This window comes from Oncorhynchus nerka, linkage group LG8 (assembly GCF_034236695.1).
Source record: "Oncorhynchus nerka isolate Pitt River linkage group LG8, Oner_Uvic_2.0, whole genome shotgun sequence".
Lineage (NCBI taxonomy): Eukaryota > Metazoa > Chordata > Actinopteri > Salmoniformes > Salmonidae > Oncorhynchus > Oncorhynchus nerka.
Genome location: NC_088403.1, coordinates 16,803,181 through 16,874,899, shown reverse-complemented (window position 1 = coordinate 16,874,899; position 71,719 = coordinate 16,803,181). Strand labels below are relative to the sequence as shown.

At 45.9% G+C, this 71,719-nt stretch overlaps 2 protein-coding genes across 11 annotated transcripts in view; one reads left to right on the top strand and one right to left on the bottom strand.

Annotated features, from left to right (window-relative positions):
- Positions 1–18,340, bottom strand: part of exoc4 (exocyst complex component 4) — a 323,186-nt gene extending 304,846 nt beyond the window's left edge. For both annotated transcript variants that reach the window (XM_065021455.1, XM_065021456.1), the window contains exons 1-3: positions 18,225–18,340; positions 14,080–14,269; positions 9,731–9,925 (exon numbers count right to left, since the gene is read on the bottom strand). In XM_065021455.1, coding sequence (XP_064877527.1) covers positions 9,731–9,925; positions 14,080–14,269; positions 18,225–18,304 — 465 coding nt within the window. In that variant the 5' untranslated portion in view covers positions 18,305–18,340. The remainder of the gene's footprint in view (positions 1–9,730; positions 9,926–14,079; positions 14,270–18,224) is intronic.
- A 7,879-nt stretch (positions 18,341–26,219) lies between these two features.
- On the top strand, positions 26,220–59,202 carry chchd3a (coiled-coil-helix-coiled-coil-helix domain containing 3a). 9 transcript variants are annotated; one of them, XM_065021453.1, is made up of 6 exons: positions 26,221–26,466; positions 27,906–28,145; positions 29,039–29,068; positions 29,114–29,162; positions 37,300–37,393; positions 58,995–59,202. In XM_065021453.1, the coding sequence occupies exons 1-6, from the start codon at positions 26,386–26,388 to the stop codon at positions 59,185–59,187; spliced, it is 687 nt and encodes a 228-aa protein (XP_064877525.1). In that variant the 5' UTR covers positions 26,221–26,385; the 3' UTR covers positions 59,188–59,202. The 9 variants fall into 9 exon arrangements, with proteins under 9 accessions (XP_064877521.1, XP_064877518.1, XP_064877525.1 ...); XM_065021454.1 differs by having other exon boundaries at positions 29,039–29,081; positions 29,127–29,162; XM_065021450.1 differs by having other exon boundaries at positions 27,906–28,244.
- The last annotated feature ends 12,517 nt before the right edge of the window (positions 59,203–71,719 follow it).

Here is a 71,719-nt window from a genome sequence, read left to right as displayed (position 1 = left end):
GGTGGGGGGAGCTATAGAAGGACGGGCTCCATACGTTTGATACCATTCCATTTTTATTCCATTCCAGCCATTACAATGAGCCTGTCCTTCTATAGCTCCTCCCACCAGCGTAGATGTTCATGCAGGGATTTCTGGTATAACCGGAATAGCACACAAGTGGCCGCTAAAAAACAAAAAACATTGCTTTCCCAGAATACTAAAAAGAAATTGCCCAAGTAATAGCAAAATCATATAGAAGATGTTAGCTAAATGCTAACAAGCGAAAATGAACATAAACTAATTGTAGACAGGCAAATCCAGCTCATGAAGTTATACAAGCATGGCTCATTTTCGGTGAGTGTGGACATTTACAAATAAAAGTCAATGAGAGCAAGTGCAAATAAAAAAGTAGTGATGCATGTTTTTCAGAGAGAAGAGCAGCATGTGAACACGGAGCAGAGGGGAGAGAAACCGCTAGTCGGAAGCACAGGGACAAAATGGCAGCTGTACAGACAACCCATACAGAGCTCTGACTTACTCCTCAAACACGGCAGAAAGCCGTTATAAGATATCTGATAGCAAACATTTAGCAGTGAATTACACACAAGTGTAACTTCCTCGCCTCATATGCGCCACACAACAGACACTCAGTGACAGATATAGAACGCTCTGGACTGACCAGCTCCTGTTGTTTTCTCCTGTCGTGGACTGACCAGCTCCTGTTGTGGACTGACCAGCTCCTGTTGTGGACTGACCAGCTCCTGTTGTTTTCTCCTGTTGTGGACTGACCAGCTCCTGTTGTTTTCTCCTGTTGTGGACTGACCAGCTCCTGTTGTGGACTGACCAGCTCCTGTTGTTTTCTCCTGTTGTGGACTGACCAGCTCCTGTTGTCGACTGACCAGCTCCTGTTGTTTTCTCCTGTCGTGGACTGATCAGCTCCTGTTGTTTTCACCTGTTGTGGACTGACCAGCTCCTGTTGTTTTCTCCTGTTGTGGACTGACCAGCTCCTGTTGTTTTCACCTGTTGTGGACTGACAAGCTCCTGTTGTTTTCTCCTGTTGTGGACTGACAATCTCCTGTTGTTTTCTCCTGTTGTGGACTGACCAGCTCCTGTTGTTTTCACCTGTTGTGGACTGACCAGCTCCTGTTGTTTTCTCCTGTTGTGGACTGACCAGCTCCTGTTGTTTTCACCTGTTGTGGACTGACCAGCTCCTGTTGTGGACTGACCAGCTCCTGTTGTGGACTGACCAGCTCCTGTTGTGGACTGACCAGCTCCTGTTGTGGACTGACCAGCTCCTGTTGTGGACTGACCAGCTCCTGTTGTGGACTGACCAGCTCCTGTTGTGGACTGACCAGCTCCTGTTGTTTTCACCTGTTGTGGACTGACCAGCTCCTGTTGTGGACTGACCAGCTCCTGTCGTGGACTGACCAGCTCCTGTTGTTTTCACCTGTTGTGGACTGACCGGCTCCTGTTGTGGACTGACCAGCTCCTGTTGTTTTCTCCTGTTGTGGACTGACCAGCTCCTGTTGTCGACTGACCAGCTCCTGTTGTTTTCTCCTGTTGTGGACTGACCAGCTCCTGTTGTGGACTGACCAGCTCCTGTTGTTTTGTCCTGTTGTGGACTGACCAGCTCCTGTTGTTTTCTCCTGTTGTGGACTGACCAGCTTCTGTTGTGGACTGACCAGCTCCTGTTGTTTTCTCCTGTTGTGGACTGACCAGCTCCTGTTGTGGACTGACCAGCTCCTGTTGTGGACTGACCAGCTCCTGTTGTTTTCTCCTGTTGTGGACTGACCAGCTCCTGTTGTTTTCTCCTGTTGTGGACTGACCAGCTCCTGTTGTGGACTGACCAGCTCCTGTTGTTTTCTCCTGTTGTGGACTGACCAGCTCCTGTTGTTTTCACCTGTTGTGGACTGACCAGCTCCTGTTGTTTTCACCTGTTGTGGACTGACCAGCTCCTGTTGTGGACTGACTGGCTCCTGTTGTTTTCACCTGTTGTGGACTGACCAGCTCCTGTTGTGGACTGACCAGCTCCTGTTGTTTTCACCTGTTGTGGACTGACCAGCTCCTGTTGTGGACTGACCAGCTCCTGTTGTGGACTGACCAGCTCCTGTTGTGGACTGACCAGCTCCTGTTGTGGACTGACTGGCTCCTGTTGTTTTCACCTGTTGTGGACTGACCAGCTCCTGTTGTGGACTGACCAGCTCCTGTTGTTTTCACCTGTTGTGGACTGACCAGCTCCTGTTGTGGACTGACCAGCTCCTGTTGTGGACTGACCAGCTCCTGTTGTGGACTGACCAGCTCCTGTTGTGGACTGACCAGCTCCTGTTGTGGACTGACCAGCTCCTGTTGTTTTCACCTGTTGTGGACTGACCGGCTCCTGTTGTGGACTGACCAGCTCCTGTTGTTTTCTCCTGTTGTGGACTGACCAGCTCCTGTTGTCGACTGACCAGCTCCTGTTGTTTTCTCCTGTCGTGGACTGATCAGCTCCTGTTGTTTTCACCTGTTGTGGACTGACCAGCTTCTGTTGTTTTCTCCTGTTGTGGACTGACCAGCTCCTGTTGTTTTCACCTGTTGTGGACTGACAAGCTCCTGTTGTTTTCTCCTGTTGTGGACTGACAATCTCCTGTTGTTTTCTCCTGTTGTGGACTGACCAGCTCCTGTTGTGGACTGACCAGCTCCTGTTGTGGACTGACCAGCTCCTGTTGTGGACTGACCAGCTCCTGTTGTTTTCAGCTCCTGTTGTGGACTGACCAGCTCCTGTTGTGGACCAGCTCCTGTTGTGGACTGACCAGCTCCTGTTGCTCCTGTTGTGGACTGACCAGCTCCTGTTGTTTTCTCCTGTTGTGGACTGACCAGCTCCTGTTGTGGACTGACCAGCTCCTGTTGTTTTCACCTGTTGTGGACTGACCAGCTCCTGTTGTGGACTGCTCCTGTCCTGTGGACTGACCAGCTCCTGTTGTTTTCACCTGTTGTGGACTGACCAGCTCCTGACCAGTCCTGTTTTCTCCTGTTGTGGACTGACTGACCTGGCTCCTGTTGTTTTCACCTGTTGTGGACTGACCAGCTCCTGTTGTGGACTGACCAGCTCCTGTTGTTTTCACCTGTTGTGGACTGACCAGCTCCTGTTGTGGACTGACCAGCTCCTGTTGTGGACTGACCAGCTCCTGTTGTGGACTGACCAGCTCCTGTTGTTGACCAGCTCCTGTTGTGGACTGACCAGCTCCTGTTGTTTTCACCTGTTGTGGACTGACCAGCTCCTGTTGTGGACTGACCAGCTCCTGTTGTGGACTGACCAGCTCCTGTTGTGGACTGACCAGCTCCTGTTGTGGACTGACCAGCTCCTGTTGTGGACTGACCAGCTCCTGTTGTGGACTGACTGGCTCCTGTTGTTTTCACCTGTTGTGGACTGACCAGCTCCTGTTGTGGACTGACCAGCTCCTGTTGTTTTCACCTGTTGTGGACTGACCAGCTCCTGTTGTGGACTGACCAGCTCCTGTTGTGGACTGACCAGCTCCTGTTGTGGACTGACCAGCTCCTGTTGTGGACTGACCAGCTCCTGTTGTTTTCACCTGTTGTGGACTGACCAGCTCCCTGTGGACTGACCAGCTCCTGTTGTTTTCTCCTGTTGTGGACTGACCAGCTCCTGTGTCGACTGACCAGCTCCTGTTGTTTTCTCCTGTCGTGGACTGATCAGCTCCTGTTGTTTTCACCTGTTGTGGACTGACCAGCTTCTGTTGTTTTCTCCTGTTGTGGACTGACCAGCTCCTGTTGTTTTCACCTGTTGTGGACTGACAAGCTCCTGTTGTTTTCTCCTGTTGTGGACTGACAATCTCCTGTTGTTTTCTCCTGTTGTGGACTGACCAGCTCCTGTTGTGGACTGACCAGCTCCTGTTGTGGACTGACCAGCTCCTGTTGTGGACTGACCAGCTCCTGTTGTTTTCACCTGTTGTGGACTGACCAGCTCCTGTTGTGGACTGACCAGCTCCTGTTGTGGACTGACCAGCTCCTGTTGTTTTCTCCTGTTGTGGACTGACCAGCTCCTGTTGTTTTCTCCTGTTGTGGACTGACCAGCTCCTGTTGTGGACTGACCAGCTCCTGTTGTTTTCTCCTGTTGTGGACTGACCAGCTCCTGTTGTTTTCTCCTGTTGTGGACTGACCAGCTCCTGTTGTTTTCACCTGTTGTGGACTGACCAGCTCCTGTTGTTTTCACCTGTTGTGGACTGACCAGCTCCTGTTGTGGACTGACCAGCTCCTGTTGTTTTCACCTGTTGTGGACTGACCAGCTCCTGTTGTGGACTGACCAGCTCCTGTTGTGGACTGACCAGCTCCTGTTGTGGACTGACCAGCTCCTGTTGTGGACTGACCAGCTCCTGTTGTTTTCACCTGTTGTGGACTGACCAGCTCCTGTTGTGGACTGACCAGCTCCTGTTGTTTTCACCTGTTGTGGACTGACCAGCTCCTGTTGTGGACTGACCAGCTCCTGTTGTGGACTGACCAGCTCCTGTTGTGGACTGACCAGCTCCTGTTGTGGACTGACCAGCTCCTGTTGTTTTCACCTGTTGTGGACTGACCGGCTCCTGTTGTGGACTGACCAGCTCCTGTTGTTTTCTCCTGTTGTGGACTGACCAGCTCCTGTTGTCGACTGACCAGCTCCTGTTGTTTTCTCCTGTCGTGGACTGATCAGCTCCTGTTGTTTTCACCTGTTGTGGACTGACCAGCTTCTGTTGTTTTCTCCTGTTGTGGACTGACCAGCTCCTGTTGTTTTCACCTGTTGTGGACTGACAAGCTCCTGTTGTTTTCTCCTGTTGTGGACTGACAATCTCCTGTTGTTTTCTCCTGTTGTGGACTGACCAGCTCCTGTTGTTTTCACCTGTTGTGGACTGACCAGCTCCTGTTGTTTTCTCCTGTTGTGGACTGACCAGCTCCTGTTGTTTTCACCTGTTGTGGACTGACCAGCTCCTGTTGTGGACTGACCAGCTCCTGTTGTGGACTGACCAGCTCCTGTTGTGGACTGACCAGCTCCTGTTGTGGACTGACCAGCTCCTGTTGTGGACTGACCAGCTCCTGTTGTGGACTGACCAGCTCCTGTTGTTTTCACCTGTTGTGGACTGACCAGCTCCTGTTGTGGACTGACCGGCTCCTGTTGTGGACTGACCGGCTCCTGTTGTTTTCACCTGTTGTGGACTGACCAGCTCCTGTTGTGGACTGACAAGCTCCTGTTGTGGACTGACAAGCTCCTGTTGTGGACTGACAAGCTCCTGTTGTGGACTGACAAGCTCCTGTTGTTTTCACCTGTTGTGGACTGGCCAGCTCCTGTTGTGGACTGACCAGCTCCTGTTGTGGACTGACCAGCTTCTGTTGTGGACTGACCAGCTCCTGTTGTGGACTGACCAGCTCCTGTTGTTTTCTCCTGTTGTGGACTGACCGGCTCCTGTTGTTTTCTCCTGTTGTGGACTGACCAGTTGTGCTGTTATGGACTGACCAGCTCCCGTTGTGCTGTTATGGACTGACCAGCTCCCGTTGTGCTGTTATGGACTGACCAGCTCCCGTTGTGCTGTTAGGGACTGACCAGCTCCCGTTGTGCTGTTAGGGACTGACCAGCTCCCGTTGTGCTGTTAGGGACTGACCAGCTAGGGACCCAGCTCCCGTGCTGTTAGGGACTGACCAGCTCCCGTTGTGCTGTTATGGACTGACCAGCTCCCGTTGTGCTGTTATGGACTGACCAGCTCCCGTTGTGCTGTTATGGACTGACCAGCTCCCGTTGTGCTGTTATGGACTGACCAGCTCCCGTTGTGCTGTTAGGGACTGACCAGCTCCCGTTGTGCTGTTAGGGACTGACCAGCTCCTGTTTTCTCCTGTTGTGCCATTATGGACTCATCAGGTCCTGTTTTCTCCTGTTGTTCTGTTACAAACAAGAGACTGGCTCAACTGTTCTGGGGAACTACGGTAAGCTTCATAATGGAAAATAATACTTTTATTTTTTTACTTGTTTTGACGGTATTGGAAAACCACCTGTGGCTTTTTCCTAACACCTGAGTAAACCTCCAAGTCAGTCCTCCAAAGATTCTTCCTTTAAAAGTTGCATCCTACTGCAGCACAGCTTGCAGTGTGCTGAGTAATTGCATGGCACATGCGAGTGCATGACATCATATTATTTTGTTGCCAATAATAATAGTTTGACCAGAAGGCGTCTAGGAGAAGGTAAGTTATTGAAATGACATGGAGCTGTAGGCCGAAGAGTTGTGTTTACTTGCTCAGGGGTAGAATGACAGATTTTTACCTTGTCAGCTCCATTCAATTACTGGCCCAACGCTAGAACCACTAGGCTACCTGCTGCCCTATTGCATTTGACTGTTTTTAATATTGTCTGTACTAGAGACTTAACGTTTTTTTGTTAGAACAGACTATTTGGGATTGATTATTATTTTATTTTTTAAATTATAGTACTTATTGTGCAGTTTATACTTTTAGAAATGTTATTAAATTGATTAATATTATGGTGTTTCTATTCCAAGAAAAAAGAAAATGTATTTTACAGTAGCCTATCTAGGCCTCAGGGTTTCTGTTAGGAAAATATGGCGCTGTACAACGTGACAAGTTGGGAGTAGACCTAGGCTACTAAGTCATTGCGAGTTGAGAGCAAAATAATCCTAACATTTCCTCACCCTAATTGTAGGCTGACCAATATCCAAACGGAGATTCAGTGAAAATAAAAATCTGATTGGTTTATCAAGACCAGTCCCTATAGTTGTCTCAAAGCATCGCAAAACGGTGCTGAATAGTTAACCACACGCGGGTAGGCTATTGCTTCAAATCCTATTATAACAATTGGATGACTTTAGGTGTTTCAGAAAGCAACAATTTGTTGCCTTCAATAGCCTACTTTATTCTAATATTTATGTCATTCAGTGATATTTATTCTCACAGTAACTCGTTATGGGTCCATCCAGAAGTGGTTAGAAAACAGTGCATTTGGTGGGCTATGCAAAGATATGGGAGTAGTGACATGCCTCGCAAACATTTAAAGTCTCTAAACTCGGCAAGAGTCTATTGTCCTGTCTGATAGCCCATCAAGGGTGGCTGGCTTCTTTTGTATTCTTTAATCTCCAGCTCAGAGAAGTGTGTTTCTATTCCAACAAAAAAAGAGACTTGAATAATTAAACAGTAAATAAACTGGAAAATGTCAACTGAAGCAACTGAATTCAGGAATTCATTCAAAATATGTTAAACCTTTCTTTTGTTGAGAAACTGACGATACAACAATACATTGATCTTCTCAGCAAGGTTTTCCCCATGGTTGTGGAGCTGGGGGGGAAGAGCAACTGTAGCTGAGATGTAGTTGAAATAAACATCCGTATTTTGAAAGTCTTTTTATCATTATTTTATTAACGAAAAGCAGAAAGATGTTGATGAACAAATAATATATGTGTGTCTATGTGCGCGTTACATTGTCTTCTTCTGACAAACTAGAAACAAAATGGTGTCTTTTTTAGTGCGCGCACAAGACAGAGGAAGAGCAATTCTTACACTATTGTTTTAAATTCAATCACTCTCTTCTTCATGCTCATCATTCAGTTAATTTAAATTCAATTGCAATACATTTTGTCACTCCCACAGCAAAGTTTAAAAACAGACGGATTTGTGAAATTGTTTTATCCGTCATTTTGCAGTTGCATGAGGTTTGGTGATGACAGAATACGTAGGATATTAAATAAACACTCAAATAGGCAAAAGAAGCAGGAACAGCATTGGGCTGAGTGACTCACTCATTCCTGGCTTTCGTTCAAAGTAAGTTATATTATAATGCAGGGTGAAAGACACATTATTTCATATTATTTGATATTGAGTTAGAAATGTACAATTTAAGAGCAGTTAAACATCAAATAAATTGCAAGTTTGCCCCTTTTTGGCCATTAGGTTACACTTTACAATAGGACTCAACTCTGAATGACAACAGCAACTATCAGTAATTAAAACTGTGGCACAAATTTGGGGATTTTTCACACATAGACAAGCTATTAGACTATCCTTTTGTAAATTAATGGAGGTGTGAATGTTTCAGTCAGTCTCTCTCCGGGACTAGAGTCCTGAATCAGGCAAAAAATAATAATAATAATAATAATCAGCTGCCAGCTATTGTGAAAGAATACTTGCGGATCTTGTTGATTTCTTCTGTCGCTTCAAGTGGCCTACTGTCCACCTGGTCATTGTGTGGTTCCAAAGGATAAAGACTCACCTTCAGATGGATGTGTGGTTTCAGAGAGAAGTCAGCTGTTAGCCTGGGACCAGGCACGTTAGCCTGGGACCAGGCACGGTGGAAGACCTTCAGATGGATGTGTGGTTTTTTTTCCTGGGACCAGGCACGGTGGATAGCAGATGGATTGAAGAAATCAGCTGTTAGCCTAAATAGGCCAAGTCTAAACTAATATATTAAATTGCCTAAATAAACAAGTATATTTCATAGGCCAAGTCTAAACTAATATATTAAATTGCCTAAATAAACAAGTATATTTCATAAATAAATGAAGGAGCTCAAGTCTTGAAAATATGGGCAACTCCCTATCCTCGCTGGACTCTCATTCATTCAGTTTCTTCTTCGCATTAGCAAAGAAGGACTACGTGTTTCACGAACTCACATTCTATAGAGGGGCTATCACTCTTTCATTCTGTGGTAAAAGACCATTTGTTATTTAGAATGATTTATTTCTGTTTTTAGAGGGAGAGAAACCAAAAGCCCACTGTGCCAATTTTAGAAAATCGTCAGTCCAGTAATTGTGCCATTGCATTTACCCAAGTTCTCTTTCAACTCCAGGACCACCCGCCTGATGCAGGACTCTCGAGCCAGACACTCTCAGACTGAAACATTCACACCTCCATTCATTTAGGAAAAGATAGTCAATTTGTGCCACAGTTTAGACTTAACTCCCTCTTGTGATATTGTGGTGCAATGACAGAATGACGCAATTTACCACAATCTGCCATGTTTAAAAGAAGAATGTTTAAAGGAAGAACCACTACATACATAACAGTTAATATATTTAGCTCAGATGAGTGATTTTCCTAAATAGTGTCACCAACTTCCATCAACCTGACCACACCATGTAAAAAGTGCTTTAATGTAGATTTTAGGTTTGCAGCCCCCATGAAGGACTGAGAGTGGGAGACAGAAGGTCTTCAGGGGCCTCAGGGGGCCAGACATCCCTCGTCCTCCCTCTCAAATATGCCTGTTCTGGAGCAGAGATGAACTGACTAGGCCCTAATTACCTGAGTTTGGAAGAAGAGTGTAGGAGTGAGTGGAGGAAGAAGGGAAAGGAGAGACCACAGAGTTGTACCAGCCATTTCGTGCTTTGGCCCCCGCTGAGCGCGCCACAAAACCCACATCAAAGTCAACCCACACACCTGTGGTGGCCCCTGGGCCGCTTTGATGAAGCTTACCAGCTGTAAGGGAGATGTACAATTGGGTCGTGTTCATTAGGCACCAAATGGAAGAAAACTGAGAGTCCAGCCAATTAGCTGAAATGCCAGTCCATTTCTGTAGCCAAGGAGGACAGCAATCACGTTATATGATAGTCAAGTGTCAGGTCAGCGTCGGGTATTAAAATCTGTCTGGATTGCCATATCCCAGTGTTAATCATACGAATCCCATTCTCTCGCACGCCCCACCATGGCCCCAAACTTAACACACTTTCATACAAACCTTACCACATCCTCACCTACCACCCCGCCTCCACACAAATTCTCCCTTACTCACCAGCATGTCGGTGGCGTGCAGGTAGTGCTTGCTGGCCATGCAGGCCTCCAGTCTCTGTGGGACCTGCTTGATACTCTCGATCTCGTCCAGCAGGTTGAGGACGTGTTTGTGCTCGATGCCTTCGATCCACAGCTTCCTCAGTTCATCCCTCTTGCAGTGGAGCAGCATCTTACAGGACAGCAGGTTCTCCTTCACCTGGGATACAATGGGACATCACACAAGTCAGACACCACGGTGTTCATCAGGCGATAAAGGGAAAAAGACGGACTGAAACAGGGACAGAGTAGTTGGACTGTTGTAAAAGATTTTGCTTCGGTGTGCATTAATGAATCAACCCCACCCCCAGGGTCAGACAGGTGAGGCTCCAGGGTTGTGTTCACCAAACTAAAGAAAGTTGACTGAAACAGGGAGGGACTACTAATCAATAAGAAACAATCCTTTTCATCTCTGCTGTAAAGCGTTATTTTCTGTTGTGTGCCCTAATGAACATGACCCATGGGTCCGTTCAGAAACAAGAGAGGCAAGCGTTTAGAAAGTTCAGATAGAAATGTATTGCGCAGAACAGACGTGATTATTTGTCAGGTAGAATAGGGAGTTGTCAGCTTTATTCATTACATTTCTATCTGGTACGTTCTGAATAGTTTCAGGGACACATGAACACTCTCCTTTCCGTTTCAAAGCTGAATCATTGGGCACTTAACGTGGCACAAAAGCACCATCACACACAAGTCTTTGGAAACCTTTCTAGGTTCTCTTTGTAACAGTCTCATATACAGTTGAAGTCAGACGTTTTACATGCAGCTTAGCCAAATACATTTAAACTCAGTTTTTCACAATTCCTGACATTTAATCCTAGTAAAAATTCCCTGTTTTAGGTCAGTTAAGATCACCACTTTATTTTAAGATTGTGAAATGTCAGAATAATAGTAGAGAGAATTATTTATTTCAGCTTTTATTTCTTTCATCACATTCCCAGTGGGTCAGAAGTTTACATACAGTACACTCAATTAGGCATTGCCTTTAAATGGTTTAACTTGGGTCAAACGTTTTGGGAGGCCTTCCACAACCTTCCCACAATAAGTTGGGTGAATTTTGGCCCATTCCTCCTGACAGAGCGGGTGTAACTGAGTCAGGCTTTTTCAGTTCTGCCCACACATTTTCTATAGGATTGAGGTCAGAGCTTTGTGATGGCCACTCCAATACCTTGACTTTGTTGTCCTTAAGCCATTTTGCCACAACTTTGGAAGTATGCTTGGGGTCATTGACCATTTGGAAGACCCATTTGCGACCAAGCTTTAACTTCCTGACTGATGTCTTGAGATGTTGCCTCAATATATCCATATAATTTTCCTCCCTCATGATACCATCTACTTTGTGAAGTGCACCAGTCCCTCCTGCAGCAAAGCACCCCCACAACATGATGCTGCCACCCCTGTACTTCACGGTTGGGATGGTGTTCTTCAGCTTGCAAACCTCCCCCTTTTTCCTCCAAACATAAAAATGGTCATTATGACCAAACAGTTCTATTTTTGTTTCATCAGACCAGAGGACATTTCTCCAAAAAGTACAATCTTTGTCTCCATGCACAGTTGCAAACCGCAGTCTGGATTTTTTATGGTGGTTTTGGAGCAGTGGCTTCTTCTTTGCCGAGCGGCCTTTCAGGTTATGTCGATATAGGACTCGTTTTACTGTGGATATAGATACTTTTGTACCAGTTTCCTCCAGCATCTTCACAAGGTCCTTTGCTGCTGTTCTGGGATTGATTTGCACTTTTCACACCAAAGTACGTTTATCTCTATGAGACAGAACGTGTGTCCTTCCTGAGCGGTATGACGGCTAAGTGGTCCCATGGTGTTTATACTTTCGTACTATTGTTTGTACAGATGAAAGTGGTACCTTCAGGCATTTGGAAATTGCTCCCAAGGATGAACCAGACTTGAGGTCTACAATTTATTTTAGACCCGTGTTCCTGAGGGTCTTGGCTGATTTCTTTTGATTTTCCCATGATGTCAAGCAACGAGGCACTGAGTTTGAAGTAGGGCCTTGAAATATATCCACAGGTACAACTCCAATTGACTCAAATTATGGAAATTAAAATATCGGAAGCTTCTAAAGCCATGACATCATTTTCTGGAATTTTTCAAGCTGTTTAAAGGTACAGTCATCTTAATATACTTAAACTTCTGACTCACTGGAATGGTGATACAGTGAATAATAAGTTAAATAATATGTCTGTAAAAAATTGTTGGAAAAATGACTTGTGTCATGAACAAAGTAGATGTCCTAACCCGACTTGCCAAAACTTTAGTTTGTTAACAAGAAATGTGTGTAGTGATTGAAAAACTAGTTTTAATGACTCCAACCTAAGTGTACGTAAACTCGGTGCACCTCAGCCAAGCACAAGGTACTAAACGATATCATAATCGCCATCGATAAAAGACAGTACTGTGCAGTAATCTTCAGCAACCTGGCCATGGCTTTCAACTCTGTCAATCACCGTATCCTTATCGGTAAACTCAACAGCCTTGGTTTCTCAAATGACTGCCTCGCCTGGTTCACCAACTACTTCTCAGACAGAGTTCAGTGTGTCAAATTGGAGGGCTTGTTGTCCAGACCTCTGACAGTCTCTATGGGGGTACCACAGGGTTCAATTCTCGGGCCGACTCTTTTCTCTGTATATATATCAACGATGTCGCTCTAGCTGCGGATGATTCCATGATCCACCTCTACGCAGACGACACCATTCTGTATACATCTGGCCCTTCTTTGGACACTGTGTTAACTAACCTCCAAACGAGCTTCAATGCCATTCAACATTGCTTCCGTAGCCTCCAACTGCTCTTAAATGCTAGTAAAAACACAAATGCATGCTTTTCAACCGTTTGCTGCCTGCTCCCGCCCGCCCGACTAGCATCACTACTGGACGGTTCTGACCTAGAATATGTGGACAACTACAAATACCTAGGTGGCTGGCTAGACTAAAATCTCCTTCCAGACTCACATTAAGCAACTCCAATCCAAAATTAAATCTAGAATCAGCTTCCTATTTCGCAACAAATCCTCCATCACTCATGCTGCCAAACATACCCTTGTAAAACTGACCATCCTACCGATCCTCGACTTTGGCTATGTCATTTACAAAATAGCTTCCAATACTCTACTCGGCAAACTGGATGCAGTCTATCACAGTGCCATCCGTTTTGTCACCAAAGCCCCTTTTTCAACCCACCACTGTGACCTGTATGCTTTAGTCGGCTGGCCCTCGCTACATATTCGTCGCCAGACCCAGCTCCGCCTCATCTCAGCTCACTGGTCACGATAACAACACCCACCCGTAGCACGCGCTCCAGCAGGTAACTCTCACTGGTTGTCCCCAAAGCCAACACCTCCTTTAGCCACCTTTCCTTCCAGTTACATTTACATTTATACATTTAAGTCATTTAGCAGACGCTCTTATCCAGAGCGACTTCTCTGCTGCCAATGACTGGAACGAATTGCAAAAATCGCTGAAGCTTATATTTGTGTCACTAACTTTAAACATCAGCAATCTGAGCAGCTAACCAAAACGCTGCAGCTGTACATAACCCATCTGTAAATAGCCCACACAATCTACCTACCTCATCCCCATATTGTTTTTATTTACTTTTCCACACCAGTATTTCTACTTGCACATCATCATCTGCTCATCTATCACTCCAGTGTTAATTTGCTAAACTGTCATTACTTCGCTACCATGGCCTATTTATTGCCTTATCTCCTCACACCATTTGCACACACTGTATATAGACTTTCTTTTTTTCTATTATGTTATTGACTGTACACTTGTTAATTCCATGTGTAACTCTGTGTTGTTGTTTGTGTCGCACTGCTTTGCTTTATCTTGGCCAGGTCGCAGTTGTAAATGAGACCTTGATCTAAACTAGCTTACCTGGTTAAATAAATAAATAAAAACTGTACATCCGACACACAGCCTGGAGAGATGGGAATGACATCACGCTGTTGTGGAACACTAGCGGGCTATCCCAGAGGCTCTAACAGTGACGCAGGTGTCAGAGCCACACACACACACACACACTAGAGAAATCAGCCAGGCCCTCACACTGCCTGCTGCTAATGTCCTTGATGTACAACTCCCTGGGACCATCACTCTGCCTTCACACTGTTATTCACAGGCCATGCACATGTTCTGAATGTTTTGCTGCAAATGTTTTTACTTTTTAACTCTTCATTGTGGGAAAGGGCTCATAAAATAAGCATTTCACAGTAAAGTCTACAATTGGTGCATTTGGCATATCAGGTGACAAATTCAATTGGATTTGATTTGAAACATTGTGCGTGTTCCCTCTCACCCCTTTGATCTTGTTACGGGAGCTGGTGATTCTCTCGGTGATGCTCTGGTAGGTGCGGATGGCGGTGGTCAGCTCAGCGTAGTGTTGGACGATCTGCTCATCCAGGTCCCGGTCGCACTTCTCAAACGCCTCCTCCAGGCGGCCCTTCTCCGTCTCTCTGTCCTGCTTGTCATCGCTGCTGGACAGGGTCCTACACAGACACAGGCCAATGCTCATCAATTGTCTGTCAAGGTGTCACCTTGTGGTCCTTTTCGTAATCTTGTGTAGGCCTAACTTCTAGTTCATCATTTTTTCTAGTCACTAGATCTGGGTAAAATACAGGCAGCTAGTAGCCTAGCGGTTAGAGTGTTGGGTCAGTAAGCGAGAGGTCACTAGTTCGAATTCCTGAGCTGACAAGATGAAAAATATGATGATGTGCCCTTGAGCAAGGCACTTAACCCTAATTTCTCCAGGATCGCCGTTGATAATGACAGACCTTTGGGTCGTATGGGTACGTGTCCTTGGGGGTCGTAGTGTACGTGTTCCTGAGGGTCGTATGGGTACGTGTTCCTGAGAGTCGTAGTGTACGTGTTCCTGAGGGTCGTAGTGTACGTGTTCCTGAAGGTCGTAGTGTAGTGTACGTGTTCCTGAGGGTCGTAGTGTAGTGTACGTGTTCCTGAGGGTCGTAGTGTACGTGTTCCTGAGGGTCGTAGTGTACGTGTTCCTGAGGGTCGTAGTGTACGTGTTCCTGAGGGTCGTAGTGTACGTGTTCCTGAGGGTCGTAGTGTACGTGTTCCTGAGAGTCTTAGTGTACGTGTTCCTGAGGGTCGTAGTGTACGTGTTCCTGAAGGTTGTAGTGTACGTGTTCCTGAGGGTCGTATGGGTACGTGTTCCTGAGGGTCGTAGTGTATGTGTTCCTGAAGGTCGTAGTGTACGTGTTCCTGAAGGTCGTAGTGTACGTGTTCCTGAGGGTCGTAGTGTACGTGTTCCTGAGAGTCGTAGTGTACGTGTTCCTGAGAGTCGTAGTGTACGTGTTCCTGAAGGTCGTAGTGTACGTGTTCCTGAAGGTCGTAGTGTACGTGTTCCTGAAGGTCGTAGTGTACGTGTTCCTGAGGGTCGTAGTGTACGTGTTCCTGAGGGTCGTATAGGTACGTGTCCTTGGGGGTCGTAGTGTACGTGTTCCTGAAGGTCGTAGTGTACGTGTTCCTGAGGGTCGTAGTGTACGTGTCCCTGAAGGTCGTAGTGTACGTGTCCCTGAAGGTCGTAGTGTACGTGTTCCTGAGAGTCGTATGGGTACGTGTTCCTGAGAGTCGTAGTGTACGTGTTCCTGAGAGTCGTAGAGTACGTGTTCCTGAGGGTTGTATGGGTACGTGTTCCTGAGGGTCGTAGTGTACGTGTTCCTGAGGGTCGTAGTGTACGTGTTCCTGAGAGTCGTAGTGTACGTGTTCCTGAGGGTCGTATGGGTACGTGTCCTTGGGGGTCGTAGTGTACGTGTTCCTGAGAGTCGTAGTGTACGTGTCCCTGAAGGTCGTAGTGTACGTGTCCCTGAAGGTCGTAGTGTACGTGTCCCTGAAGGTCTTAGTGTACGTGTCCCTGAAGGTCTTAGTGTACGTGTTCCTGAGAGTCGTAGTGTACGTGTTCCTGAGAGTCGTATGGGTACGTGTTCCTGAGAGTCGTAGTGTACGTGTTCCTGAGAGTCGTAGTGTACGTGTCCCTGAAGGTCGTAGTGTACGTGTTCCTGAGAGTCGTATGGGTACGTGTTCCTGAGAGTCGTAGTGTACGTGTTCCTGAGAGTCGTAGTGTACGTGTTCCTGAGAGTCGTAGTGTACGTGTTCCTGAGAGTCGTAGTGTACGTGTTCCTGAGAGTCGTAGTGTACGTGTCCCTGAAGGTCGTAGTGTACGTGTTCCTCAGAGTCGTAGTGTACGTGTCCCTGAGGGTCGTAGTGTACGTGTTCCTGAGAGTCGTAGTGTACGTGTTCCTGAGAGTCGTAGAGTACGTGTTCCTGAGGGTTGTATGGGTACGTGTTCCTGAGGGTCGTAGTGTACGTGTTCCTGAGGGTCATAGTGTACGTGTCCCTGAGGGTCGTAGTGTACGTGTTCCTGAGGGTCGTAGTGTACGTGTTCCTGAGGGTCGTAGTGTACGTGTTCCTGAGAGTCGTAGTGTACGTGTTCCTGAAGGTCGTAGTGTACGTGTTCCTGAAGGTCGTAGTGTACGTGTTCCTGAAGGTCGTAGTGTCGTACGTGTTCCTGAAGGTCGTAGTGTACGTGTTCCTGAGGGTTGTATGGGTACGTGTTCCTGAGGGTCGTAGTGTACGTGTTCCTGAGGGTCTGAGAGTAGTAGTGTACGTGTTCCTGGGTACATGTTCCTGAGGGTCGTACGTGGGTACATGTTCCTGAGGGTCGTAGTGTACGTGTTCCTGAGGGTTGTATGGGTACGTGTTCCTGAGGGTCGTAGTGTACGTGTTCCTGAGGGTCGTAGTGTACGAGAGTCGTATGAATATGAATTATGGGTTCATAATATTTTGCATCTTAAACCACTCAAACGCTGGAGTCAAATTAATATGAAGGAAAAAATAATAATAAAATCAACATGCCAAACAGGCTCAAGAAACCACACTAGACAACCAAAATAGTGCTGGTCATTTTGGCTCTGAATGTTGGATTTTGGCAGAGATTTTGTTGCAGATATTTGATTAATGTTTAGGAATTGATGAAAGGGCCAGTCTTACATAATAAACGGGCTGGATCTGGCTGATGGGCGACCAGTTGAATAGCCCTGTCCTACAGTAAAGGAATAATCATACAAAATTGGCATAACATAAAAGTGCCAGGTTTTATATCCTGAAAACCATGCCAGTCTTGTTGTCATAGACCCAGGCGATGGGACAATGTTGAGTAACAGACTTGACAACACTTGTTTTTGCCCTGTATTTCATCAAACTCCAAACCACACATAAAATAAGGGGAGAGGTAAAAGTCTCCCTCAAGAGCTCATTAAAGCCTCTTCGCTCTTCACACACAGCTGAAAGCTGGAAGGGGGAGAAGATTCTCAACGGCATCCCCCTAGAGTGGCTTGAGATGCCTACTTGACACAAGTCAGAGCTGAAACACAAAGCAAGTGATCTGTGATCTGATTCTCTGTTAATGTAATATAACTAGTTATTTCCCATGCCATCATGTCCAACCTAACTAGTTAACATACTTCATATAACCTCCCCTAAATTTAGCGAACCTGAATCCTTAGCTCTGACATGCACCATCACCCTTGACTAATTCAAACACTAGACTGACAGTAGCCAAGTCCCTTTTAGAACCCGAAAGTGGCATGGGGTAACCATGGTAACAGTCTGGCGTTTTAGGCAAGCAGTAGCCATAAGTAAAGGTACATAAGAAAGTGAAGATAATCTTTGTTGCAGACAACAATTGCGTGCAGAATAGGATTTTTCCTCAAAGTGCTGCACCCTCGCCCCATGCACACTGACATCTGTCAAACCCAGTAGACGACAGCTCCGTTTAATCTAGAGAAAAAGGGGGTAAAGAGAGCTACTCTACTAAGTTACGGCAATGGCTACTTTAAATGGCGTGGAAACACACAGTAAACGACATGTCATGACATAAACGACACTGTTCAAGCTAAGGCCAACCCATGATGATCAATGCACCCTGTCAGCGAAGGGCAGCAAAGCAGGCTATAAATGGGTGCTGATGCTGAATAACAAGTTGCATTGGATATTTCGTTTTAGTTAGCTAATAAGTTATCTTGTCTCTGTACCAAGTCGCGAGCTTGTTGTATGAGCAGGGGAGGTCAGCTGTCAAAAGCGTGACAGCTAGCTAGCTAACTTTCAGCTAGCTAGCAAGTGGCTTCTTCCTCACGCTTTCCTTGTGACTATTGAAGAAGAGTGTTATTTGACTCATAATGATGATAAACACTGCTAAATTATGCGAACAGGTCGCGATGACAAACATTAGCTAGCGTAGCTGACTAACATTTCCTCAAAACTCGCTTGACATAAAACTAGCTAGCTAACAGATAGGAAGCTAACAACAGGAAGGATGTTTCTCCTTGTCCAGGACCTGAAATGACAGGCCTAGTTAATGAAAACAGTAGTGCCCACTGGCGTATTATGTCGATAGGATAATTCACCCGTCAATTTGAGTGAGCTTACCTTATAACAGAGATAAGTAAGCCTGAAGGGTCTTTGCTTTTGCTAACAGCACTCCGGTATCTCCCTGTATCAGCTGCCATTTTTCCAGCTACTGCACCCAAACAGAATGACAATCTACCAATGAGAGACGAGGAAAATTGTTCCTCATTCGGTAGTGTGGCTGAGAAAGCTGGGAGTTGTAGTCCAAAATCTGTCTAGACTTGTTGATATTGTTCTTAGTAGTTTGCTGTGTGCTTACAAAACGCCCATTGTCGATTTTAGCATGTAAATCTTGGTGGGGCAAACAAAAAACAAAAATGTTAGATGCATGCCATGAAAGCCATATTACTACATTAATTGCACTATAACTGTGACAAACTGTTAGGGCCTACATAAAGCTGTCCCAACAGCAGAGCGTTCTTTTCAGCACCACGGAGTGAATCCTGACCACTGATACACCTGGCTATCAGCGTAGCCTTGTCTGGCAGCGGAAAAATTAATTCAGCCTCATTTACTGCCTTTAAAAAAACGTTGCTGACATGGCTGACTTGCTTAAACAAATGTGGTTTCTAATGACAATTGAGATGTACAAACTATGACATAATGGGATGGCAAGCGGATAAGAGGCCATCTGTCATTTCGATTAAGACATTAATGAGAGAGCTAGGACGGATGTAGTCAACATAACAATTTGTTTAGCACTTTTGAAATTGAAATGTACAGTGACAGAATCCAGAACATGGGCAGTGTTCTCCCTGTACACCAAGACAAAATCGTAGGATAAATAAACAGGGCATATTAGCAGACAATGAAAGCTCTTAAAATATTCAATGATTACATTTCTCTAAAACCGGCTATAGGCTTCATGTGCACCACCAAGTCAGAACAGTAGGCTCAGTTATGAGGGGCAAAGGGACCAAATGATTAGGGTGAGGCACATGGGCTTACTTTCTTAGCTACAGAATACATATCTCCCTGGAATATTACATCATTTATGCAGCAGCATACAAGACATTTTTGGACTCACCTTGTTCTGCTGTCCTCACTTGAACAGGAAGGTGGTGCGGTGGTCTTTCTTGTGGGCAAATTTTGTCATCAAGCTTTGTCATCAAAGTATGGCATTCTCTGGATTTTTTGGTGCTTTCAAGGCAAGTGGGAACTCGGAAAAAAACAAGGTTGAATCATGACGTGAGTGATCTTCAGGTTGGAGCTCTAGAAAGAGGCCATGACGTGAGTGATCTTCAGGTTGGAGCTCTAGAAAGAGGCCATGACGTGAGTGATCTTCAGGTTGGAGCTCTAGAAAGAGGCCAAGTTCCTGACATGGAATTCTGAGTTGGATGATCGTTCAATTCGTATTTTCCCAGTCGGAGATCGTTTTATTCCGAGTTCCCAGTTGTCTTGATATCACTGAAGTCTGAGATTTCCCAGTTCAGAGTTTCCAGTTGTATAGAACGCGGCAGAAGTCATGCTGGATTGACCGCATGGCCAATGTATTCTACCTTTTCTGGCCCATCGTGTTGAATGTTAATCCTTTTAAGCTTGGAAAAGAGACCCTTAAACCCAGACTTGGACCACATACCCACTCCACTCAATAGCAGGCTAGTTATGGCTTTGCAACACTTGCAGTTAGTCACTGATTCCTTCCAAATCACTCATTGTTGAATTTGCGATTTCCAACTTGTTGTGTAATGTTTATGTCCAATGGCCGAGGATCACCGATACATTTTATCGATCATTTCTCTTCATATGACAACGATTGAAAAGGATTTGCCAGTACATTGTCAACGTGATTCATGATGATGACTGCTTGTCTAGCTTTCTAGCTAAGATTTTGAAACTATAATGTTGACATGATCAGTCCAATCAAAGCTACGGTAGATATAACGTCATTTTATCTGTGGGCCAATGACCTTGAGGCTTCTTGGATGGACACTTCTAATGTAACTCTATGGCAGCACCCAAGGGACTTGAATTTTCGAGCTCTCCCTGTAGATTTTGTGGTGATGTAGTGTCCCCATGAGTGACAGAACACTGAGCCAATCACGGCGCAACTCGAGAACATGACCAACTCCTATGCTCTGTGTTTTCCACTGGCTGCCCCACCACCACAGAAAGCACTGAGCTCGGCTGAAACACCTGCATTTTGGAGCTGCCTTACTCAAGAAAGCAAAAAAGAGACCATGTTTGTATGCGGCTTTATTTTTTTACATTGTTTGCAAACTGATATGTGACACATATTAATGCCAATATATCATGCAAAACAGGCAACAATTATTACTTTTTTTTTTGTTAAACATGTGGGGCTCAAATGACGGGTCGCCACTGAAAACACCACTTCCATACTAACCATTGTATGTTGCATTTATCATACTACTGTTCTATTGCAAATGTCTTTCATTGGTGTGCTTGTTTCTGCAAGAACACTTCTGATATCCCACAAGAACCCTTCTGTTGTGTTGCATACTTCTTTCTTAGCGTGCTTGCTTCAGCAAGAACACTACTGATATCTTGCAAAATGTCTTGAAGAAAATCTAAATGCAATTACAGTAAAAGCACTGAAGTACACCCTTTGATTTCCAGTCTAGCCCTCACGGTAGGCTACAGTGAACGAGCGAGCCAGGGGGACAGTAAAAGCACTGAAGCACACCCTTTGATTTCCAGTCTAGCCCTCACGGTAGGCTACAGTGAAAGAGAGAGCCAGGGGGACAGTAAAAGCACTGAAGCACACCCTTTGATTTCCAGTCTAGCCCTCACGGTAGGCTACAGTGAACGAGAGAGCCAGGGGGACAGTAAAAGCACTGAAGCACACCCTTTGATTTCCAGTCTAGCCCTCACGGTAGGCTACGGTGAAAGAGAGAGCCAGGGGGACAGTAAAAGCACTGAAGCACACCCTTTGATTTCCAGTCTAGCCTTCACGGTAGGCTACGGTGAACGAGCGAGCCAGGGGGACAGTAAAAGCACTGAAGCACACCCTTTGATTTCCAGTCTAGCCCTCACGGTAGGCTACGGTGAACGAGCGAGCCAGGGGGACAGTAAAAGCACTGAAGCACACCCTTTGATTTCCAGTCTAGCCCTCACGGTAGGCTACGGTGAACGAGCGAGCCAGGGGGACAGTAAAAGCACTGAAGCACACCCTTTGATTTCCAGTCTAGCCCTCACGGTAGGCTACGGTGAACGAGAGAGCCAGGGGGACAGTAAAAGCACTGAAGCACACCCTTTGATTTCCAGTCTAGCCCTCACGGTAGGCTACAGTGAAAGAGAGAGCCAGGGGGACAGAAAAAGGAAGAGAGAGATAACGTGCACATGCATGCGTGAGCATGTGCGCGAGCGTGAGAGAGAGAGTGTGTGAGTGTGTATTAATGGCTTTCTGTTTTTAGGACATATAGCTCTGCGTTTTCCAGAACTGCTCCTCTGTATCTCTGACAATCTGGAAACAAACGGAATGGGAGAAGGCATTGATTTTGGTGGGGAAGGGGTCGATCCAACAGGCCCAGTGCTGATTGATGTGCCTGTGGACAGCAGAGATAACATTGTGGGAGATCTTGGCCTTCCCTCCAAAATAGAAACAATCACTGTGTCATGCAGGGCCACTTTCTCTTTGATGGGCGCATGCTTCTAACTTCCTTGGGCCAAGTTCAATTTCAAGTTCTTATCACCCTCCCCTCCCTGCAGCCAATGTCCCATTTTACATGTCTCGGGCTAATCTCTCCAATGACATGGCACCAAGGTCATTTGTCAGCAGATTCTGTAGATGTACACTAAATGATTGCTGTGTGACTGTCATCTGTAGTTGTAAAGGACAACGGCAGTGAGCCTGGCTCCTGTTATTTCTGTATATTAACGTCTCACTGCTGTTAAAACTGGTGCATTTTTGGACAGTTCATACCAGGGTTTAAGAATGATAATTTTGTGTGATATTGCATTTAATATTTTAAACCAGTTTTCAATTCTGAGTCCCCTCATTTCAGATTAAGGAGGAGGCACAGTAGCTGCAAATTGTATTTAAACTCACTAATACAGTACAGGTGAAAGTTGTGAAAAAATAGTTTTGTAATATCTAAATTCAATGTTTTCCCACAACACCTACAACTATCACTTCTGGAGACAATGTGTGAGATGTAGGATCACCCTGTTGCAGGATAACTTAGTGTATTTAAAAGGCTTCTGAAGTTTGTCATTTCCACTTTGAAATTTCTGTCTTGATTCTCCCTAATGAAAAATGTCAGTTAATTATAATCTGGTTAGGCGAGGTGCTGGCTAGTGGAGTATAGACAGCCAAGCTGTCTACTGTCTATACCCTGATGAAGACAGCTTGGCTGTCAAAACGTTAGTATTACATTATTGCATCTGAACTCCAAGAGTGTGTGGCTCTCCTTTTGTTTTTCATTAATCATAATTCACATTTCCTGTTCCTGCAGGATTATTTTCCTGCTGTAGCACACTGGCTCAAATGAGGATCCTCCATCTGTATATGTTTGTATAGAGGAGTAAAATGTTGTTTCCAAGGTAACAGCATATGTGTGCGTATTACATAGCTTACCGTAGAATAGACAATGGGACTTTTTTTCTTTCTGTCACATCATTTCAATGTAAACCTGGTTGTGTTCATTTTTAAAATTAGGTTTAATCATCCACACACACAGCAAATAGGCCAGTGATACCTACAGCAGTGTCGATTTTTCGGTGTACCATTTCTAGTGTTGATTCAGGAGTTAAATTAGCTCTGTAACTGTTCAATTGACACTCATTGGTGTAAATAAAGAACCCTAATATTGGTGTTAATAACCGCTGGCACGTTCAGCAGGATGCAACATTTTGTAACTTTCAGATAGAAATATGCTATGTAGAACAAACATGCCTCTCTTGACATGTAGGATAGGAAATCACATCAGCTCTATGTATGGCATTTCTATCTGCAACGGACCATGGACCTGAGTTGAACCAAAACCACGCCCATCAATGTAATATTTCCCAGCATGCTCTATTGCGGGTTGATTTTTTTAATTGTTTGTTTCAATATTTATGTTTTTGCATGTACATTGATTGACATGTGTTTTTCTAAACTAATACAATCTGTTACTTGGATTTATTGCACCCGTTATTTAAATGGTTGTTCCAGTTTAGATTCTTTAGGTAGTCTCATCCCAAACTCTGGCAGGATTCCAATAGGAATTACAAACATGACTTGCAGGCCTGATGTGGCCTGTAAAACCATGTGTTTCAGCCTACTGTATTAGGGTAAAACTAGGCCCTCAAAATAAAGCATATTGTATTGTCTTTAAGAATTTTATTTCAATAATAACATATTCGCTTAGGATCTCACTTGGTGAATGCCATAGGACTGAAAATGCAACAACCATGTCTCTGTCACTTACAAATTCAGTCTTGGGTGGTAACTCTACAATTCACTCGAAAGGCAAGGCAAATAAGGCTTTACACTAAGAAGAGTGTTCATTTAACACTTAAAATTGTGGACCCGTATAGACACTGGAAGTGTTAAATTGAACACCCTCAGTGTTGATTTAACACTGGAGAATGTGCTGTGCACCAACCCCCCCAACTGTACAACATTCCAGAAGAAAATCCCCACTTTCACCACAAGGACTGTAAGTAACCCAACCATGTACATCATTGCATCAGCAATACAGATAACTATACTGTTCATCCTCTTTATAATGAAGTTCTCACAAGGCCTATAGGATCATAGATGCAGTCAGTTGTTCAATCCAATCTGCATACAATATGTCTCTTGGATGTCTAACCATGTGCCCCCAAGGGCACATTGTAGTCAGCTGGCATTGCTGCCCAGGGTAAATGTTTATTATGTTTATTATGTAATATGCTCACACAAAGCCACTGTCTGGAGATATGTTTATATGGAAATATAAACAGAGGTCCTCACAAGGATAATAAAAACAAGGGATGTTCAGACAAGTAGGGATATTTCACTGGTCCACACGAGGAAAAATACTAGTTAAGGGGTTAGGGTTCCAATTAGGGTTAGAATTAGAGTTAGGGGGTAGATTAGGTTAAAAATATATATTTTACCTTTATTTAGCTAGGCAAGTCAGTTAAGAACACATTTTTACTTTCAGTGACGGCCTAGGAACAGTGGGTTAACTGCCTTGTTCAGGGGCAGAATGACAGATTTTTACCTTGTCAGCACTGGGATTCAATCTTGCAACCTTTCGGTTACTAGTCCAACACTAACCACTAGGCTACCTGCCCGAGTTAGGGGTTTGGTTTAGGGTGACGGGGTGACGGGTTAGGGTTAGAATCAGAGTTAGGGGTTAGGTTTAGGGTTATGTATGAAGGGTTAGGGTTAGAATTAGAGTTAGGGGTTAGGTTTAGGGTTAGGGGTGACGGGTTAGGGTTAGAATCAGAGTTAGGGGTAAGGTTTAGGGTTATGTATGAAGGGTTAGGGTTAGAATTAGAGTTAGGGGTTAGGTTTAGGGTTAGGGGTGACGGGTTAGGGTTAGAATCAGAGTTAGAGGTTAGGTTTAGGGTTATGTATGAAGGGTTAGGGTTAGAATTAGAGTTAGGGGTTAGGTTTAGAGTTAGGGGTGACGGGTTAGGGTTAGAATCAGAGTTAGGGGTTAGGTTTAGGGTTATGTATGAAGGGTTAGGGTTAGAATTAGAGTTAGGGGTTAGGTTTAGGGTTAGGGTTATGTATGAAGGGTTAGGGTTAGAATCAGAGTTAGGGGTTAGGTTTAGGGTTATGTATGAAGGGTTAGGGTTAGAATTAGAGTTAGGGGTTAGGTTTAGGGTTAGGGTTATGTATGAAGGGTTAGGGTTAGAATCAGAGTTAGGGGTTAGGTTTAGGGTTATGTATGAAGGGTTAGGGTTAGAATTAGAGTTAGGGGTTAGGTTTAGGGTTAGGGTTAGGTGTGACGGGTTAGGGTTAGAATCAGAGTTAGGGGTTAGGATTAGGGTTAGGGTTAGGTGTGAAGGGTTAGGGTTAAGGGTTAGGGAAAATAGGATTTTGAATGGAAATCAATTGTTTTGTCCCCACAGTGTCTGCCTCTAGATCACACAGCTGTTAAAGGTTGTGCTTTGCTTCTGTCTGCTTAACAAAAATAAAAAACGGATTTAATAAACAAAAAGTGTTGTCCCCTATTTTTCACAATCCCCGGTTTAATACCCGACAAAACCATATGCTCCAAAGATTCTAAAAACGTTACTACGAACCCACATATGCACCGATTGCCTTGCTGCGCTCTCATTGAAAGCTATATGCATAGGTCTAGTATGGAATACCTAGGATAGGATAAAGTAATCCCTCTCACCCCCCTTAAAAGATTTAGATGCACTACTGTTCCACTGGATGTCATAAGGTGAATGCACCAATTTGTAAGTCGCTCTGGATAAGAGTGTCTGCTAAATGACTTAAATGTTAAATGTTAGTAGTCTATATGGAATTCACCTCTGTGTTTTGCTATGAAGCTGAGGGATGGAGAAATGTTACCAGTGTCAAATTCAAAGATGGACCTAGATTATAGGTGCAAGGACTGATTGTCCATCATCAGCATCATTGACAGTTTTCAACATATTTTACATTTGTACATTGTTTGTTTACAAAGACTGAAATGACAACAAAAACATAGACAATTTAATCAAATAACCTTAGCTTGGGTTTGATGGGGTTTGATAGAGTTTTAGCTGATGAAGCTATTTATGCGTTTATTTTTCCCAAAATCATTAGGCCAATTGAAATGACCATTGAACAGCAGTGAATATGACATATAGTCTAAGTATAATCCAAACTGATTAACAATTGTATGGTTTTAAAGACCCAATATATATATATATATAGCTAACTATAATGTGTTGTATTCATTTTGAGTGGTTTACATCATGTCTTCTTTCTTCTCCCCGCCATTTATCTATTTATTTGTTGGTTAATGTGTATGCATACAGAATTGAAAGTGCACTATAATGATCCGTTTGGCTCTTAAAATATTCCCCAACCAATGGACACCTCTGTTGCACAAGACGTATTCTCACCTCCAATAAACGCAGCCTTTACTGGACAGCTGGCATGCTACGGAAGTGTTTCTGTGCGTGCGGCCCTGTAGCTCCCTGTCCCCGGTGTGCGACTTGACAATTTTGGATAAAAACAGGTGGATGACAACAATTTCCATTGCATGCAGTTAGGTATCACTTTCGCTGATTGTAGTCAGAGATGGGAGCGAACAATAGCAGGCGCCGCGTCTCCTTTGAGTCGGATGAAAATGACAACATCACAGTTGTGAAGGGCATAAGGGTGAGTACTGAAAGGATGACAACAATGAGGTACTGCATAACCAAATGCTGCTCGGAAGTACTGAAGCGCGTTAAAAATGATAGGAACGATTGACTGCATTATTATATCCTTACTACCAAACAAATAGGCAATGTTATGCCAGAGTAACGTTTGTTATGGTAGCTAGGCTAGCTAACTTGCTGTCAGTTTGACACTGGGGCTTATACAATGCCCTCGCGTTGCGTTGTCTAAATTATGAATGACTGGATACAGCTAGAGCTAGTTCTTAGTAATGACGACATTTAGTTTATAATAGATAATACTTATTTTATGACCTTGTAATTAACATTAGTTTAATCCATGTTGCACCATTAAATCCATGTCATGCAAAACACGTGTCGTGAACTTTCTGTCTGACGTGTAAGCTGATAAGTGTTTAACTGTTGTAATGGACCCTGCGTGCCAATTAAATATAGGTTGAGAGGCTTTAGTTTAGTTTCAAGTAAAGACTATTTGTTACGAAAATGCCTATTGTGAAGCACCTTGTTGCTAGAAGACAAAGGACAATGTTTACATGGAATAATCTGCTGGTGTGTGGGGGTGTTTTCCTTCTGCATTCTTGCCACACGTGCATCAATAAACAAAACATACCTTAAGGTTGTAGATTGTACACCCACATATCACAAGCAGTGTTCTACAATGGCAGCATTCTGTCTTCGTTCAACAGTTTTCAGCCAACCACAATCAAGACTCTGTGATTTAACATTTAGAAATGTCAATAATCATCGCTTTTGAAACACATGTCCCTTTTATCAGCAAGGAAGAATCCTTCAAATGTAAAATATACACTTACTGTAGCAGGTTTGCACAGATCCATACAGCTATGGGTGCTGCCATTCGACTAAACTACACTTCCAGAGTTACTTGATGGCTAATTAACACCAGTCGTCGGCTACCTCTAGTCTTCCATAAACAAGTGCTGTAACATGGAGACCCTATCGAGGTGTGTATCTATTGAACCTTTTTGATTTTTGAAATGATTTCAAAACTTCCAATGCTTCCAAAACCAAACCTCAAGCAACTCCTGTTCAAACCGATGCCTTCATCTATCAATTGTATGTGTTATGTAATGGAACAGGGGGTCATGATCAAGGCTAGCCTAGGCCTAACTAATTGGGGGTGTGGACACATTTTAGCAGCGGTGTGTGCCACTGCTAAATGCATATTGGGGTAACACTGCTCAGGCTGATGTAATAGAGCTAGTGCACCTAGAGTTGTAGCCTTGTGTGATTAAGTTGGCTGAGGCTTGGCAAGTAAATTGTGAGAACTTGCCTTTTAGACTTTGGAGTGTGGTTCAGTTGAAGTGTTTAGTGTTGCTCAGATCTGGTATCCTTGTTAGTTGTGCTTTTTTCTCTCCTGTTGGTTTTCGCTCACATATTGCTCTTCTCTCTCTTCTGCAGCTCTCTGAGAATGTCATCAACCGAATGAGGGAGCCCATAGCTCCCCTTCTTCCCCCCTCCCTTCCACAGGTCCCACCCCCTGTTGCTGCTCCCTCCTCCCTCCTCATTCCAGTGTCTCCCCTCAGACCCCCCTTCGATCCCATCACCTCGCTTCCACCCATAGAACCCATCACACTACCACCTCAACCTCCTGCACCTGTCACTGAAGTAGTGGCTCCACCTCCACCCCCCATGGAACAGGTAGCAGCTCCGACCATCATTGACATGGTGATCCCGCCTCCTACCTTAGCTGCTTTAAAGCCTGTGGCATCCCCTCCACCACCTGCATCTGTTGAGCAGGTAACCCTCCCACCACAGGTTGAACCCCTGGCCCCCATCCCTGTTCCCGCTCCTGTTGCTGTGGAACGTAATACTATCCCTGCACCTCCTCCTGTAATCACACCTGTTGCTGATCCTCCTGTAATCACACCTGTTGCTGATCCTCCTGTAATCACACCTGTTGCTCTTCCTCCTGTAATCACACCTGTTGCTGATCCTCCTGTAATCGAACCTGTTGCTCTTCCTCCTGTAATCGAACCTGTTGCTCTTCCTCCTGTAATCGAACCTGTTGCTCTTCCTCCTGTAATCGAACCCGTTGTTCTTCCTCCTGTAATCAAACCTGTTGCTGATCCTCCTGTAATCACACCTGTTGTTCTTCCTCCTGTAATCAAACCCGTTGTTCTTCCTCCTGTAATCGAACCCGTTGCTTCTCCTCCTGTAATCGAACCTGTTGCTCTTCCTCCTGTAATCGAACCCGTTGTTCTTCCTCCTGTAATCAACCCGTTGTTCTTCCTCCTGTAATCAAACATGTTGTTCTTCCTCCTGTAATCGAACCTGTTGCTTCTCCTCCTGTAATCAAACCTGTTGCTTCTGCTCCTCCCATTGCACCTCCTCTCCCTCTCGTAATTGAACCCATTGCTCCTCCTCCCCTTTCCTCTTCATTGGCATCCATCTCCTCCCCTGCTGTTGAGTCTGCTGCTCCTCCAATGGAAGCTTTCTCCCTGCAGCCTACAGTCAAACCCATCGCTCCGCCTCCTCCCCCAGCTGAATTCATTGCTCCTACCCCTTGTGAACCCATTGGCCCTCCTCCTCAGCCCCCAGTGGAAGCTTTTGCTCCTCCTCCCGCCCCAGAACCAGTGGAAGTTGTTGGCCCCCCTCTTCCTCCTCCCACCCCAGAGCCAGAACCAGTGGCGGTAGCACCGCCAGCAGCACATGCAGGTGAGTTCTACTATGGCGTACAGACATAAGGGTCTCCTTTCTGTGTTTACAAACATTGCCGCACGCAAGTTGGTGGCAGAACAAGGGGGGAGTTGTTAAAGAATGGCAGCAAAATAATTCTTTACATGTTGCTTGAGTGCATTTCACACTACTTTTGGATTATAATTGGATTTTAAGGCTTATATGACTGTCCTGCTTACTATGTTTGTCATCATCACAAATCAACTGCATTTATACTTAAAAAACACTTCAGCTTCAACCAGTAAAATGGTTCCTTGGCTAGCTTTTGCTACATCCTATATCAATGAGTGTTAGCATTCTAGCTAACAACCGCTGCATCCAAAATAATTATTTTGTAAAGATCACAACCAAATATAATCTTAGTGACAGTTCAAGCAATAATCAAAACATCTTTGCAATTTTTTTTGGTTTAGAAGTAATAAAAATGTAAATCTAGGCTATGTTGAATGTGCACAGATGTCGATGCTTTCTTACTGCTGCCAAGAGTTTCCACAAAACAGTGTGACATCAGTGTGTCGTGTCTGATAAAGGGTCTATAGTGTACAGCCATAAGGCTCTCGGTGGAACCATGCTTACATGACATGCATGCATTCATTCACACCACTCAAACTGTCAATGAGACTGTCAGTTAATTTACTGGTTCAGTTGGATTATTGCACTGTGTGCTGGTATTTGACCACCTCGTAACTAATTCAGAGGTGGTCAATCGTACTGCTGCCTCCACTTCCTCTGAAATGAGCTAAAGCAATTTGACTTAAATTGACATGTTCACACAGCAGGTCACAGTCATGACCCCAGGCATCACACTGTTCAGTGGGTTAGAAGTCCAGCTTTTGGGATCTGTACTCAGTGATCATTTGGGAATCTTGACCTTACTTTTAAGTCAGCCCACACATACAGCACAAATGTTCTCTCCCCTCTGATTGTAATTAGTCTTCGTTCTCAGGATTCCGCTCACAGTGGCCTCTGGTATTATGATTCATTGGCATCGCCAAAGCGCTAATGAAACGATTAATTCTTACTTGTAATAAAGTTAATGAATTGATGCCGCACTTAAGCCCATTTCCTATATTTTAGCCCACTAGGCAGCTGAAACCATTGCCCTTTTTTCCTCCTCTGTTTTGTGGAAATCCTCAAATTGTTGACTGTTTTTCACTTTAAATATGATGCATTCTATCCCTCCACTAGCCCATTTGCTTAGGGCTGCTTTGCGTCTTGCGTGTTAAGGGTCATCTTACACTGGTATCGTAGTGTATCAGGTTTTCACCATAGGGAAAGGACTGTTGAAGGTAAGGCAGGAAACGATGGGGACATGGGAGGTTCCATCACAGATGATGACAACGGTGGGCGAAGAGGTTTCCCCATCCTTGACGGCACACAATGGGTGTGATAATTAAAAAGTGGCCATCTTAAAGGCACGCTGCGCTGCCTCTGGTGATTAAAACGACACCTCAGTTTCACACAACAAACCAGCCGGGCATCATTATGAAAATGCTGTGGGCGTGCGTTTTCTGCTTAAGTGTTAATCTGGAATAGAAATCTCCCTAGAAAAACTCCCAAGCCACTTATTAACTGTCAGACATGCTGTACTGTAAGTTAACGCTATCAGGTCTTTCTTAATATGCTGTTTGGGCTCTCTACTTGAGGACATTGTTAATACAATTGGTCTTGTGTTATGCTACTCACACGTTCTTAACAAAAAACACTTTTGTATAAATCTGTTTTCATTAGCGCCCGGCCATTCATGCAATCGCTCTCCGTTTTTCTGTCTTTCTAAAAATCACTCCCTATTGTACACGTTAATTGCTTTGCAGATTAAAAGATAAACACGGCAATGTCTCACTACATTTTTTTGATCAGGGATTTGTATGAACTGTTTTTTGGGGGATTGTGTATTATTGAAGGAAAACATGTCAGCTAGTTCCACTTAAAAAGCATCATTTTAAGAATGGTCTTTAGTGTCTTCAAAAGGTAATACTTATTTTTTTTCTATTTAAATGTTTGCACCTTTTCGGTTAGTAAAGGACCCTTGTTTATAGTACTAACAGATGAGGTCTATTATGCCTTGCATGTCTTTTTCACCCTATTCATCATCATCATTAAGATCACTTTATTGGTTAATTGCACAGAAGGTCTAACTGAAATCTGACTTCTGCTTTTTAAGACGCACACATGCAAACATACCAATACAGGTTTTGGAGAGGTGCGGTAGGATGTAACACTGGATACGCAGGGAGCTCTTGTTATGGGGGGGTAAAGTGCCTTGCTCAAGGGCACAATGGCAGGAAATGGCATGTAGGATTTGATACCAGCAACCCTCAGGTTGCCAGCTCAGTTCCTGCCAGATTTTTCCAGTAGGACCCGGGATTCTAATTTTCAATCTTTTGGTTGCTGGCTCGCCACCCTAACCACTAGACTACCTGCTGCCCCAGTACAGTATGTATACAGTATGTCCAGACTTGACATTTGAGATGAGGCAAAGGTCATCAAGGAGCTCTAGCGAAGCTAGCCTAATTGCAGCTCGTGTTTTTGGCAGTGTAGTTTTGTTTTTAACCGTTGATTGAGCTCCACATCTTTCGATACGGGTCACGGCTGGACCACGTGTCTTTTTGAATTTAGGTGAAAGTAACAGACCCCAGACGCATCAATAAGTCACTGTAGCCAAGTACAAATCAAGTTGTACGTTTTGGTGCATGAGTGAGTCAGTTTCTCTCCTAACTTACCTAAGTTGGTATGTTAGGTAATGCAGAGCTGCATATTAATTTCCACACAGGTTACCATTGCAATCAGAGTAAGAGTTGTGTTCTGTTCCTGCCCACGTCACCAGACAGTAATGACACTCACATCTGACTAATGAGCTTTGAGTTGGAGGAGAAAGATTTCTCTCTCTCCTCTTCCTTCCCTCAGTATGTGTGGTAGAAAGTACTATAGGGCTTCCTCAGGTGCATGGTGGTTTGGTTACTAGATGACTGCAGGACACGTGGAGCTTTTCTATAGTGCTATAACCTTCATTCGTTGTGTTCTTGTGACGGCTTCAAATTCTTCTCAACATGGGTGGCCTACAAGCACAGTGATGTAAGTCGGCATTGAAAGAAAGGATACGTGTTTTCAAGGTTGTCCCATGTTCATTATACACTTAGTGCACAAAGCATTAGGAACACCTTCCTAATATTGATTTTGCCCTCCGAACAGCCTCAATTTGTCGGGCATAGACTACAAGGTGTCGAACGCGTTCCACAGCGATGCTGGCCCAATGCTTCCTACAGTTGTGTGAGATTGTCTGGATGTCCTTTGGGTGGTGGGCCATTCTTGATACACAAGGGGAACTTTTGGCCATGACGAACCCAGCAGTGTTGCAGTTGTTGACACATTCAAACCATGGCACCTACTACTATACCCTGTTCAAGACCACTTAAATCATTAGTCTTGACCATTCACCCACTGAATGGCACACATACACTATCCATGTTCTTTAACTTGTCTCCTCCCCTTCATCTACACTGATTGAAGTGGATTTAACAGGTGACATCAATAAGGGATCATAGCTTTCAACTGGTCTGTCATGGAAAGAGGTGTTCCTAATGTTTTATACACTTTGAATGCACTCAACAGGAAAAAGTCAACTTGGCGTATCGATCGCGTCTTATCTTTTTGGAAAAACTCTGCTGTCTTGCAATTCTGCAAGTCTTGTTAAACAGTCACCAAGGCTCGAGCCCAATACCACATTTTCATAAAGGTTGCAATTTAATGAGGGGAGGGTGGGGGGGTGTTGATTGTGTGCCCACGAGTGGTGGTATGGAGTTAGACCTCTTGGCTGTCTCTAAATCACGGCCTCGTCGTGTGTGTGCTGATTACAGTATGGTCAAGGTTGAGCCTCCTACACTGCTCTATGCAGGTTATAAATATTCATACTCCTGCGCCCACACACTGGCTAGCACGGCCTAATAGCCTGCTTAAAGATGACTAGAGAGAGAGAGGTGTAAGATGAGTGGAGTGGTATAAAACACCTGCCATCGCATAATTCTCCCTCTAAAATGGCTTCCCTGGTCTTCATCATCAAATGGGAAGTGATAAGTTATTCTTGTGATTAAATTACAGGCGTAGGTGGAGGAGCGAATCGGTGAAATGAATAGATGGACGTTTTTGCACGAGACAGCGGCTACGAGGGTAGTTTTTCTTTTTGGAGGTATTGGAAACGTCTGCATCTTGGTGGTGAGTGTGAGGCGTGCAGAAGTGGTAATGTTACAGATTATGTCCTCTATGCGGGTCACGGGGTTAATGAAATGTCTGATGAGAAACACAATTTGCCTCCCGTCTATCTCCTTTTGCCTAGAAAGAGCTCCTTTCTAGTTGTGTTTTTCTCACCGGGGTTTAGGGGGTGACTGGGGAAACATCTCAAAGATGAGTTTTTAATCTCTTTAACATTTCCATGTCCTACTCAGGATTGACACGGGGGCTCTGTTGATCTGGAATAGTCTACGACCCCTGCCAAGCCGATGGAGTGCCCGAAGGACCCTTGACATGTTTATCCTATCAGAACCCATTTTACGGCTGACTCCCTTTTCCTCGGAGTAGGGAAGTACGGGAGGAACATGGAGTATAATGATGATGAGGAGGGTTGTAATTGCAGAACTACACAGTTTGGTCCATAGTCTTCACAAAATTGTGTAAGACCACCAGAACTGTTGAGTCAGGCCAAACGCTACATAACATCCAATGATAATGTAAGTGTAGTCTGGGGAGGCTGTAAAATGGATTCCAGTCTAGACCGATTACACAGGTTTATTTCTCTGTAGTCTTCCAACACTCTCTTAGCCTGCTTCAGATAATGTGTTGGTTGCTGTCAGCAGTTCGCTCGACAGGTAGTGTTTCTGATGTATTCTTGGTGCCAGGTGTGCTGGGCCTACTCTCTTTCAGGATCAATTGAAGGGATTGCAGACATTTGTTTACCATGTTATCAAACGTTCTCGACTGATCAGTAACATATATTTAGCAGATGTTATTGCTGGTGTTTAGCGAAATGCTTGTGTTCCAAGCTACAACAATGCAGTAATATCTAACAATACACACATCTGAAAGAATGGAATTAAGAAATATATGAATATCAGATTGCACAATGTCGGATTGGCATTGACTAACATACAGTAGAATAGAATACAGTATATACATATGAGATGATTAAAGCAGTATGTAAACAACACACTAGTGTTCCATTATTAAGTGACCAGTGATTCTATCTATATCGGGCAGCAGCCTCTAAGGTGCAGGGTTGAGTAACCGTGTGGTAGCTGGCTAGTGATGGCTATTTAGCAGTCTGAAGGCCTTGAGATTCGGAGACAGTTTCTGCGGGGTGAACAGGCCGTGGCTCGGGTGGTTGATGTCCTTGATGATCTTTTTGCCTTCCTGTGACATTTGGTGCTGTAGGTGTCCTGGAGGGCAGGTAGTTTGTCCCGGTGATGTGCTGGCCAGGTCACACCACCCTCTAGAGAGACCATTTCAGATGGTCAGTGATGTGTTGGCCAGGTCACACCACCCTCTAGAGAGCCCTGAACACTGAGGAATACACTCTTTGCCGCATGTTTTTTGCACAACATGACAACATTCCCTTTGCATTCTCTCTCCAATTTTCTACAGACGGCTCTCTGTCCACCCGCCTTTACACTCTCATTCTGTTCTCTGAAATTAGGTTGGAGGGAGAGGAAGGAAAAGAGATGGGAGGAGAGACAGAAAAGGGGAAGGAGATACAAAGAGAGGCAGGTGGTTAGACAGAGCGGGAGAAATAGGATTGACTTTACTTTCAGCAGGCTGGGACTCCAGAGGACCTGTGGAGCCCTTTTCTGTTTTAAGATCCGTATCTTTAATTCACTTATCAAATATCAGCGTCCCGGAGAGATGATGCATGGAGGGGCTCCTAACCCCGGCATCCATTACCCTCAACCCACTGTTTGATTAATGCCTTTCCCGCAGAGAAATATGGTATTGAGCCTGGGCATCGTCACGGTAACAAGAAGCTATTCTTGGCCTTGATGAGAAGTGGCAGTATAAGGTACTTAGACCCTCCCTTTGACACTTTCTTTTGGGAGGATTCTAGCCGCTGTTTTTATGGATGTGACAATCAGTAGAGGGCACAGGAAAGACAGGAGGAGGCGGGAGACACCTTCGTTGATACTCAAAGGGAACATAAAAGTTCCCATTGACTTAAGGCCCCGTTAGAATTATTGTAACAGAGCTGCAATAGCATACTCATCTATTTTAATGTGTCAATCTGGTCTGAGATAATGACTCACCTGAAGCAAGGAGGGGTCTAGGTAATGAGTCAGGTTGACTATTATGCACTATTTAGCTAACACAGGGAAGGACACCTGCTTGTGCCTGGGCTCTGTTAGCCTGAGAGTTTAATTAACTCAGTAGAGACTGAGACTCCTGCACTCCTAGCGGGGTACTCCGCATGCGCACACACACACACACACTGAAGCGCCATACCGACATCTCTCAAGTGAAGCTGACTGAACCACAGATCCAGGGAATTGGAGAGAGGCTTCATGCCTCATTTTCCTCCCTCCTACACTCATCCCTCTATCCCTGTCTGTTCCTCTCCCTCTCTTTCCTCTATCCCCCCATTAGAGGGGATTTTTATTTGAGGTCCTATCCTTCTCAGGACCGAAGGGGGAGGGGTACCCAGCAGACGAGAAGCTGGGCTGTAACAAGCTCCAGTCATAAACAGTCTCCAAGGGCTTTTCCTGCTCTGCTCTACAGTGTGTTAGAGATTATAGGTGTTCCACTTGTTCAGCAAATGAGAGTTAGCCAGCCAGCCAATTTCGGTGTGTGTCCTTCACCGTTCCACTGCGACCGGGTCTACCTGGTAATAACAGGCTCTCTGACGATGGCGATTATCCCATCTCTCTGTAATGCGCCAGTCTCACTTGAGTCATCTGTAAGCACACACCCCTCTCTCTCTCTCTCTCTCTCTCCCAGCACTGCAGTGCTGCTGCTGCACCGAACACACCGCATGGCACTTCTGCCTTCAGAGCACGTCTTGGCCTCTTAGCTCGCCCCACGTCTTACTTTCATGCTTAATTACCTGCCAAGATGGGACCAAGAAGACACACGGTCAAACATGCCATGACGCCAGTAACATAAATACAAGGAGATTTGGGGGAAAAGTAAAGCTATAAAAAAATGTGTGGGGAGGTTGTGTGATGAGGTTTTAATAGCGCAGGTGATTGGTGGTGCGTGGCAGATCTAACCCTCCCTTCTCCCCTCCTCTGTAAGTATAGCCCTCCTCTCTTCTGGCTGTATAGCCCTCCTCTAATCTGTCTGTATAGCCCTTCTCTCTTCTGGCTGTATAGGCCTCCTCTTTTCTGGCTGTATAGCCCTCTCTTCTGGCTGTATAGGCCTCCTCTCTTCTGGCTGTATAGGCCTCCTCTCTTCTAGCTGTATAGGCCTCCTCTTTTCTGGCTGTATAGGCCTCCTCTCTTCTGGCTGTATAGGCCTCCTCTCTTCTGGCTGTATAGGCCTCCTCTCTTCTGGCTGTATAGGCCTCCTCTCTTCTGGCTGTATAGGCCTCCTCTCTTCTGGCTGTATAGGCCTCCTCTCTTCTGGCTGTATAGGCCTCCTCTCTTCTGGCTGTATAGGCCTCCTCTCTTCTGGCTGTATAGGCCTCCTCTCTTCTGGCTGTATAGGCCTCCTCTCTTCTGGCTGTATAGGCCTCCTCTCTTCTGGCTGTATAGGCCTCCTCTCTTCTGGCTGTATAGCCCTCCTCTCTTCTGGCTGTATAGCCCTCCTCTCTTCTGGCTGTATAGCTCTCCTCTCTTCTGGCTGTATAGCTCTCCTCTCTTCTGGCTGTATAGGACTCCTCTCTTCTGGCTGCATAGGCCTCCTCTCTTCTGGCTGCATAGGCCTCCTCTCTTCTGGCTGCATAGGCCTCCTCTCTTCTGGCTGCATAGCTCATAAGTCTAGAGAGCCTGAGAGGCCCGTCCCACCTCACTACCCTCACAGAACACACACCATGTTTTATTGCCCACAGCTTGTCAACATATGCATGGTAAACCATACAGTACATGTCACACACTGGTCCACAGTGCCTCACCCTGGCCTGTCTGTCTCTCTCCTATAGTTGATGAAGAGGAGCTGAGGAAGAAGATCACAGAGGATCTGCAGAAAGGCCTGTTGAAGGAGAGGGTGAAGGCTGAGCAGGAGCTGCAAGCATGGTGAGACACACACACACACACGTCCCTATGAACCACCATGGTTAAACACCACCACATCAGCCTTACCTGTCCACTGTAGTACAGTAACTGTCCTCGAACAGCCTCATACAAAACAATGCAGTAGGTTTAGGAATGTATCCTGTCTAAGCCCCACCCCTGACCATAGCCCTTCCATTAACCTCTATGGGACTGAGCCACACCCTCTACTTCTCTGATTTGTCCTTTGAAGGGTTGTGAAGCCAATGGTAATTTACCCAAGTTACTGTAATCTTCAGTAATAGTGGTCATTAACAGAAAATCTATGGCAATCGCATCGTCTTTTTGGTCATTTATACTTGAATAATACTTGAATTACAACTGTAACTCTTCCAACTATTGACGTTTTTCACAACTGCCACCAGTTTGACGCCAAAACATTGTCAATTAATACATATTGACTTAGTAAAATAAATGTGTAAAAATATATCAAGGGTATTTCATGCTTTATTCACAGTGCCTTCAGAAAGTATTCACACCCCCTGACTTTTTCCACATTTTGTTGTGTTAGAGCCTGAATTTAAAATGGATTAAATTGAGATTTGTTGTCACTGGCCTACACACAATACCGCATTTCAAATTGGAATTATGTTTTTCGAGAATTTTACAAATTGAATAAGAAATGAAAAGCTGACATGTCTTGTGTCAATAAGTATTCCACACCTTTGTTATGGCAGAGGCCTAAATACCTTCAGTAGGAAACATTTGCTTAACTATTCACCTCATAAGTTGCATGGACTCACTCTGTGTGCAATAATATTGTTTAACATGATAAATGACTACCTCATCTCTGTACCCCACACATACAATTATCTCTAAGGTCCCTCAGTCGAGCAGTGAATTTCAAACACACATTCAGCCACAAAGACCAGGGAGGTTTTCCAATGACTTGCAAAGAAGGGCACCTGTTGGTAGAGGGGTAAAAAATAAGCAAATTAGACATTGAATATCCCTTTGAGCACGGTGAAGTTATGAATTACTCTTAGGATGGTGTATCAATACACACAGTCACTACAAAGATACAGACTCCTTCCTAACTCAGAAAGAAAACCGCTCCGGGATTTTACCATGACGCCAATGGTGACTTTAAAACATTTGCAAAGTTTAATGGTTAATGGTTGTGATAAAAACTGGGGTTGGATCAACAACATTGTAGTTACTCCACAAGACGAACCTTATTGACAGAGTGAAAAGAAGGAAGCTTGTACAGAATAAAAAAATATTCCAAAACATGCATCCGAAGTAATACTGCAAAAAATGTGGCAAAGCAATTCAGTTTTCCTGAATACAAAGTGTAATGTTTGAGGCAAATCTAATATAACACATTACTGAGTACCACTCTCCATATTTTCAAGCATAGTGGTAGCTGCATCATGTTATGGGTATTATTTTTTAATCTTTTAGAACTGGAGAGTTTTTCAGGATAAAAAAGAAACAAAACCTAGTTGTCTGTTTTCCACCAGACACTGGGAGATGAATTCACCTTTCAGCAGGACAATAACCTGAAACACAAGACCAAATCTGCGCTGACGTTGTTTACCAAGAAGACAGTGAATGTTCCTGATTGGCTGAGTTTGACCAATTTGACAGAGCTTGAAGAATTTTGAAAATGATAATGGGAAAATGTTGCACATTCCTAGTGTGTAATGCTCTTAGACTTGCCCAGAAAGACTCACAGCTGTAATCGCTGCCAAAGGTGATTCTAACATGGTTGAGTACTTATATAATCAAGATGCAGTATATTAGTGTTTTACTTTTCATATAATTATTATTATTTTATACAAATGTGAGAATTTTTCTTTGACTTTAGAGTAATTGGTCTACATCATTGACGACAAAAGTTAATTAAATCCATTTTAATTTCACTTTGGAACACAACACACTGTGAAAAAAGTCATTGTGTGTGAATACTTTCTGAATGTACTATATAGTTTCCTGATTCCAGAAGAATGGGAGAGAAAGCACACTGCAGAAACTCCCTGCCAGTTCTGTGTTCCATTAATAGTAAAAAAGGTCAGATTCATCCCTTCTCCCACATGTTCAATCTATTTATCTTCCGAAGCACATCAGCGTTTATTTCGTCCCCCTTACCTCCTTTTTTGGGGCTCAATTAATCATGCCTGGGAGAGGGCGCCATCGAGATGTAATTTCCTGGGCGCTGAGTGGGTGATCTATTAGCCAGCCTTGATGAGGCATCGTGACTTCCTTCCCCACTTCTCGTCTGCATCCCAAATGGCTCCCTATTCACTATATAGTGCACTACTTTTGACCAGGGCCCATAGGTGTAGCTATTGCACTCTGGTCAAAAGTAGTGCACTATGTAGGAAATAGGGTGCCATTTGGGGTGTGAAACTCCCTTTTCCTCTCCTCTTCGCCACAATAGAGCAGGTGCATGTCCCATCAAGTCTGATAAACACATCATTCCCCTCTAATGGTACTGGATGGGCTCCAAAGACTTACCAGTGAATGACTAAGTCGTTTAGCCTAGCGCTTAATGTAGCTGCTATTACAGTATGGATGGGAAATGCCCCAAAAGAGTGAATGGGAGGCGCTGGCATTAGACTATGGCTATTACGGTTTTTTGAGGTATGTTTAAGGGAGGCTATTCACAGGAACAAAGATCATTGTTTAGTTTTTGAGTTGTTTTGTCTTTTATTGACGTAAATGTGTGTTGCGTATGGACCTCTATTCAGAGAAGTAAACCTACTGTACCAATTTGAGTGTAAATTGTGGCCTGCAATTAATTCTGTTCATTATGATGGTGATGTCGCTGTGGGCTCGCTCAGACTGCCTCAAGTCCTCCACTTATTTGGTTTACCTCTTCACTGTTTCAGGTGCTTTTTGTTACTTTTTATGAACAACAGTCATTCAAAATTAAAAAGCAATCATCTGTAAGCTGTTTGCCAGCATGCATGCTCTCCAATGTGTGTGTGTGTGTGTGTGTCCCTCTTAATACCGTTGTGTAATCATTAGTAAAACAGATTTACGGGTCATCGTTGTTGATCTGGCTGGTCTTTCCAGTCGGGCCCAGGCACTAACCTGGACAAATTGCTATTGATAAAGAAATGTATTTCCTGTCAGCCATCATAAAATAGAATTTAGAATGAGCATCTGTCTTGGTTTATATGGCATTGTTGGCTGAAGCAACAGGGTTTGGAAGAGGTAGTGCCTGTCGCATCTCCCAGGCCTGAGTCCCAAATGGCACCCTATTCCGTATATAGTGCACTACTTTTGACCAGTGCCCATAGGGTTCTGGTAACATTGAGTGCACTATATAGAGAATAGGGTGTCATTTGGAAAGTAACACCATTAAAGGAAAGTACGGGGCTTTATTGACCATGATGCTGTGCTGCTTGGATGGACAGAATCAATATTTCCCTTAATGTCTTGTCCCCACCAAGTTCTCTCCTCTCTGTTTTTTTATGATGTTTGTGTTTTCATTTGGCTTTAGTAGAGCCAACGAGTCTTGGGAGTGAGACTTGGAGAAGATAATCCACTATAAGATGTTTAACTTCCTTTGCCGTGTGACTCACTCATGTTTAGGCCTGAGGACATTGTGTGAATGTTCACTTTTCAAAATGGTGGAGGGGGAAGAGGTGGTTGACACAAATGGCCAGCATACAGTTTGGAACAGAGTGTCTCCAGGATGTTGGATGTGGATTTTCAGCAACTGTAGCTGTTAACAGATGGGCCTAACATGCTGACCACACCGCCTGCATTGCAAAATACATTTACACGTTATTCTATCATTTCATCCTAATTGTCTGCGAGTGCCAACGAGCGTCTGTGTAGCCAGGCACTAAAATAGAACTTGGTTCTATTTTGGACATGTGACAAGCTGCAAGTCCCGCCTCTCCCATCTCCTCATTGGTTTTTAGGAGCATATATACATGTGGGTGATTGAAAGATGGAGGTTCACACTCAGTCCGTTTGGCGGTGGTAATGCACCTTAAAGTTGGTTGCCAAACACCATATAAAATCCATATAAGAAGAATTAATGAGGAGATAAAAAGGGGAAACCTAGTTTATCTGTGGATAACTGTCAGAGGAGAGAACACATGATTGTGTGACTCAACATGGGTCAGCGTGCGCGGTGGCACACGCAGATGCACGCGCAGAGCTGGTTGGTAGGTGAATGGTTGGTTAACTCTACTCTGTAAGGTCTTTGAGTTGGTAGGTGAATGGTAGGTTAACTCTACTCTGTAAGGTCTTTGAGTTGGTAGGTGAATGGTAGGTTGACTCTATTCTGTAAGGTCTTTGAGTTGGTAGGTCAATGGTACAGTAGGCTGACTCTACTCTGAGGCATTGGCCTTCTCTCCTCTCCAGGATATCTTCCTTCTCTGCTAATTTTTCATCCTTAATATGTTATGTCTGTTTTTTTTTCTTTCTGTTTTCTATTCATTTGAATTTATTGGGGAAAAGGTCCACCATTTATCTTTTAATTGAAAGATGTCGGCACAGGCTCTTTCGCAGCTTCGCCATTAAAGGTAATTGAACTACGATGGTGTTTAGCAGACGACTTGTGATCAGGAACCTGTGCTGGAATAGAGGTGTCATGACCAGCTAGCCTAAGATTGGATTGTTTTAAACTTAACTGGTAGTGTTGACTGCAGTAAAAACTGACAGAGTCAAGGTGTGGAGTTATGAATGAATTGACCGTTGGTCAAACCCATAGTGTGAAGCTGTCACAGGCATTTAGTGACCTGTGAACTTACCTGGGTCTCACTTTGCAGTAGTTCACTCATTCCCTCCTCGATCATTCTTTGTGTGTGTGTGTGTGTGTGTGTGTGTGTGTGTGTGGTATCCAGATGTTCATACCATACCAGGGTATACATTATTACCGGAAGTGCACAACAATTTAGGCAACAGGGATCTTGATCCAGAAGGGGATTGAATGTCTGCTGTAACCAAGAAGCTTGATGTTGACATCTAGCCACTTAGCTAGCAAGTTAGCAAACTAAATCCATAGCTGGAGTCCTGAGCTGGACACCATTTATTTGACACCTCTAAGATTTCTTATAGTTGGACCGCTGCACCACTAAGTTAAGTATAAGGAACTGCGTCTCAGTGCAAGAGGCGTCACTACAGTCCCTGGTTCGAATCCAGGCTGTATCACATCCGTCTGTGATTGGGAGTCCCATAGGGCGGCGCACAATTAGCCCAGCGCTGTTCAGGTTTAGCCAGGGTAGGCCGTCATAAGTCGTTGTTCTTAACTGACATGTCTAGTTCGTTTTTTAAATTGAACCTGAATTGAAATAAGCAGTGGTGTAGCACGTACCCCCACAGCCCCTGTGAGTCGCCTCAACAACAACCATATATACTGTATTGAAGATCATGCCGTCATTATTTCGAAAAAATACCACTGTATACGGTATATCGCCCAAGCCTAGTGTGTGTTTGGTGTTACAACTAATCAAATCAAATCAAATTTTATTTGTCACATACACATGGTTAGCAGATGTTAATGCGAGTGTAGCGAAATGCTTGTGCTTCTAGTTCCGACAATGCAGTGATAACCAACAAGTAATCTAACTAACAATTCCAAAACTACTGTCTTATACACAGTGTAAGGGGATAAGGAATATGTACATAAGGATATATGAATGAGTGATGGTACAGAGCACCATACAGTAGATGGTATCGAGTACAGTATATACATATGAGATGAGTATGTAGACAAAGTAAACAAAGTGGCATAGTTAAAGTGGCTAGTGACATAAGAATGCAGTCGATGATCTAGAGTACAGTATATACATATGCATATGAGATGAATAGTGTAGGGTAAGTAACATTATATAAGGTAGCATTGTTTAAAGTGGCTAGTGATATATTTACATCATTTCCCATCAATTCCCATTATTAAAGTGGCTGGAGTTGGGTCAGTGTCAATGACAGTGTGTTGGCAGCAGCCACTCAATGTTAGTGATTGCTGTTTAACAGTCTGATGGCCTTGAGATAGAAGCTGTTTTTCAGTCTCTCGGTCCCAGCTTTGATGCACCTGTACTGACCTCGCCTTCTGATGATAGCGGGGTGAACAGGCAGTGGTTTGGGTGGTTGATGTCCTTGATGATCTTTATGGCCTTCCTGTAACATCAGGTGGTGTAAGTGTCCTGGAGGGCAGGTAGTTTGCCCCCGGTGACTGTGCAGACCTCACTACCCTCTGGAGAGCCTTACGGTTGAGGGCGGAGCAGTTGTCACCAGGCGGTGATACAGCCCGCCAGGATGCTCTATGTGCATCTGTAGAAGTTTGTGAGTGCTTTTGGTGACAAGCCGAATTTCTTCAGCCTCCTGAGGTTGAAGAGGCGCTGCTGCGTTCTCTTCACGACGCTGTCGGTGTGAGTGGACCAATTCAGTTTGTCTGTGATGTGTATGCCGAGGAACTTAAAACTTGCTACCCTCTCCACTACTGATCCATCGATGTGATACCTCTGCTGTTTCCTGAAGTCCACAATCATCTCCTTAGTTTTGTTGACGTTGAGTGTGAGGTTATTTTCCTGACACCACACTCCGAGGGCCCTCACCTCCTCCCTGTAGGCCGTCTCGTCGTTGTTGGTAATCAAGCCTACCACTGTTGTGTGTCCGCAAACTTGATGATTGAGTTGGAGGCGTGCGTGGCCACGCAGTCGTGGGTGAACAGGGAGTACAGGAGAGGGCTCAGAACGCACCCTTGTGGGGCCCCCGTGTTGAGGATCAGCGGGAGGAGATGTTGTTGCCTACCCTCACCACCTGTGGGCGGCCCGTCAGGAAGTCCAGTACCCAGTTGCACAGGGCGGGGTCGAGACCCAGGGTCTCGAGCTTGATGACGAGCTTGGAGGGTACTATGGTATTGAATGCCGAGCTGTAGTCGATGAACAGCATTCTCACATAGGTATTCCTCTTGTCCAGGTGGGTTAGGGCAGTGTGCAGTGTGGTTGAGATTGCATCGTCTGTGGACCTATTTGGGCGGTAAGCAAATTGAGTGGGTCTAGGGTGTCAGGTAGGGTGGAGGTGATATGGTCCTTGACTAGTCTCTCAAAGCACTTCATGATGACGGAAGTAGTGCAAAGTCGTTTAGCTCAGTTACCTTAGCTTTCTTGGGAACAGGAACAATGGTGGCCCTCTTGAAGCATGTGGGAACAGCAGACTGGTATAGGGATTGATTGAATATGTCCGTAAACACAGCCAGCTGGTTCGCATGCTCTGAGGGCGCGGCTGGGGATGCCGTCTGGGCCTGCAGCCTTGCAGGGTTAACACGTTTAAATGTCTTACTCACCTCGGCTGCAGTGAAGGAGAGACTGCATGTTTTCGTTGCAGGCAGTGTCAGTGGCACTGTATTGTCCTCAAAGCGGGCAAAAAAGTGATTTAGTCTGCCTGGGTCCCGCAAGACATCCTGGTCCGTGACTGGGCTGGGTTTCTTCTTGTAGTCCGTGATTGACTGTAGACCCTGCCACATGCCTCTTGTGTCTGAGCCATTGAATTGAGATTCCACTTTGTCTCTGTACTGACGCTTAGCTTGTTTAATAGCCTTGCGGAGGGAATAGCTGCATTGTTTATATTCGGACATATTACCAGACACCTTGCCCTGATTAAAAGCAGTGGTTCGCGCTTTCAGTTTCACGCGAATGCTGCCATCAATCCACGGTTTCTGGTTTGGGAATGTTTTTATCAGTTGCTATGGGAACGACATCTTCGACGCACGTTCTAATGAACTCGCACACCGAATCAGCGTATTCGTCAATATTTCCATGTTACGAAACATGTCCCAGTCCACGTGATGGAAGCAGTCTTGGAGTGTGGAGTCAGCTTGGTCTGACCAGCGTTGGACAGACCTCAGCGTGGGAGACTCTTGTTTAAGTTTCTGCCTGTAGGCAGGGATCAGCAAAATGGAGTCGTGGTCAGCTTTTCCGAAAGGGGGCGGGCAGGGCCCTCGCGGAAGTTAGAGTAACAATGATCCAAGGTTTTACCCGCAATCGATATGCTGGTAAAATTTAGGAGTCTTGTTTTCAGATTAGCTTTGTTAAAATCCCCAGCTACAATGAATGCAGCCTCCGGATAAATGGTTTCCAGTTTGCAAAGAGTTAAATAAAGTTCGTTCAGAGCCATCGATGTGTCTGCTTGGGGGGGGATATATACGGCTGTGATTATAATCGAGGAGAATTCTCTTGGAAGATAATGCGGTCTACATTTGATTGTGAGGAATTCTAAATCAGGTGAACAGAAGGATTTGAGTTCCTGTATGTTTCCTTCATCACACCATGTCTCGTTAGTCATGAGGCATACGCCCCCGCCACTCTTCTTACCAGAAAGATGTTTGTTTCTGTCGGCGCGATGCGTGGTGAAAACCTAAGCTGACCAGTTGGTGCCATGCTTCATTAAATGTAGAGGTCTGCAGTGCAACTGCTGCTACTGCTTACAACCTCTGTTAGAACACACAACCAATACAGGATAACCCCCAAAATTGGCTTCAGGAATATCTCTCACACACACACACATACACTCTCAGTTCCTCTCTTATTCTCACACGCAAATACACACACAGAATATGTGTGGACTGTTCACTATCTCATTTAAGGCGGGGTGGCTGCAGGGAGCAGATTTTCTGAAGACTCCTCTGAGAGGCGTCAGAGCAGAAAGGCACCAGAGTGAAAGAAATATGCAGTACTCTTCTCGCTCTCATATTCTCTCTCTCTCTCTTGACTTTTATCCTCTATATTTACCTCTTCTATTCTCTCTCTTGACCTCCTCTATATTTACTTCTCTTCTCTCTCCCTCTTGACCTCTATCCTCTATATTTACCTCTTCTCTCTCTCGACCTCCTAGCCTCTCTATTTACCTCTACGCTCCTCTTCCTTTGAAATACCACACAGCTCTTCTCTCTGTCCCTCTGCTTTGTCAGCACTCACTGCTGTGCCCTCTGATTGGGGTTGACCTGTGGTCGCCCCTAAGCACTGTGGGATAAAAAAAAGAGGCTCAGGGTGGATGCCACTCAGACTGATCCTCAGACAGGGACAGACAGACACAGGTCTCACTTCTCAGGTTGTTCCTGTCACCACCGGGCATGCCTGCGTTGAATTAAGTGGGACACGGTGGTGAGTCCAGGTGTCACTGTGATGTGTGGTGAATGTGGCAGTAGGTGTCTCTGAGTGCCACTGTGTTTAACACCAGAACCACTAGAGCAATCATTTGGACTTAAACAATGGCATTATAGTGAATATAAGTGTCGATATGACAGCAATCAAATAGTCAATTATTGTCAGCTCGTGCTAACATGGTATGATTCTTCAGGCATTGGCATCAGTTGGGACATGTCCATGTCACATAAACAATGAAAGCTGGTGAGTGGGTTGCAGATGTTTTTTGCTTGAGATGTAAGGTCATCAAAAAAAGAAACATCCCTTTTTCAGGACCCTGTCTCTTAAAGATAATTCGTAAAAATCCAAATAACTTAACAGATCTTCATTGTAAAGAGTTTAAACACTGTTACCCATGCTTGTTCAATGAACCATAAACAATTCATGAACATGCACCTGTGGAACAGTCGTTAAGACACTAACAGCTTAAAGACCATAGGCAATTAAGGTCACAGTTATGAAAACTTAGGACACTAAAGAGACCTTTCTACTCACTCTGAAAAACACCAAAAGAAAGTTGCCCAGGGTCCCTGCTCATCTACATGAATGTGCATTAGGCATGCTGCAAGGAGGCAATAAATTGTAACAAAACCTGCACAGGATCGGTACATCCGAACATCACCCCTGCGGGACAGGTACAGGATGGCAACAACAACTGCCCGAGTTAAACCAGGAACGCACAATCCCTCTATCAGTGCTCAGACTGTCCGCAATAGGATGGGAGACGCTGGACTGAGGGCTTGTAGGCCTGTTGTAAGGCAGGTCCTCACCAGACATCACCGGCAACAATGTTGCCTATGGGCACAAACCCACCGTCGCTGGACCAGACAGGACTGGCAAAAAGTGCTCTTCACTGAAGAGTCGCAGTTTTGTCTTACCAGGGGTGATGGTTGGATTTGCGTTTATCGTCGAAGGAATGAGCTTTACACCGAGGCCTGTACTCTGAAGGGGGATCGAGGTGGAGGGACCGTCATGGTCTTGGGCGGTGTGTCACAGCATCATCGGACTGAGCTTGTTGACATTGCAGGAAATCTCAATGTTGTGCGTTACTGGGAAGACATCCTCCTCCCTCATGTGGTACCCTTCCTGCAGATTCATCCTGACATAGCCTCCATTATGACAATGCCACCTGCCATACTGCTCGTTCTGTATGGGATTTCCTGCAAGACAGGAATGTCAGTGTTCTGCCATGGCCAGCGAATAGCCCGGATCTCAATCCCATTGAGCACGTCTGGGACCTGTTGGATCGGAGGGTGAGGGCTAGGGCCAATCCCCCCCCAACTTGCAGTGGGGTAACATCTCACAGCAAGAACGGGTAAATCTGGTGCAGTCCATGAGGAGGAGATGCACTGCAGTACTTAATGCAGCTGGTGGCCTCACCAGATACTGACTGTTAGTTTTGATGTTGACCCCCGCTTTGTTCAAGGACACATTATTCCATTTCTGTTAGTCACATGTCTGTGGAACTTGTTCAGTTTGTCTGTTGTTGAATTTTATGTTCATAGAAATATTTATACATGTTAAGTTTTCTGAAAATAAATGCAGTTGACAGTGAGAGGATGTTTCTTTATTTGGTGAATTTATTATTCTGCCATTTTTAATGTCCTGACCCCCTCCGTCTTGACTTTTCCTAAATAAGTCTATCACACAGTCATTCTTAGAATCTTAATATTCATCCGTTTTAGGAGGGAATGTCATTTTAAAAAGGTTTTCCTCCGTTGCCCCTCACGACAGTTGAATTGAAGGTGCTGTGGTCCGTTGATAATCACGCTGATTTCCACGAAACTGAACCGGTTAAACTATACCCACACTAATTTCACAGATACAACAACTGATTAAATAAATGAAGGAGAAGTATGATGAGGAAGAGGATGCATCATTAGGCCTAGGTCATCACCAGTTATGAATGAAGAACAGGGCGGGCCATTGTATTGGTCTATTCTAATTATAATCTCTATATGGTATGTACTCTATCAGTCCACTGAATCCAAGCAGTTTTATCAGTCTACTTGTAGTACACAGTGTGAGCATCCGTAACTTACAATGGCAAGAAGACCAAGACGAATGGGATGTACATGCTGCGTTAGCTCTGCTACGAGATCTGAATGAAAACGACTCAGATGGTGGGGAAGAAATGCATATCCTGGCATCTCTGCTGATTATTCTGATCCTCAGCCGTAACGGTACGCACTGAGCAGGTGCCTGCGCCTCCACCAAATGAAACGGTGAGACAGGAGAGAGAAAATGATAGAACAAGCTGGTGACAATGCTACGGGCCGATTAGCAGCATAAAACATCATCACTGAGAGAGCAACGCACACTTACCAGCTTTCCTTGTTTGTGACATGGACACGCTCCAACTGATGCCGTTACGTGAAGATGCACACCATGGAAACACAAGCTGACAATTTACTGTTTTTGACTGCTGTCAAATCGACCCTTCTATTCATTGTAATACCAAATCAAATGTATTTATATAGTCCTTCGTACATCAGCTGATATCTCAAAGTGCTGTACAGAAACCCAGCCTAAAACCCTAAACAGCAAGCAATGCAGGTGTAGAAGCACAGAGGCTAGGAAAAACTCCCTAGAAAGGCCAAAACCTAGGAAGAAACCTAGAGAGGAACCAGGCTGTGTGGGGTGGCCAGTCCTCTCCTGGCTGTGCCGGGTGGAGATTAAAACAGAACATGGCCAAGATGTTCAAATTGTCGAATTGTCGAATTTGTGCAGAATTTGTGCTTTATAATGTGGCTACTGATGTTTTCATCATTTGACCGTTGGTCTTGTTGACTGTGCATCTTGGTAGTTGGGGTATTTTTCTTTTGCCCTTGTAAAAATGATCTGTTAGGGTGTTCCAGCACTAGGGTTGCAAAGGGTCGGCAACTTTCCGGTACATTTCTGGAATTTTTCCATTGCTTAAATTCATCAAAAAAGTTAGCTTATAACAGTGAACCTTTTTTTGTGGGATACACATAAGGCAATTCTAGGTCTTGTGGCATATTTTGGTAAAACTATCCCCAATTCAATGGAATTGAAACCCTCTGCATGCACAGTGCACTCTTCCATCACATGTGCAGTGCACTCTTCCATCACATGTGCAGTGCACTCTTCCATCACATGTGCAGTGCACTCTTCCATCACATGTGCAGCTGATTCTCAAGATCTTGCACACTAATGAGATGCTATTGAGCCCACACTACTACACTGTCTGAGCCAAGGACTACATGCTTTACATTTAAGTCATTTAGCAGACGCTCTTATCCAGAGCGACTTACAAATTGGTGCTTTCTGGTAAGTTTTGATTACAATACTGGGTGGGGTGACTATATTTCATGACATCATTTTTTGTTAACTAGTAAATAGTAGCCTACAGTTAAGTGTGTTTAAATAATTTCTAACTTGTTAACAGTTTCTGCTTGTTCGTTTTTTGCTACCAGGTGGGTTTTAACTTGCTTGAGCCTACTATTCACCTGTTTCCATACGTTTCATTTGAAAAACATTTCTTACGAAGGAGTTTGTTTTAATTTTACCTTTATTTAACTAGGCAAGTCAACTAAGAACAAATTCTTATTTACAATGACGGCCGAGGAACAGTGCCTTGTTCAGGGGCAGAACGACATATTTTTACCATGTCAGCTCGGGGATTCGATCCAGCAACCTTTCAGTAACTGGCCCAATGCTCTAACCTCTTGGTGACCTGCCGCCCCATGTTTAATCTAACTGCTTAACTATTTATCTTTACATGGAGTTTTATTTTATTTTATTTAAAACTTTTCTTTTCTCCCACTAATCTTTACAGGACAATGCCATGGGCACTATCTGATGTGTGGAGATGTTTCACTGCAGCTAATGTAGAAGGAAAAGCGGTGTACATTTGCAAATACTGTGCCAAATCATATGTAAAGAATGCAACAAAGATGCAGAATCATCTGGCCAAGTGCATAAAGTTCCCTCGGCGCTCACAACAAGCAACCTCTGACAAAAGTCCCTCTACTTCTATTCGAGGTGAAAATTATGAATCAGACACCTTATTGATAGCAACAGCTCATGGTCCTCCTGGAATCAGACACCTTATTGATCAGCAACAGCTCATGGTCCTCCTGGAATCGGACACCTTATCGACAGCAACAGCTCATGGTCCTCCTGGAATCGGACACCTTATCGACAGCAACAGCTCATGGTCCTCCTGGAATCGGACGGTTTTTTGACTCAATGGAGGAACGTAGCCAGAGAAATGCTGATGAATGTCTTGCTCGAGCTGTGTGTGCAATTGGTTCACCTCTGATGCTCACAGGCCATGTGTATTGGAAGAGATTGGTGAATGTTCTTCGCCCAGCATACACCCCTACAACCAGACATGCTTCTACTCATTTGCTGGGTGCAGAGTTCAACAGAGTTCAAGTAAATCATAGAGAAAGCAGACTGTATTGCAATCATCTCTGATGGGTGGTCGAATGTTCGTGGGAAAGGAATAATTAACTACATCTTCACCCCTCAAATCAGTATTCTACAAGAACACAGACACAAGGGACAATGGACACACCGGTCTCTACATTGTAGATGAGCTGAAGGCAGTCATCAATGACCTCGGACCACAGTCGGTATTTGCACTGGTGACAGACAATGCTGCGAACATGAAGGCTGATTAGTCTAAAGTGGAGGAGTCCAACCCTCACATCACACCCATTGGCTGTGCTGCTCATGCATTGAATCTGCTCCTCAAGGACATCATGGCACTGAAAACAATGGATACACTCGACAAGAGAGCCAAGGAAATGGTAATTATAGCAGCAATCTACCTCACCAAGCAGTGAGAAGAATAAGAGCACCACATTGAAGTTGCCCAGCAACACCTGTTGGGGTGGTGTTGTCATCATGTTTGACAGTCTCCTGGAGGGGAAGGTGTGTCTCCAAGAAATAGCCATATCACAGTCTGCTGACATGGACAGCCCCATCAAGAGGATCTTTCTGGACAATGTATTTTGGGAGAGTGTGGTAAGCGGCCTGAAACCTATTGCAGTAGCCATTGCACTGATTGAGGAAGACAATGCTATCCTGTCTGATGTTCAGACTCTACTTGCAGATGTCAGAGAAGAAATCCATACTGCCCTGCCCACATCACTGTTGCTCCAAGCAGAGGAAACCGCAGTTCTGAAATACATCAAAAAGCATTTAGACTTCTGGCTGAAGCCCATACACGCCGCAGCGTACATGCTGGACCCCAAGTATGCTGGCAAGAGCATCCTGTCTGGTGCAGAGATCAACAAGGCCTATGGTGTCATCAATACCGTGTCTCGACACCTTGGCCTGGATGACGGCAAGGTTCTTGGCATTTTGGCGAAGTACACTTCCAAGCAAGGGCTTTATGTCTACTTATGATGAGGTTAAAGGTTGATGTTTCTGTCTCCATATGATATGGTAAATATATACAATGCAAAAAAACATCTACATTTTAAATGGTATTAATATTAATTTGCATATATTCCCGTTAATTCCCACGGAAAGTTTCCACCTCTGATTATTCCCCAAAATGTGCAACCCTATCCAGCACACATGCTTTCTGTTTAATAGTTGTAACACAGCCTCCAAAAATACAATTGATTGAACACTTGATTCATTATTTTTTGTTTTATTATTGTACAGCAACATAAACTAATGAAAATGCTTTTGTTCTCATGTTACCTGAGACCATCGTAAACACAACCAAATTAACATTTTTGTGATCGCCTATATTTACATTTACATTTAAGTCATTTAGCAGACGCTCTTATCCAGAGCGACTTACAAATTGATGAAATGTATTAATTAGTGTTAGAATGTTGCAGTCAGAATGACTACTCACTAGCTTGAAGAGGAGGCCCAGCGGTTCTAGTGTTAGAATGTTGCAGTCAGAATGACTACTCACTAGCTTGAAGAGGAGGCCCAGCGGTTCTAGTGTTAGTGAAGTGTGTATTTACTATCACAGACGCCGCATGAGGAACTTCAAAAAGCAGAACTTCCCCTCAAATAAAAACACACCTTATGGAACAGCGGAGACTGTGAAGCAACACAAACATAGACACATGCATGTGTACACACACATGCACGATAACATAAAATATATATATATTTAACCTTTATTTAACAAGGCAAGTCAGTTAAGAGCAAATTCTTATTTACAATGACGGCCTTCCGGGGAACAGTCTTGTCAGGGGCAGAACGAGAGATTTTTACCTTGTTAGCTCTGGGATTCCAACCAGCAACCTTTCGGTTACTGGCACAGCGCTCTAACCACTAGGCTACCTGCCGCACTATGTACACATTTAGTACTGTAGATATGTGGTAGTGGTGAAGAAGGTCCTGAGGGCACACAGTGTGTTGTGAAATCTGTCAATGTATTGTTTTCAAATAGTGTAAACAGCCTTAATTTTGCTGGACCCCAGGAAGAGTAGCTGCTGGCACAGCTAATGGGGATCCATAATAAATACAAATAATTGTTCTTCCATGACCCTGTTGGCTAGGCTCCCTCTCCTTGTTCGGCTAGTAATTGGTGCGTGTTGCTACGGCAGAGGTTTATATTCACACTGTTTCTTGATATACTGCGATAGCATTGACCTTCTCCCAGCATCTGTCTCTCCTCTTTAACCAGCCTGACATTTGGACTTCTTTCTCTATTTTAGATCACTCTTAATGACTGAGGTCATATCTGTTTTGTTCGCTTACTCCTCTCTCTCTCTCTCCATTTACATTTGAGTCATTTAGCTTATGCTCTTATCCGACTGACAGCAGTGAGTGCCTACATTTTTCATGCTGTTTCCCTGTGGGAATCGAACCCACAACCCTGGCGTTGCAAGCGCTATGTTCTACCAACTGAGCCTCTCTCTCTCTGTCTCTCTCTCTCTCTCACCTCCTATTAATTTCCTTTGCTCCCTCCCACAAAAACGGGAAAATAAACCTAATTTTCCACCACCATGGTAGAGTGGCTACTTCCTGATGTTGTGCCTGTGCTCAGCCAGGGGAAAACAACAGACTGCTGCAGTGTGCATCTTCCGGAATATATCTGAAAACGGTTAGTTTTATTAAGGAAGAAAGTACGCATATTCCCCCCCAAAATCCAGCAGCACGCTATTAAAACTACTTAAGGAGGAAACGGATGCCTTTGCAGCCTGAATGGAGGATGTTTTATGTACGAACCGGTCCCAGAGGGATACCAGTGTTTTACCGGCTGGGTACATTACGCCAAGACGAAAGTGAAGATGTATCACACACTAGCAGCTGTCTAGGCCTTTTCTCTCCCTTCTTTTCAGTACTACCCTTTTATCAGAGGTGAGATGCATTCACACCATTAACTTAGATGACTTGTAGATGACTTGACACATGGCTGGTTGTGTGATTAAATGTGTTGCACTTATGGAGTGCGTCCCTCCCTTCTGTCACCATAGAAATGGAATCCACACATCACAGAATGTTGACTTTGAATGGGTATGTCCATTCTAGTAAATATATTTCTTTACTTACACATAATCTCTAGAGCAGCTCACCATTAGGATGAGGCAGCACAGGTCCTATATGCCCTCAGGCTCCAGCACTGGAGATCATTTCACACCTGATACATTTCCTCATGTTGTCTGCCTCTCTCTGGGGAGGAGTGTGTTTTCCCCTCAAGTTAATTGTCATTTCTGTAAACAACAATACAAATGAGTTAGGATTTCCCTCTCCCGCTAACACAGTCCATTAATAGCATTTTCTGTTTGTACCTTGTGTTTGATTCATTAGCGGAAAACAAAGGTATAATTAGAATTCACATTTGCTTTTTATGTCTGCATAGTGAGAGAAGCAGCTTAGCTTTAGTACAGTACAGGTCACACCAGGCGTCCTCATTGGCCAGGTGTAAGAGGGGCTCAACTCTTATAGAAAGGTTATACCAGCCTCTACCCCCCCCCATAGCCTCCTTTGCCCCTAGGAGTTGGGTGAGCCCCCCATCAATGATTCATCCCCAGCATTCAACAACATTATTCCCACATTAAAATTGCATGGTGCCTTTAAACCTCTTTGTTCAGAGGCGTTTGGTTTGGCCCCTGGGCACACCTCAGCACCGTTACACAAGACTGCCACAATCCATATCTACAACTCTGCGAGCGGGGAGACTGTGAGATGTTAAGGGGAAGTGGTGTAGGAGATGAGGAGGGGTCTTTGAGTAGATCTGATGTACAGTATTTTGGAATTCAACAGTTTTGTTGACCCATATGTTATTTGATAGAGGTGTGTGTGTGTGTGTGTGTGTGTGTGTGTGTGTCTTTAACCAGAGAAATCACATTGAGATTGACATTTTTTTCCAGTGGGTTCTGACCAAGATGGCAGCATTCATAGTTACACATGTGACACAACATAACACATAATAATGAATGGAAGTTAAATTGGTGCAAAGTCCATAAAAGTGTGTTAAACCTGCTCTTTAAAAGACATGTCAGTGTATTTGGGTAGTTTGAGAAGCAAGAGGCCGTAGGGCAGTAGAGAATGGTTTGGAACGCCTGCAAATAAGGGTGTGTTAATTGACCTTACCACATAGTGGTGACCTTAGTACATGTTGACCTAACATGATCACTGTTTGCCTGGCCTTAACCTCAACACCTACTGTATGTTCATGTTGACCTAACATGATCACTGTTTGCCTGGCCTTAACCTCAACACCTACTGTATGTTCATGTTGACCTAACATGATCACTGTTTGCCTGGCCTTAACCTCAACACCTACTGTATGTTCATGTTGACCTAACATGATCACTGTTTGCCTGGCCTTAACCTCAACACCTACTGTATGGTCATGCCCTCAACCTTCAGACTGACTGAACATCTGTCAATAGTTTTTTTTAAGGACTCGTTAAGGACTCGCCATAACATTTGTGACGGCAGTTTATTTTTCCTACATTTCACTCTGTAATCAAAAGTGAAGTACTTCTTGTTCAAGGTCACTTTCAACGTGCTGAAAGCAGAGTGTTGTGTTTTGGGTGCCTCTCTGGAGTGGCTGAGGAGCACATGCAGTCCTCTCCAAAGTGATGATACCCCTCAATAACCTTCTTTTACACACCCTTGCCCTATTTCAAGTATCAAACCACTGAGCCATCAAAAAACACACCCAGCCCCAAACAGCCAATCTCCCAGTTCTTTAACCAAATATTATAGTCTCTCTATCTCCACATGTGGAGGGGGGAAGGCATCCACCTATTCCCAGGAAGATGATTCCTTCCCCCTGGTAGGTACACACACACACACTTTCTCTCTTGCCAGTCTTCCACAGCGAATGAAAAATGTGTCCAATATCCCTAGACGGACAATAATGATCAGAAAGCAATAGAGGTGAGGTGGATAGATAGCACCTTGCCCTGCGATAGCCGTTTTGCTTGGGTTTGCAGTTAAGGGTGTGTGCGTGGGTTTTAAAGGTTTTGCTTTGCTGCTGTTTCTCAGCAAGGCACTCTCATTACTTCTCATTGTTACGGTGTGGACTTTTCTATTGTCTGAGTTGCTTTGTTGTTGGCCAGGGCTAATGGCTGCTCCTTTAGCTGCCTTCAACCTGATCTCCTCTCACTCCCTGGGCTCCTTCAGTGTCTTCAAAGGTCTGTAGGACCTGGTAGAGGGAAGGGGCCATTAAAGATGATCTCAGAGCACACACACACCTGACACTAACACGCGGGCAGACAGGCATGTAAACACACACACAGAAGACCTGCATGCTCACTCACTATTACACGGGAGAGATGGAAAACAGAATGTTTTTATCTTTTGAAAAGGAATGTTATTCTACTGTGTGTGTGTGTGCCCATGATGGATGGAGAGTGCTGACATGTGCAGCTCAGTGGATTGCGAGACTGGACATGGCTAGACTCTCTCTTCTTCCCCCTCTCTCGCTCTGCTTCACTCTGAAAGACATTGCATGTCACCCCTGCTCCCCCTGCTCTCTGACATCAGAGGTAGCAGACCAAACATCAGCTGTATATTGGACCATTTCACCCAGGGCCAGTCAACCTATAGAAGGTCTTAGTGGTGTATGATGAACTGTTTGATTCGTCTATCAGTTTAATGATGGGTTGTTGTGGACTGGTGGTCATAGGAATGTTATTTTAACTTTGGTTGATCTCTATCGGACCACCCATCTATCTGTGATTTCTAGCCTTCCTGTTACTGTTTCAGCCATAGAATAGTTTAAGTTCTATTTTAGAGCGTAGGTCAACGTAGTTGATTTGATATATCTCCTCAGTCAGTATTGTAGGCTAATTACACCCACATTTCTCCTCAGTGGTTCAGTGTGTCTTTACTTCACTTCCAGTGCCTTCGGAAAGTATTCAGACCCTTTGTTCCACATTTTGTTACGTTACAGCCTTATTCTAAAACTGATGAGAAAAAATAATGTAATCAATCTACACACAATCCCCCATAAGGACAAAGTGAAAACAGTATTAAAAAATGTTTGCGAATGTATTGAAACAGAAATACCTTATTTACGTAAGTATTCAGACCCTTTGCTATGAGACTTGAAATTGAGCTCAGGTTCATCCTGTTTCCATTGAGCATCCTTGATGTTTCTACAACTTGATTGGAGTCCACCCGTGGTAAATGAACTTGATTTGGAAAGGCACACACCTGTCTATATAAGGTCCCACAGTTGACAGTACATGTCAGGACAAAGACCATGCCACGAGGTCAAAGGAATTGTCCGTAGAGCTCCGAGACAGGATTGTGTCGAGGCACAGATCTGGGGAAGGGTACCAATACATTACTGCATTATTGAAGGTCACCAAGAACACAGGGGCCTCCATTCGTAAGTGGAAGAAGTTTGTAACCACCAAGAATCATTCTAGAGCTGGCCGCCCGGCCAAACTGAGCAATCAGGGGAGAAGGGCCTTGGTCAGGGAGGAGACCAACGACCCAATGGTCACTCTGACCGAGCTCCAGAGTTCCTCTGTGGAGATGGCAGAACCTTCCAGAAAGACAACCATCTCTGCAGCACTCCATCAATTAGGCCTTTATGGTAGAGTTGCCAAGCGGAAGCCACTCCTCAGTAAAAGGCACATGACAGCCCACTCCAGAGCGCTCAGGACCTTAGACCTGGGCAAAGGTTCACCTTCCAACCGGACAATGACCTTAAGCACACAGCCAATACAACTCAGGAATGTCTTCAGGACAAGTCTCTGAATGTCCTTGAGTGGCCCAGCCAGAGCCCGGACTTGAACACGATCGAACATCTCTGGAGAGACCTGAAAATATCTGTGCAGCGACATTCCCCATCCAGCCTGACAGAGCTTGAGAGGATCTGCAGAGAAGAATGGGAGAAACTCCCCAAATACAGATGTCCCAAGCTTGTAGCATCATACCCAAGGAGACTCAGGCTGTAATTGCTGCCAAAGGTGCTTCAAAAAGTACTGACTAAAGGGTCTGAATACTTATGTAAATTATTTATTTTTGAATACATTTGCATAAATGTCCCCCAAAAAGGTCTTACTTTGTCATTATGGGGTATTGTGTGTAGATTGATGAGGGGAAAAAATCTATGTAATCAATTTTAGAATAAGGCTGTTACCTAACAAAATGTGGCAAAAGTCAAGGGGTCTGAGTACTTTATGAATGCACTGTATATTAGGCTGGTGTGTTTGATTCTGAACAGAGGAACAGTTTGGATCTCACTGTTCAGGGACCTTCACCAATCACACCAGCGCAGTGTAGCGATGAACGTGTTGCCAAGCAACTATAAGAATCGAATGCCTAGTGACGCTTCAAAAAGTTGCATCGTTCCAACTGCCTGGTGGGAAGTGTGTGCAGGTTTACCAGCTCAAAATAACACTGCACTCTTCCTATGTAAATGCGTCCGGAGGGGGGTTTCACAGGAAAGTGTCACGTCTAAATGAATCTCAACTTAGGGCTTTGAGGCATTTCAAAGCAAAGCCAGACTTGGTTAGAAAAACCTACTGCGTCAAAGCTTTCAAACTTCAAATGATCGTCATCTGACATAACCTTTCTTTTGACCCTTTGTCATTTTCAACTGTAAAGTCTTCAGTGTCGCCCTCTTTCTGCCAGCTGGCGAACCACAAGACCAGCTTGTGGATTTAAAGGGGAATAACGGCAAAATGTGCCTGTTCCTAATGGAACTAATGTTTCATTTAGGTGAATAACATTTAGTTATGGCATCTGGGTGGCCACTACAGAGGACATTTCCTGATGAGCTCTTATTTAATGTGATAAACGAGTTGTCAGGACTATAATAATTTTTAACTATTCCTGAGATATTCACTTACAAGAAACAATGTGACTATCAAACTCAGAAAAATTATAATTCATAATTACACACACTACTTTTCAGTTTTCATAAACTTGAGCTGTGTATGTTTGTGTGTATCTCATGTGTGTACGTGTCTGCTTGCGTATTCTTATGTGCGTCTGTCCTTTGTCTAGTGTTGTAAATGTTAACTGTCTGTCTCTGTCAGGCTGGAGGAGGAGAAGGTCCATGCTGCATCCTTTGCTGAGGCTGAGGCCCAGGCCAGTGTGAAGGATGAGGTGGGTCGTATCCTGGAGCTGGAGAGAGCCACGACCCATAATACCCTGACGCAGGCTGTCATGAGGGAGAAGGTCAGCGCTGAGGACGAGAGGCTACGCACCCAGCTTTACGTAAGTCCCTAACCCCCTCCAACCGTTTCTCAACCCCCCCTTCGTCAATTGGTTTTGTTCCAGTCTCAGCCCAGCACTAACACTGACTTTCACAGTCATCAAGACCAGATGTTGATTAGGTGAATTAAGTGTTTTAGTGCTGGGCAGGAACAAATGCCTGTACACCTACTAGCTAGGGGTTGATGACTGTAATGGCCCTGATGGCAGCTCATTCCCCTCTGTAACCAGGGTGATGATCACTGTGCTCCTCATAGGTGGGACCATCCCATAACCAAAACAGAGGACTATATAGTATTATCTTAGTATCTGTAAAACATCTTGTTCTGCTGGGCATCCTAATGCTATACTGTACTCCACTGAAACATGAGGACTATATAGTATTATCTTAGTATCTGTAAAACATCTTGTTCTGCTGGGCATCCTAATGCTATACTGTACTCCACTGAAACATGAGGACTATATAGTATTATCTTAGTATCTGTAAAACATCTTGTTCTGCTGGGCATCCTAATGCTATATTGGACTCCACTGAAACATGACCCGTCGGCTACATTTCAACATTTCCAAGTTTTACTCCCTTGCTCCTTTCCATCATTGGTTAAACACACACACACACACACACACACACACACACACACACACATATGTGGTAATTGACAGGTCACGACTGGAGCGGTGACACGTCGGGTGTGTGAGCATAGCCGTGAACTAAAGTCTATAGAGCCGTCTGACCTGTGTGACCCCTTACACACACGCAATAAGAGCATTTGCATTACACACTAATACAAATGTGTAACAGGACAAATATAAGCACCCGCCAAATGATTGATTATTCTTAGACACACGAACGAACATACACACACACGCACACACACGCTAGCCCCTCAGAGACCTGAGAAATGAGGGGTTTCACTTCCACCATATCATTGTGATGATCACCACTATATGATTAGGTTAAACTGAAATTGATCTTCCTACAGGGCCCTCTTATATTTCACTGTCCCCTTATTTCCTTTATGATGTTGTGTCTGAGAAAGCCACCCTCATTTTAGAGAGTTATGGCTTTATTTTACTGTAAATAGCCCCTGTAAACATATAGCAAGACCAGCGTCATCCCTGCATTGCCTTGACAGCCAACAGATTCTCTCACAACCGGCGCACACACACACATGCACAACACGCTCCCCGGAGAACGGGCCCTGTTTACAAACCTACGCTATTGATTATATAGCTCATTTCACACGCTCATTGCTGTAATAGAAAAATGAATCATTTTGGGTGGCCGAGACGCCATGGCGTGCCGCGATTCCACCACGCCGCAGGATGAGGGTATCAGGGATCCCTCGCTCGGAACGACGATCCAATCGAAAAAATTTAAAAGTGAGGGAGGTGGGGAGGAAGAGCGGGGACTCTATACGCCTTCAGCATCTGTGAAGAGAGCTGTTTTGTTCTTTGTCATCTTTAATTTAATGATTTTTTTGGAGGGAGGGAGGGAGGAATAGGACCAGCCATGTATCTCCATGTAAGTGTCTGTCCTCTCTTGGTGCTGTTTAAAATAATGTCCGGATAGCTCAGATCAGTCATATGGACTGTAGCCCTGCCAACAACAAGTTGGCATGTGTTTACAACAACAAGTTGGCATGTGTTTACAACAACAAGTTGGCAGGGCTCCAGTTCTGGGGGCCAACGTGTTCCAAAAGATACTACAATGGGGAACGGAAGCAGGGCGGTAGCTCCACCTCCCTCGCTTTGCGAGTTCTGGGCAAGTCTATGGGCCAAATGTCCCCTCCCCTTCTGAAATTCGCAAGATGTGAACACCTGTGAAATGGTGTTTGTCCAGATGATCAGTGAGGAAAAACCTGCGCTCTGGGTTAAGGTTCAAGGTGAGACATGACATCTGACAGATGTTAAGTTACCAGTAGTGTTACATGCTTCTGTCCACCAGAGAGAACTATCAGTATACAGCAGTACTGTACTGTAGTATAGGTCACAGCAGCAGCAGTCCTTGTAGTACAGGTCACAGCAGCGGCAGTCCTTGTAGTACAGGTCACAGCAGCGGCAGTCCTTGTAGTACAGGTCACAGCAGCGGCAGTCCTCGTAGTACAGGTCACAGCAGCGGCAGTCCTCGTAGTACAGGTCACAGCAGCGGCAGTCCTCGTAGTACAGGTCACAGCAGCGGCAGTCCTCGTAGTACAGGTCACAGCAGCGGCAGTCCTCGTAGTATAGTCACAGCAGCGGCAGTCCTTGTAGTACAGGTCACAGCAGCGGCAGTCCTCGTAGTACAGGTCACAGCAGCGGCAGTCCTTGTAGTATAGTCACAGCAGCGGCAGTCCTTGTAGTATAGTCACAGCAGCGGCAGTCCTTGTAGTACAGGTCACAGCAGTGGCAGTCCTCGTAGTATAGTCACAGCAGCGGCAGTCCTTGTAGTACAGGTCACAGCAGCGGCAGTCCTTGTAGTACAGGTCACAGCAGCGGCAGTCCTGTAGTACAGGTCACAGCAGCGGCAGTCCTTGTAGTACAGGTCACAGCAGCGGCAGTCCTTGTAGTACAGGTCACAGCAGCGGCAGTCCTTGTAGTACAGGTCACAGCAGCGGCAGTCCTTGTAGTACAGGTCACAGCAGCGGCAGTCCTTGTAGTACAGGTCACAGCAGCGCAGCAGTCCTTGTAGTACAGGTCACAGCAGCGGCAGTCCTCGTAGTACAGGTCACAGCAGCGGCAGTCCTCGTAGTACAGGTCACAGCAGCGGCAGTCCTCGTAGTACAGGTCACAGCAGCGGCAGTCCTCGTAGTACAGGTCACAGCAGCGGCAGTCCTCGTAGTACAGGTCACAGCAGCGGCAGTCCTCGTAGTACAGGTCACAGCAGCGGCAGTCCTTGTAGTACAGGTCACAGCAGTCCGGCAGTCACAGCAACGGCAGTCCTTGTAGTACAGGTCACAGCAGCGGCAGTCCTTGTAGTACAGGTCACAGCAGCGGCAGTCCTTGTAGTACAGGTCACAGCAGCGGCAGTCCTTGTAGTACAGGTCACAGCAGCGGCAGTCCTTGTAGTATAGGTCACAGCAGCAGTCACAGCAGCGGCAATTACACATCACAGCAGCGGCAGTCCTTGTAGTACAGGTCACAGCAGCGGCAGTCCTTGTAGTACAGGTCACAGCAGCGGCAGTCCTTGTAGTACAGGTCACAGCAGCGGCAGTCCTTGTAGTACAGGTCACAGCAGCGGCAGTCCTTGTAGTACAGGTCACAGCAGCGGCAGCAGTCCTTGTAGTACAGGTCACAGCAGCGGCAGTCCTTGTAGTATAGTCACAGCAGCGGCAGTCCTGTAATTACAGGTCACAGCAGCGGCAGTCCTAGTACAGGTAGTACAGGTCACAGCAGCGGCAGTCCTTGTAGTACAGGTCACAGCAGTGGCAGTCCTCGTAGTATAGTCACAGCAGCGGCAGTCCTTGTAGTACAGGTCACAGCAGCGGCAGTCCTTGTAGTACAGGTCACAGCAGTGGCAGTCCTCGTAGTACAGGTCACAGCAGCGGCAGTCCTTGTAGTACAGGTCACAGCAGCGGCAGTCCTTGTAGTACAGGTCACAGCAGCGGCAGTCCTTGTAGTACAGGTCACAGCAGCGGCAGTCCTTGTAGTACAGGTCACAGCAGTGGCAGTCCTTGTAGTACAGGTCACAGCAGCGGCAGTCCTTGTAGTACAGGTCACAGCAGCGGCAGTCCTTGTAGTATAGTCACAGCAGCGGCAGTCCTTGTAGTACAGGTCACAGCAGCGGCAGTCCTTGTAGTACAGGTCACAGCAGCGGCAGTCCTTGTAGTACAGGTCACAGCAGCGGCAGTCCTTGTAGTACAGGTCACAGCAGCGGCAGTCCTTGTAGTACAGGTCACAGCAGCGGCAGTCCTTGTAGTACAGGTCACAGCAGCGGCAGTCCTTGTAGTACAGGTCACAGCAGCGGCAGTCCTTGTAGTACAGGTCACAGCAGCGGCAGTCCTTGTAGTACAGGTCACAGCAGCGGCAGTCCTTGTAGTATAGTCACAGCAGCGGCAGTCCTCTAATTACACATCACAGCAGCGGCAGTCCTTGTAGTACAGGTCACAGCAGCGGCAGTCCTTGTAGTACAGGTCACAGCAGCGGCAGTCCTTGTAGTACAGGTCACAGCAACGGCAGTCCTTGTAGTACAGGTCACAGCAGCGGCAGTCCTTGTAGTACAGGTCACAGCGGCAGTCCTTGTAGTACAGGTCACAGCAGCGGCAGTCCTTGTAGTATAGTCACAGCAGCGGCAGTCCTGTAATTACACTTCACAGCAGCGGCAGTCCTCGTAGTACAGGTCACAGCAGCGGCAGTCCTTGTAGTACAGGTCACAGCAGTGGCAGTCCTCGTAGTATAGTCACAGCAGCGGCAGTCCTTGTAGTACAGGTCACAGCAGCGGCAGTCCTTGTAGTACAGGTCACAGCAGTGGCAGTCCTCGTAGTACAGGTCACAGCAGCGGCAGTCCTTGTAGTACAGGTCACAGCAGCGGCAGTCCTTGTAGTACAGGTCACAGCAGCGGCAGTCCTTGTAGTATAGTCACAGCAGCGGCAGTCCTTGTAGTATAGTCACAGCAGCGGCAGTCCTTGTAGTACAGGTCACAGCAGTGGCAGTCCTTGTAGTACAGGTCACAGCAGCGGCAGTCCTTGTAGTACAGGTCACAGCAGCGGCAGTCCTTGTAGTACAGGTCACAGCAGCGGCAGTCCTTGTAGTACAGGTCACAGCAACGGCAGTCCTTGTAGTACAGGTCACAGCAGCGGCAGTCCTTGTAGTACAGGTCACAGCGGCAGTCCTTGTAGTACAGGTCACAGCAGCGGCAGTCCTTGTAGTATAGACACAGCAGCGGCAGTCCTCTAATTAATTACACGTCACAGCAGCGGCAGTCCTTGTAGTACAGGTCACAGCAGCGGCAGTCCTTGTAGTACAGGTCACAGCAGCGGCAGTCCTTGTAGTACAGGTCACAGCAGCGGCAGTCCTTGTAGTACAGGTCACAGCAGCGGCAGTCCTTGTAGTACAGGTCACAGCGGCAGTCCTTGTAGTACAGGTCACAGCAGCGGCAGTCCTTGTAGTATAGTCACAGCAGCGGCAGTCCTGTAATTACACTTCACAGCAGCGGCAGTCCTCGTAGTACAGGTCACAGCAGCGGCAGTCCTTGTAGTACAGGTCACAGCAGTGGCAGTCCTCGTAGTATAGTCACAGCAGCGGCAGTCCTTGTAGTACAGGTCACAGCAGCGGCAGTCCTTGTAGTACAGGTCACAGCAGTGGCAGTCCTCGTAGTACAGGTCACAGCAGTGGCAGTCCTTGTAGTACAGGTCACAGCAGCGGCAGTCCTTGTAGTACAGGTCACAGCAGCGGCAGTCCTTGTAGTATAGTCACAGCAGCGGCAGTCCTTGTAGTACAGGTCACAGCAGCGGCAGTCCTTGTAGTACAGGTCACAGCAGCGGCAGTCCTTGTAGTACAGGTCACAGCAGCGGCAGTCCTTGTAGTACAGGTCACAGCAGCGGCAGTCCTTGTAGTACAGGTCACAGCAGCGGCAGTCCTTGTAGTACAGGTCACAGCAGCGGCAGTCCTTGTAGTACAGGTCACAGCAGCGGCAGTCCTTGTAGTATAGTCACAGCAGCGGCAGTCCTTGTAGTACAGGTCACAGCAGCGGCAGTCCTTGTAGTACAGGTCACAGCAGCGGCAGTCCTTGTAGTACAGGTCACAGCAGCGGCAGTCCTTGTAGTACAGGTCACAGCAGCGGCAGTCCTTGTAGTACAGGTCACAGCAACGGCAGTCCTTGTAGTACAGGTCACAGCAGCGGCAGTCCTTGTAGTACAGGTCACAGCAGCGGCAGTCCTTGTAGTACAGGTCACAGCGGCAGTCCTTGTAGTACAGGTCACAGCAGCGGCAGTCCTCTAATTACACATCACAGCAGCGGCAGTCCTTGTAGTACAGGTCACAGCAGCGGCAGTCCTTGTAGTACAGGTCACAGCAGCGGCAGTCCTTGTAGTACAGGTCACAGCAACGGCAGTCCTTGTAGTACAGGTCACAGCAGCGGCAGTCCTTGTAGTACAGGTCACAGCGGCAGTCCTTGTAGTACAGGTCACAGCAGCGGCAGTCCTTGTAGTATAGTCACAGCAGCGGCAGTCCTGTAATTACACTTCACAGCAGCGGCAGTCCTCGTAGTACAGGTCACAGCAGCGGCAGTCCTTGTAGTACAGGTCACAGCAGTGGCAGTCCTCGTAGTATAGTCACAGCAGCGGCAGTCCTTGTAGTACAGGTCACATCAGCGGCAGTCCTTGTAGTACAGGTCACAGCAGTGGCAGTCCTCGTAGTACAGGTCACAGCAGCGGCAGTCCTTGTAGTACAGGTCACAGCAGCGGCAGTCCTTGTAGTACAGGTCACAGCAGCGGCAGTCCTTGTAGTATAGTCACAGCAGCGGCAGTCCTTGTAGTACAGGTCACAGCAGTGGCAGTCCTTGTAGTACAGGTCACAGCAGCGGCAGTCCTGTAGTACAGGTCACAGCAGCAGTCCTTGTAGTACAGGTCACAGCAGCGGCAGTCCTTGTAGTACAGGTCACAGCAACGGCAGTCCTTGTAGTACAGGTCACAGCAGCGGCAGTCCTTGTAGTACAGGTCACAGCGGCAGTCCTTGTAGTACAGGTCACAGCAGCGGCAGTCCTTGTAGTATAGACACAGCAGCGGCAGTCCTCTAATTACACGTCACAGCAGCGGCAGTCCTTGTAGTACAGGTCACAGCAGCGGCAGTCCTTGTAGTACAGGTCACAGCAGCGGCAGTCCTTGTAGTACAGGTCACAGCAGCGGCAGTCCTTGTAGTACAGGTCACAGCAGCGGCAGTCCTTGTAGTACAGGTCACAGCGGCAGTCCTTGTAGTACAGGTCACAGCAGCGGCAGTCCTTGTAGTATAGTCACAGCAGCGGCAGTCCTTGTAGTACAGGTCACAGCAGCGGCAGTCCTCGTAGTACAGGTCACAGCAGCGGCAGTCCTCGTAGTACAGGTCACAGCAGCGGCAGTCCTCGTAGTACAGGTCACAGCAGCGGCAGTCCTTGTAGTACAGGTCACAGCGGCAGTCCTGTAGTACAGGTCACACAGCAGTCACAGCAGCGGCAGTCCTTGTAGTACAGGTCACAGCAGCGGCAGTCCTCGTAGTACAGGTCACAGCAGCGGCAGTCCTCGTAGTATAGTCACAGCAGCGGCAGTCCTTGTAGTACAGGTCACAGCAGCGGCGGTCCTTGTAGTACAGGTCACAGCAGCGGCGGTCCTTGTAGTACAGGTCACAGCAGCGGCGGTCCTCGTAGTACAGGTCACAGCAGCGGCAGTCCTCGTAGTATAGGTCACAGCAGCGGCAGTCCTCGTAGTACAGGTCACAGCAGCGGCAGTCCTTGTAGTATAGGTCACAGCAGCGGTAGTCCTCGTAGTATAGTCACAGCAGCGGCAGTCCTTGTAGTACAGGTCACAGCAGCGGCAGTCCTTGTAGTATAGTCACAGCAGCGGCAGTCCTTGTAGTACAGGTCACAGCAGTGGCAGTCCTTGTAGTACAGGTCACAGCAGCGGCAGTCCTTGTAGTACAGGTCACAGCAGCGGCAGTCCTTGTAGTACAGGTCACAGCAGCGGCAGTCCTTGTAGTACAGGTCACAGCAGCGGCAGTCCTTGTAGTACAGGTCACAGCGGCAGTCCTTGTAGTACAGGTCACAGCAGCGGCAGTCCTTGTAGTATAGTCACAGCAGCGGCAGTCCTTGTAGTACAGGTCACAGCAGTGGCAGTCCTTGTAGTACAGGTCACAGCAGCGGCAGTCCTTGTAGTACAGGTCACAGCAGCGGCAGTCCTTGTAGTACAGGTCACAGCAGCGGCAGTCCTTGTAGTACAGGTCACAGCAACGGCAGTCCTTGTAGTACAGGTCACAGCAGCGGCAGTCCTTGTAGTACAGGTCACAGCGGCAGTCCTTGTAGTACAGGTCACAGCAGCGGCAGTCCTTGTAGTATAGACACAGCAGCGGCAGTCCTCTAATTACACGTCACAGCAGCGGCAGTCCTTGTAGTACAGGTCACAGCAGCGGCAGTCCTTGTAGTACAGGTCACAGCAGCGGCAGTCCTTGTAGTACAGGTCACAGCAGCGGCAGTCCTTGTAGTACAGGTCACAGCGGCAGTCCTTGTAGTACAGGTCACAGCAGCGGCAGTCCTTGTAGTATAGTCACAGCAGCGGCAGTCCTTGTAGTACAGGTCACAGCAGCGGCAGTCCTTGTAGTACAGGTCACAGCAGCGGCAGTCCTTGTAGTACAGGTCACAGCAGCGGCAGTCCTTGTAGTACAGGTCACAGCAGCGGCAGTCCTTGTAGTACAGGTCACAGCAGGCAGTCCTTGTAGTACAGGTCACAGCAGCGGCAGTCTTGTAGTATAGTCACAGCAGCGGCAGTCCTTGTAGTACAGGTCACAGCAGCGGCAGTCCTCGTAGTACAGGTCACAGCAGCGGCAGTCCTCGTAGTACAGGTCACAGCAGCGGCAGTCCTCGTAGTACAGGTCACAGCAGCGGCAGTCCTTGTAGTACAGGTCACAGCGGCAGTCCTTGTAGTACAGGTCACAGCAGCGGCAGTCCTTGTAGTACAGGTCACAGCAGCGGCAGTCCTCGTAGTACAGGTCACAGCAGCGGCAGTCCTCGTAGTATAGTCACAGCAGCGGCAGTCCTTGTAGTACAGGTCACAGCAGCGGCGGTCCTTGTAGTACAGGTCACAGCAGCGGCGGTCCTTGTAGTACAGGTCACAGCAGCGGCGGTCCTCGTAGTACAGGGTCACAGCAGCGGCAGTCCTCAGTAGTATAGGTCACAGCAGCGGCAGTCCTCGTAGTACAGGTCACAGCAGCGGCAGTCCTTGTAGTATAGGTCACAGCAGCGGTAGTCCTCGTAGTATAGTCACAGCAGCGGCAGTCCTTGTAGTACAGGTCACAGCAGCGGCAGTCCTTGTAGTATAGTCACAGCAGCGGCAGTCCTTGTAGTACAGGTCACAGCAGTGGCAGTCCTTGTAGTACAGGTCACAGCAGCGGCAGTCCTTGTAGTACAGGTCACAGCAGCGGCAGTCCTTGTAGTACAGGTCACAGCAGCGGCAGTCCTTGTAGTACAGGTCACAGCAGCGGCAGTCCTTGTAGTACAGGTCACAGCAGCGGCAGTCCTTGTAGTACAGGTCACAGCGGCAGTCCTTGTAGTACAGGTCACAGCAGCGGCAGTCCTTGTAGTATAGTCACAGCAGCGGCAGTCCTTGTAGTACAGGTCACAGCAGCGGCAGTCCTCGTAGTACAGGTCACAGCAGCGGCAGTCCTCGTAGTACAGGTCACAGCAGCGGCAGTCCTCGTAGTACAGGTCACAGCAGCGGCAGTCCTCGTAGTACAGGTCACAGCAGCGGCAGTCCTTGTAGTACAGGTCACAGCAGCGGCAGTCCTTGTAGTACAGGTCACAGCAGCGGCAGTCCTCGTAGTACAGGTCACAGCAGCGGCAGTCCTCGTAGTATAGTCACAGCAGCGGCAGTCCTTGTAGTACAGGTCACAGCAGCGGCGGTCCTTGTAGTACAGGTCACAGCAGCGGCGGTCCTTGTAGTACAGGTCACAGCAGCGGCAGTCCTCGTAGTACAGGTCACAGCAGCGGCAGTCCTCGTAGTATAGGTCACAGCAGCGGCAGTCCTCGTAGTACAGGTCACAGCAGCGGCAGTCCTTGTAGTATAGGTCACAGCAGCGGTAGTCCTCGTAGTATAGTCACAGCAGCGGCAGTCCTTGTAGTACAGGTCACAGCAGCGGCAGTCCTCTAATTACACATCACAGTAGCGGCAGTAATACAGAGAGACAGTTTAAAACTCTTTTACTGGCTCCAAGGTTAACCCTGGGCCTTTACCATCTTTTAACACGCTCCCCCCAAGAGACTGGAGCTGGGTGTCCCAGGAGACTGGAGCTGGGTGTCCCAGGAGACTGGAGCTGGGTGTCCCAGAAGACTGGAGCTGGGTGTCCCAAGAGACTGGAGCTGGGTGTCCCAAGAGACTGGAGCTGGGTGTGTCCCAGGAGACTGGAGCTGGGTGTGTCCCAGGAGACTGGAGCTGGGTGTGTCCCAGGAGACTGGAGCTGGGTGTGTCCCAGGAGACTGGAGCTGGGTGTGTCCCAGGAGACTGGAGCTGGGTGTGTCCCAGGTGACTGGAGCTGGGTGTGTCCCAGGTGACTGGAGCTGGGTGTGTCCCAGGTGACTGGAGCTGGGTGTGTCCCAGGTGACTGGAGCTGGGTGTGTCCCAGGAGACTGGAGCTGGGTGTGTCCCAGGAGACTGGAGCTGGGTGTGTCCCAGGAGACTGGAGCTGGGTGTGTCCCAGGAGACTGGAGCTGGGTGTGTCCCAGGAGACTGGAGCTGGGTGTTAAAATGAGTGGGTACATGCAAATTGAGCACACACACACTCTCACAGATATTTGCACACAGACAACATTGTTTTTGACACTTCTGTTTCTGTCTCTCTCTCACACTGGAGTAAAGAGCAGAAGAGGAGGGAAAGTCTGTTCTTTTAGCAGAAAGTGTGTGATGAATTCCCTGTTTGAGAATTCATTTAGAGTCCTGGAGTTTAATAGAATCCGAGGGGTTATCACAGAGTCTGCGCCTATTTTACTCATGTAATTGTCAAGGCTGTCAGTCCTCTCATATGCCCGCTGTTCTTTTCAACTGGAAATGGACTTTTCCCTTTAAAAGACAGCCTAGTCGCCCGCCTTCTTCCCTCATTGTCATTTTTCGGTGTTAACTCTGGGACGGCTGTCTCTCTCTCCTCATTGGCTACGTCCCAATTGGCACCATATTCCATTTCTAGTGCACTGCTTTTGTCACAAGTAGTGCAGTATAAAGGGAATAGGGTGTCATTTGGGAATCTACCAGTCTCTCTTCAGCCGCCAAGACACTTCCCCAACTGTCTTTGAAGTAGCACAGTGCTTTAAAATGGGGAGAAAATAAGCAGTTTCATTACAGAAGTATGTTCACTCTGACTTCATGATTGATATTCAGAATAATGTACAGACACTCTGAATAATGTATTTCTCTGTAGACATTTTAAATATGAGGTTGGCATAGATACAAGCTACATTTACACATGGAGCACGTGAAACGCTTTGGTGATGACCCCTAACTGTGTATATGTATCGTTCCAACATGGGTCAATCAGTGTGTTACCTTTACATCGCACGACACGGACACTACGTAACGCGTTTGTAATGGGAAATGTACAATGCAAAGGATTTGAAAACGGGCCCTTGGGAGCAGCATGGTGGCTGTACTAAGCCCACGTTGCGGCCTAGATGGTGCTTTCAGAGATGATTTGGGAAGTCATTTGCCGTACCACCGCCCTGCACTTAGCAGAGCACATTTATCAAATCAATGCTCTCTGGTCATTGATAAAGCCCAGCTTGATCATTCATGGTGTTCCTATGGAACCACCATTTTACATTCAGCTAGAGCAGTGGTTTTCAACCTGTTATAAACCGTTTTACAGTACTTTTCACAATACAAACATCCATCTGTAATATATTTCATCTGCTACATTCACCGATAACATGAGGTCTAAATTTGACCGCTAAGATGTTTAATGTAAAACAATTCTGACACTGAATGGTGGTCCTCGAGCTTTTGATGGTGATTTGGTGGTCCCTAGAAAGGACAAGGTTGGGAGCCACTGAGCTAGAGGAACCTGTGCTACATTACAGGTTAGAGAAGCTTTAGATGTCTTCTCTATAAGCCCACACCACTGCAAGGCTGCAACCCTTACGCTATTGTGGGATTTGGTTCTTAGCAAGCCTGTCCCTGGATCTACAAAAAGATGCTGCTTTGCTATTACAGAAAGTGTATTTTCTTCCCAATTATAAAGAAATACCTTTGTCTTAATGTTAAATCTTGGGAAGAAAATACTGTGCTACACCCTTACAGCATTTTTATTCCAGGAGGAATGTCAGTGAAACTGGTTGTAAGGGGAGTGATTGGAATACTAGGTGATAGAGGATGAAGAGGGGATGGGAAGAGGAGAGCATGTGAAGAAGTAAGGACCGGGTATAGAGGCTAGCCTACAGAAGCTCTACATAAGTCAGGCTGGAGCGGTAGAAGAAAGCGCTAGTTGTTGTGTTTTCTCTCCTCAGTCTCCTGATTCTACGAGGTATTGATTGGTCTTCTCATCAGGATGCATGTCACGTCGCCATGGCAGCAGGGCCCTATAGAACCCCTGGTACATCACACACAGTGGTAGAGGTGTACTGTGCTCGAATGCTCCCCACGCCATCCTGTAATGGCAACACCGCCATGGCATTAGCCACCAATTACGCGGCCTTCCAGAGGAATTGCCTCAATGGCCATTTAAGCCATTGTGGCACACACACACACACACACACACACACACACACACACACACACACACAAGGCTGTATAGGCTAGTAGCCTGGATGTTCCTGTTTTATTTCTAACATTGATAGCCATACGCCTTGTGACTAAGATTAATTTATGACTATAGAGTTCTGTGATTTGGAGGTTGACTGGAT

Excerpts from the sequence above, each read along its gene's own strand:
- chchd3a (XM_065021446.1), top strand. The coding sequence starts at position 26,386 with ATGGGAGCGAACAATAGCAGGCGCCGCGTCTCCTTTGAGTCGGATGAA. Across the intron at positions 28,245-28,915 it reads CACCTGCATCTGTTGAGCAG|TCTGCTGCTCCTCCAATGGA; the intron begins GTAACCCTCCCA and ends CCTGCTGTTGAG. Across the intron at positions 29,163-37,299 it reads ACCGCCAGCAGCACATGCAG|TTGATGAAGAGGAGCTGAGG; the intron begins GTGAGTTCTACT and ends TCTCTCCTATAG.